General features: G+C 35.0%; 1 protein-coding gene across 2 annotated transcripts; it reads left to right on the top strand.

The window, feature by feature from the left end:
• Nucleotides 1-18567: 18567 nt before the first annotated feature.
• Nucleotides 18568-41834, top strand: LOC147400278 (uncharacterized). 2 transcript variants are annotated; one of them, XM_086445904.1, is made up of 2 exons: nt 18568-19514; nt 41818-41834. In XM_086445904.1, the coding sequence occupies exon 1, from the start codon at nt 18677-18679 to the stop codon at nt 19508-19510; it is 834 nt and encodes a 277-aa protein (XP_086302030.1). In that variant the 5' UTR covers nt 18568-18676; the 3' UTR covers nt 19511-19514; nt 41818-41834. The 2 variants fall into 2 exon arrangements, with proteins under 2 accessions (XP_086302030.1, XP_086302029.1); XM_086445903.1 differs by lacking the exon at nt 41818-41834 and adding an exon at nt 41289-41756 and having other exon boundaries at nt 18569-19514.
• Nucleotides 41835-72089: the final 30255 nt, after the last annotated feature.

The raw sequence follows: 72089 nt of genomic DNA, 5'->3' as shown, positions 1-72089 counted from the left end.
AATTTAAAAATATTTGTTCGTGTGATCATATGAGGGTATGCTAGGTACAAGCTTGGGTGTTGTTCAACATGGAATAGATACTCGTCTATATCGATGGAATCAAAGAATATGTTATAAAATGTATCAGTGCCATCCTCACTACATCTTGAGTTGCAAATCACATATTATCAGTCGATATGGGGATACCTTTTGAACTGATATCTAATAATGGGTCGTACTTCAAAACATAAGTCATTATTCTGTATATAAAGTTCAAGATCCGGCATCGTAGATCATTCCCCTACTGTCCTCAGATTAATGGAGCAGTTGAAGCAGCTCGTAAGAGTTTCATGGTAATCATCAAGAAAATGTGTTAATCACACCGGGATTAGTTAGAGAAATTACCATTCACACTAGAGGCACATCATACTTCAATGCAGTCCTCCATTGGAGTTATTCCTTACTCTCTAGTATATGATATGGAAGCAGTCTTGCTAGTTAAAATAGAAATCTTGTATTTCAAGGTCTTGATGGAAAGTCAATTGCTAGAAACAGACTAGACTCGTCATTGGGTACGAAGAGCTAAACTTGATTGAAGAAAATAACTTTGGGTGCAAACTTATCAAAGAAGAATCGCTCGCACGTTTGACAAGAAGGTTAAAGTTCGCTACTTACAAGTCAAGGATTTAACCATCAGACTTCAAAGAAAACTAAGTACTCCTCTTCGACCATAGGAGGAAGTCTGAACTTAATTGGAGGAATTCATCTATCAGCAAGAAAACACTACTTTGAAAAACCATCAGATTTCAAAGAAAATCGAACACCTATCTTTGACCCTAGAGGGAAGTTCAAACCGAATTGGAAAGGTCCATACATCATCAAAGAAATATTACCAAGAAAAGCTGTCAGACTTCAAGATCATGATGGAATTGAGTTACCAGAACCAATCAACCTTGACCAAATCAAATGGTACTACATTTAAGGAGTCCATTTTTGACCAAATCAACTTTTCTATTACCTAGTTCATTATCTCCTTTCTCAACACCTTTACAGCCTGTTCAAAAAAAAAGAAAAAATATGCCTTTTACTTCTTGGCCTGATTACCTAACCCAGGGGAGGGAAAATTCGAACTATGTCTTGGTCTGATCCCAAAATTCTAGGGTACGTAGGCAACAAGAGAAGTTACTTCAGGCCCGACCACATCAAAATAAAAAAAAAATATAGATTCCCCGACAAAAAAAATCTAAAAAGAAAAATATTCAAAAGAAAAAAGAAATATCATAAAAAATGGGGAAGAAAATTCAAGAAAATTTTTAAATGAAATGCCACACAAGGGGCATTTGGGTTTTTGAGCCTCAAAATCCCTTTCACTGTATGCCTAGTCCCAAGCCTACCTATAAAAGTCCTCCTAAGTACCGTGTGAAAAAGTCAAAGAGGGTAGCAAAGCATGATCAGACAGTAATTCTAGAAGTTCAGAGGAGAAGAAAAAGATAAAAAAATGATAAAGCTTGCTAAGTTGAAAATCCGAAAAGGGCGACTTAGGCAAAAATTAAGGCAAGCTCGCCAGGTTGAAAATTTGAAAGGACAACTTTGGCAACAATCAGATCCAAGAAAAAAGAAAGAACTCGCTAGATCGAAAACTTGAAAAGGCGATCTAGGCAAAAGCTAGAGCAATCTCGCTAGATTGAAAACCTGAAAAGGCGATCTAGGCAAAAGTTAGAGCAACAAATAAAAACAGAAGAAAATCCCAAGCTGAGAGTGGTCCGAGCTGAAACATCAGAAGTTCGAATAACCAAGTTCAATACTTAACTTAAACCAGGTGCAGACTCAGAAGTCACAAGTATCTTGTCTACGATCGATCTGAAAATGTTTACTTCTCCAAGTGAACCAAGGGAGAGAAAAGTGAATTCTATGATGAGTCTCAAAAGGAAATATTTTTTGTTCTCTTGAGCCTGACTCAAAATCTTTAATAAAATCAATCAAAATTAAAAGTTGGATCTTTATTGCGCTTGTGGTAATCAAATATTTCAAACCTTCATACAAAGGGCATTTTCTTTTTCCTCTAAATATGTAGCCTTTCCCCTTTATACTAGGGGTATTTTTTTTAATGATGTGTCCAATGCCATGTTTATTGTCAAACTAGGGGCAATTTATTCTTGAAGATAATGGGAACCCTAAACTTAAGGCTACCCTTTTGATAACAGTTTTTCGAAAAAAACCCTTGAGGATCAAAAGAAATAAAAACTCAGGTTTTAAATTCACAAAACTTTTTTGATAAAACCTTGAGGTTCAAACAAATGCATTCTAAATCTCACATAGGAGATAGGGCATCCATTCTATCCCAAATCTATTCATTCCCAGATTCAACCACTATTTTCCAGATTCATTTTCAATGGTTTCTCTCCCAGATTTATTTCTTTGTTCTCAGTTTTACTCAGCCAGATGCTGCCGAGGGTTTTCTCGGAATTATGCTCAGATGCCGCCAAGGTTTTTCTTGGAATTATACTCAGATGCCGCCGAGGGTTTTCTCGGAATTATGCTCAGATGCCGCCGAGGATTTTCTCAGAACTATGCTCACATGCCGCCGAGGGTTTTCTTGGAACTATGCTCAGATGCCGCCGAGGGTTTTCTCGAAATTATGCTCAGATGCCGCCAAGGGATTTCTTGGAATTATGCTCAGATGCCGCCGAGGGTTTTCTCGGAACTATGTGAAAGCGCCCTCGATCCGCGGGGTGCGCGGATCCGCTTTTGACCCTTGAGGTTTGGGAGTCGCCACCTAGTTATTATGGTCTAGGAACCAAACTGACTCTAAAACGAATAAACACTAATCTACCACAGAAAATCTGAATCCGGGGATCATGTTACGGGGTTGGAAGGTGTTAGGCACCAACCCCGCCCGGCCAATGCCGGTCTTTACTTATTCCAAATATAACTACATCGCTAATGACAAAACCTAGATTAAAAAATAATGAAAAATCTTACCTTCGATCTGCAAAAGTACTATTCCCTCAGATCTGGTGAAAACGACTCCTTGTACCGTATTCCTCACTTCGTTTTATCTCCGGATCTGATTTCTGATCTCCGAGGTAAGGTATCTCCTTCTTGGATCTGGGTGCTTCGAATTTGTTGTGGATTTCTGGGATGTTTTTAAGAGGTTTTTGGGTGTTTTTTAGGCTAAAATCGGAGTAGGGGTGTTAGGGAAGGAGTTGGAGCTCCAAAATTAGGGTTTTGGGGAGGTTGTGGAGGCTTTTTCACATACTTTTCCTAGGGTTTTTTCTTTGATACGAAAATAGGGTGTGGAGGCTCCTATTTATAAAGTTTTTAGAAGTATTAGGGTTTGATTAGGGTTTCTTTTAGGGTTTCAATTAGGGTTTTGACTTAGTCTTTAAGGTTTTAGGGTTTTGACTTTAGTCTTATGAGATTGACTTGATTAGTTTAGATTAGGGTTTTGATTTAGGGTTTTGACCTTAGTCTTATGAGATTGACTTTATTAGTTTAGATTAGGGTTTTGATTTAGGGTTTTGACCTTAGTCTTATGAGATTGACTCGATTAGTTTAGATTAGGGTTTTGATTTAGGATTTTGACTTTAGTCTTATGAGATTGACTTTAATACTTGACTCTAGTCTTACTTAATTGACTTTAATTTTGACTTTAGTCTTATTTGATTGACTTTAATATCTTGACTTTAGTTTTGTTTGATTGACTTTAAATTTTTGGAGAACCCCCCTCTATTATATCTTTGATTCTTTGGACCCCCAAATGGAGGGGTCATTAAAGAAATATCTTGCGAACCATCAAAATTTTTTCTTGAAAGCCTGATTGATCAATTTTTTGGTTTACATTTTATAATTAATTTTATTAATGTTTCACTTTACATTATTTAATGATTTATTTATTAATTTCGAAAATTTTAATTATTAAGATTGTGAAATTACCATTTTGCCCTCGGAGAGGATTTTTTACGTTTTAAGTCGTTTTTCCATGTTCCAGGATGTTTTGGAATCAGTTTTTTGTAAAGAATTCAATGGGAATGTTGGTTTTTGTCATTTATGAAGTTTTTTTGTTTGAAATGGTCGTGAACTTTATGAGGGGTATTTTCGTAATTTTGTTGAATTCTGTTAAAATTGATGAAATGATTTATTTGGTTCCGATTTGTTGTTTTATGTGTTTGAATGGGTTTTCCTAAGCGTAATGTAGGCTCTAGGGTTGTTTTGATGTTAGGGGTATTTTGATAATTTGGTCAATTTTTATCGTGAAACTTCTTTTTGATTTGCAAGATGATGATTTCTATGTTTCTGGAGTCGTATTTTCCTAGCGTAGCGTGATTTCTAAGATTTTTTCAGTTCGAGATACCTTATCCGGATTTCTAAAACACATCTAGTAACAAAATAAAGCAATGAAATACACATCCATCATTGGGAATCATTGCGATCGGGTTGACGAGTTGATTAATCAGGCGAGTGCAAAAATGGGGTGTCTACAGATGCCCCTCTTTGGCAGAGGGTTGAAGCAAACTAGATAGCAAATCTATTTTGGTAGATAGTGCGATATCTGAATGCCAAAGCTAGTGACAGTTCATTTTGCAGCCTGATTTAGCAATTCGTCGAGGCGTTCGGATCCTTGAAGGTAAAGCTCTCCCCGAACTAAAAAGTTGTCAGGTCCTTAAGCGAAAGCTCTCACTGATAGTGTCAGATCCTTGAATTTTAGAAAATTCTCCTTGACTAATAAAACAAATGTGGAAGTGTGTGCACTGTGTGAAACTGAGTAAAACAAAACTCGAGAAAATTTTAATGATATTTGAGACAAATCTGAGCAAAAGTTTGGAGAAAGTTGAATGTCCTACTCTACCTACTCTAAGTGAAAGAGTAATGAATTTATATTTTTTTTTAGAGTCCTACTCTACCTGCCCAGGGTGAAAGAGTAATGAACTAATTTTTTGGGAAGTTCTACTCTACCTACTCGGAGTGAAAGAGTAATGAACTAATTTTTTTGGGAGTCCTACTCTACCTGCCCAGGGTGAAAGAGTAATGAACGAAAATTTTTTTTGTGTGGAAAAGTTCTACTCTACCTACTCTGAGTGAAAGAGTAATGAACTAAGCTTTTTGGGAGTCCTACTCTACCTGCTCAGGGTGGAAGAGTAATGAACTATTTTTTTGGGAAGTTCTACTCTACCTACTCGGAGTGAAAGAGTAATGAACTAACTTTTTAGGAGTCCTACTCTACCTACCCAGGGTGAAAGAGTAATGAACTAATCTTTTTTTTTTTTGGGAAGTTCTACTCTACCTACTCGGAGTGAAAGAGTAATGAACTAATTTTTTTGGGAATCCTACTCTACCTGCCCAAGGTGAAAGAGTAATGAACTATATATATATATTTTGGAAGTTCTACTCTACCTACTCGGAGTGAAAGAGTAATGAACTAATTCTTTTTGGAAGTTCTACTCTACCTACTCAGAGTGAAAGAGTAATGAACTAAGCTTTTTGAGAGTCCTACTCTACCTGCCTAGGGTGAAAGAGTAATAAACTAATTTTTTTTGGGAAGTTCTACTCTACCTACTCGGAGTGAAAGAGTAATGAACTAATTGTTTTGAGAATCCTACTCTACCTGCCCAGGGTGAAAGAGTAATGAAATTTTTTTGGGAAGTTCTACTCTACCTACTCGGAGTGAAAGAGTAATGAACTAATTTTTTTGGGAATCCTACTCTACCTGCCCAAGGTGAAAGAGTAATGAACTATATATATATATTTTGGAAGTTCTACTCTACCTACTCGGAGTGAAAGAGTAATGAACTAATTCTTTTTGGGAACGAACAGGAGATTAACCTCGCATTTGAATTTTTTTTTTTAATAAAAAGTTGGATTTTATGAAGGTCCGGTAAACATTTTAACTCTTTTTGAATCTGAGGAGTTTTCAAAATTGCTATTAAGAGGGTAACCTTTAATTCAAAGTTAACCTTATCCTTTGGGGTTGAAATTGACCAGGCATCAGAACAAAATGCCCCTAGTTTGACAAGAAACATTGCACTAGGGATAATCGAATATAATTTGAAAATAAATGCCCCTAGTGTAAGGGGGGAAACTGTACTCTTTAGAAAAAGGAAGTGCCCTTGTTATGAAAGTTTGAAATCCTTGATTACCGCAAGCGCAATAAAGGTTTAACTTTTAATTTTGACTTTTTATATTAAAGATTTTGAGTCAGGCTGAAAGAAATTGGAGTAAAATATTTCTTTCTGAAATTCATCATAGAATTTGTTCTTTCTCCCCGTCGGTTCACTTAGGGATATGAAACTCTTCAGATCAATCATAGACGAGATACTTGTATCCAATGAGTCTATATTTGGTTCAAACTGGGTATTGAAACTTGATCATTCAAACTTCTGATGTTTTGGCTAGGACTGTCTTTTCAGCTTCTCAACTCAACGGAGATTTTCTTTTATTTTTTCATTGCTCTAAATTTTGCCTAGATTGCCTTTTCAGGTTTTCAATCTAGCGAGCATGCCCTAGCTTTTGCCTAGATCGCCTTTTTAGGTTTTCGATCTAACGAGCTTACAATTTTTTTTCTTTTCTTCGCTCTGATTGTTGGCAAAGGTCGTCCTTTCAGATTTTCAACCTTGCGAGCTTACCTTAATTTTTGCCTAAGCCGCCCTTTTTGGGTTTTCAACTTAGTAGACTTTTTTTTTCTTCTTCCCTTCTGAACTTCTGGAGTTGATGTCTGATTATGCTTTGCTATCTTCCTTGACTTCTTGCACGGTACTTAAGAGGACTTTCATGGGTAAGCTAAGGACTTGGTATAAAAAGAAAGGGATTTTGAGGCTCAAAAACCCGAATGCCCCTTGTGTGGCATTTCTTTTATTTTGCTTTGAATTTTCTTCCCCATTTTGCAGATATTTCTTTTTCTTTTGAATTTTTTCTTTTAGATTCTTTCTTTGTCGAGGAATCTATTTTTTTATTTTGATGTGGTCGGGCCTGAAGTAACTTCTCAGGTTACCTACGTACCCCAAATTTTTTGGATCAGACCAAAACGTAGTTCGGAACTTCCCTCCCCTAGGTTAGGTGATCGGGCTAAGAAAGAAAAGGCATAATTTTTCTTTTTGAAAAAGGTTGCAAAGGGGTTGAGAAAGGATATATTGAACTGGGTAACAGGAAAATTGATTCGGCCAAAGATGGCCTCCTTAAATGTAGTATCGCTTGATCTGGTCAAGGTTGGTTGGTTCTGGTAGTTCACTTCCATCATGATCTTGAAGTCTGATGACTTTTCCAGACAATATTTCCTTAATGAATGAATTTCTCCAATTGGGTTCAAACTTTCTAGGATCGAGGAAGAGTACTCAATTTTTTTTTTCTTGGGTAGTCTGATGCTTTAGATCCTTGACTCATAAGTGATGAACTTTGACTTTCTTGTCAAACATGCAAGTGACTCATCTCTATTGACAGACCCAATTTGTTTCTAAAAATTAACTTCCATCAAGACCTTGAGATACAGGATTTTCCCTTTTAACCGGTAAGATTGCTTCCATATCATACTAGAATGACTCTAGTAGAAGACTGTATTGAAATGTAATATGTCCATAATGCAAATGGTAATTTCTCTGGCCAGTCCCGGTGTGATGTGTGATTGACACATTTTCACAATGATTATCTTGAGATTTTTACTGGCTACTTCAACTATTCCGTCGATTTTAAAATTCCAACACTGATACATTTTATAATCCCTCCTCTGGCTATGTCAGTCTATTCTGGTTGGTGTTCTCACAGGATGGGTATATATTTCATGTTGAACAACACTCCAAATTTAACTGACATATCCTCATAGGACCATGTAAGTAAGTCTTTTGAATTTTCTAAATAAATTCATCATCTCTTTGTGCTCCTCTGGGAATAAGTTAGTTCCAATCTGAATTTCTTGAGAATTATTTTTGTTCCGAGGTCAATGACCTTTAGTTCCTCGAACAAGACATTTATCTTCTCATTCAAGAGGGGGTTCCTTATTAGAGGAATTCCTCTTTGAAGCCAGTTATTAGTTAACTCGTTAATACGCTCAAGGTATTCAAAAATTTTCTTTATTCAATTTAGATAGGGTGACAGACACCTCTATAGACTCGATGAACTAACTTGACTCAATAGGAAAGAGTAGACTCAATCTAAGGAAGACATGACCTTGCTGGAAAAATGGACTCGAGCTAACCCAAATGACTCATGAAAACTCAAGATAAGTACTCACACGAGTTTGATTAGAACTGAGGACTTAGATATTGCTTATAACCGGTAGGATTGAAGCACTATGATCTTTAAAGAACAACTGGACGATGTTGAGAAATTTTGAGGTCATTTCTGACTGTTGACTTGATATTGATGTTTACTCTAATTGATCGAATTTACAGCCCTAGCTAGACGATGGGCGATTGAGCTTACATACAATGATAACCCTTAAAACCTCTTTGACGGTGAAATTAACCAATTTCAGTGTCACCCCCTTGATAACATTTTAAATGAACCCTGAGATTTTATAGAATTTTGTACACCAATCCGTTAAACAATTCATCCATTCAATGATTATTCAGAAGAAAAATAATTTTATTGCACTCTTGAAAATAATGTTTTTATTGAATAACAATTTTCACAATACTGATTATTTTTTGCAATCATTTTCTTTTTAGAAAAACATATTTTGATAATTTTATAAGGTCCATGCAAAAACATATTTCAAAAAAATTTCATGCAAACATAGATCTTTTGTAAATCATTTTCTTTTCTTTTGGAAAATATTTTCTTCTGAAAAATATTTTTATCTGAAAAATAGTTTTTTTTTTTAAATCATTTTCTCTTGGAAAATCTTGTTCTTATGAAAAATATTTTTTGGAAACGTTTTTTCTTAGAAAATATTTTTTTTAGAGAATAACACTTTTTCTGGAAAACACTTCTTTTGGAAAACATTTTTTTTTCTGGAAAATATTTTGCCTTTGTAAACTATTTTTCTTCTTTGAAAATTTAATTTCTATTTCGATTTAAATGGCCCGGTCCATCGGGACTGTTGGATCGGGATGGACTGGGTCATTATTATAAAAGAATGGATTCTTTATTGGGTCGGTGCAACCATTTTGATTTTCAAAAACAATATTTTTGATCCTTGAGGACAATCATACACTCTGATCTCACCATTCACATCACTCACATACATTCATCAATCAACGGACTCCATTCAATAAATAACCCGGGAACACCCACGATAAGTTCGAGTTGTGACCTACTGGGAAGGTTTCTAGACTCTAAGCTTACTACGTGCAATGCATTTTTATCTAGCCACCCTTGCCCAAGCACACCTATATACTTTTTGATACGTGGTGACTTGGTTTGATATACCTTATAAGTGATAATTTAAAACCTCAATTCACTTCTCTGAAGCCAAAAATAGCCAGTTTGATCTCCAGTTGAGAGGTGGCGCACAATGCTGAGCAAGGGCCCACTTAAATACCTCTCGTCTAGAATAGACGTAGTCTATCCCCCTCGTACAGTAGGGTACAGCGGGGCAAGATCTGCTTAGGCACCGGTTTTGACCAAGAAGTGCAATTGATACACTTAGATTATCTTTTATACCTACGGGTACGAGTCAAGGGTTGTAGCAATCATAAATGGTTTGGCATCCCACGAGGGGACCGACCACGTACTAGTACTACGTTGGCAATCGGGACATGTGACTGTGTGGCTCACTATAGATCAAAGGCTCAGGTCGCTCCAGCCTGGGTGCATCAATATACCTTTCAGAATCACCTGATCAGACGGTATTGATGCCCCCAGTTTGATATACCCTAAGGTACGTGACTGGAGTTGTGGTTTTCATGAATGACGTCGCATCTCCGAAGAGACCGGGCCACGCACTAGTGCCACATTGGCTATATGGGACGTGTAAGTGGGTAAAACAGTAAACGTGCTTGTGGTGTGTGCAAAATAGGGTGGGGTGTGCCCGGGGCCTTTTTCAAACACGTGGGCCCATGGGCCAGATTATGTCATCACATATGGATATCAAATGAATATTGATCAAGAAAATAATCCAAAACCCATCACATTAAGATGAAATCAAACCCATCACAAATATATCTGTCAAGATCATGGCAAATCAATTAATGAGTATGGCATATAATAATTGATCAAACAAACATTGCAATAGGCATAATTTTTATAATTTTTAAGGTCCAATCAATGATCACTTTTGGGTGATCTAAAATAAATCGAGATTCCAATAAGTGTTACATTGATGATAGAATGACAATGGTTGAGATGAGCTCACTCTCAAGAACATTAATTGTGCCAACATTATATAAATTCAGATTTTCTGTGAATTAGGAAAATACAATCTGAACTTGCATCGATGATATCTAAGGCTCCCGATAACGAAATCTAGTGAACTCAAGTTTTAAATTAATCTACTCGATGAGATCTACATTTTATTAATAGGTGTCCAGACTTAGTTCTCACCAGAATATTCTGTAAAAACGTTTTAACGTTGCTGTCCTAACCTTCATTCAGAAACAATTCCAGATTTACAAATTGAACTTGCATCGATTATATCTAAGGCTTCTGATAACGAAATTGAGTGAACTCAAGTTCTAAATTAATCTACTCGATGAGATCTACGTTTTATTAATAGGTTCCCAGACTTAATTCTCACTAGAATGTTCTGTAAAAAAATTTTAACGTTGCTGTCCCAACTTTCATTTAGAAATAATTCCAGATTTACAGATTGAACATGCATCGATGATATCTAAGGCTTCCGATAATGAAATTGAGTGAACTCAGATTCTAAATTAATCTACTCGACGAGATCTATGTTTTATTAATAAGCTCCCAAACTTAATTCTCAATAGAATATTCTCTAAAAATGTTTTAATATTTCTGTCCAACCTTCATCATTCCATCATTTTCATAAGTCAATTTGAATCTTTCATTATTTAGGGGTTATCAAAAAGTGATCCTTAATTGGAGAAAAAAAAATGCAATACCCAAAATCATCTACAATCAAGATAAAAAATAAATAAACAGAAAAAATAAATAAAATAAATCCAACTAAATAATAAAAAAAAACTAGGTTATCTTGGCAATGCTCCCATACTTGGGGTTTTTCAAGTTTGATCCTCAATAGTCCCCAGCGGAGTCGCCACTGAAAGTGCCCTCGATCCGCGGGGTGCGCGGATCCACTTTTGACCCTTGAGGTTTGGGAGTCGCCACCTAGTTATTATGGTCTAGGAACCAAACTGACTCTAAAACGAATAAACACTAATCTACCACAGAAAATCTGAATCCGGGGATCATGTTACGGGGTTGGAAGGTGTTAGGCACCAACCCCGCCCGACCAATGCCGATCTTTACTTATTTCAAATATAAGTACATCGCTAATGACAAAACCTAGATTAAAAAATAATGAAAAACCTTACCTTCGATCTGCAAAAGTACTATTCCCTCAGATCTGGTGAAAACGGCTCCTTGTACTGTATTCCTCACTTCGTTTTATCTCCGGATCTGATTTCTGATCTCTGAGGTAAGGTATCTCCTTCTTGGATCTGGGTGCTTCGAATTTGTTGTGGATTTTTGGGATGTTTTTGAGAGGTTTTTGGGTGTTTTTTAGGCTAAAATCGGAGTAGGGGTGTTAGGGAAGGAGTTGGGGCTCCAAAATTAGGGTTTTGGGGAGGTTGTGGAGGCTTTTTCACCTACTTTTCCTAGGGTTTTTTCTTTGATACGAAAATAGGGTGTGAAGGCTCCTATTTATAAAGTTTTTAGAAGCATTAGGGTTTGATTAGGGTTTCTTTTAGGGTTTCAATTAGGGTTTTGACTTAGTCTTTAAGGTTTTAGGATTTTGACTTTAGTCTTATGAGATTGACTTGATTAGTTTAGATTAGGGTTTTGATTTAGGGTTTTGACCTTAGTCTTATGAGATTGACTTGATTAGTTTAGATTAGGGTTTTGATTTAGGGTTTTGACCTTAGTCTTATGAGATTGACTCGATTAGTTTAGATTAGGGTTTTGATTTAGGATTTTGACTTTAGTCTTATGAGATTGACTTTAATACTTGACTCTAGTCTTACTTAATTGACTTTAATTTTGACTTTAGTCTTATTTGATTGACTTTAATATCTTGACTTTAGTCTTGTTTGATTGACTTTAAATTTTTGGAGAACCCCCCTCTATTATATCTTTGATTCTTTGGACCCCCAAATGGAGGGGTCATTAAAGAAATATCTTGCGAACCATCAAAATTTTTTCTTGAAAGCCTGATTGATCAATTTTTTAGTTTAAATTTTTAATTAATTTTATTAATGTTTCACTTTACATTATTTAATGATTTATTTATTAATTTCAAAATTTTTAATTATTAAGATTGTGAAATTACCATTTTACCCTTAGAGAGGATTTTTTACGTTTTAAGTCATTTTTCCATGTTCCAGGATGTTTTGGAATCAGTTTTTCTTAAGGAATTCAATGAGAATGTTGGTTTTTGTCATTTATGAAGTTTTTTTGTATGAAATGATCGTGAACTTTATGAGGGGTATTTTCGTAATTTTGTCGAATTCTGTTAAAATTGGTGAAATGATTTATTTGGTTCCGATTTGTTGTTTTATGTGTTTGAATGGATTTTCCTAAGCGTAATGTAGGCTCTAGGGTTGTTTTGATGTTAGGGGTATTTTGGTAATTTGGTAATTTGGTCAATTTTTAGTGATTTTTATCGTGAAGCTTCTTTTTGATTTGCAAAATGATGATTTCTATGTTTCTGGAGTCGTATTTTTCTAGCGTAGCGTGATTTCTAAGATTTTGTCAGTTCGAGATACCTCAGATGCCGCCGAGGGTTTTCTCAGAACTATGCTCAGATGCCGCCAAGGGTTTTCTTGGAATTATGCTCAAATGCCGCCGAGGGTTTTCTCGGAACTATGCTCAGATGCCACCGAGGGTTTTCTCGGAACTATGCTCAGATGCCGCCCGCCAAGGGTTTTCTCGGAATTATGCTCAGATGCCACCGAGGGTTTTCTCGGAACTATGCTCAGATGCCGCCGAGGGTTTTCTTGGAATTATGTTCAAATGCCGCCAAGGGTTTTCTTGGAATTATGCTCAGATGCCACCGAGGGTTTTCTCGGAACTATGCTCAGATGCCACCGAGGGTTTTCTCGGAACTATGCTCAGATGCTGCCAAGGTTTTCTTGGAATTATGCTCAAATGCCGCCGAGGGTTTTCTCGGAACTATGCTCAGATGCCACCGAGGGTTTTCTCGGAACTATGCTCAGATGCCGCCCGCCAAGGGTTTTCTCGGAATTATGCTCAGATGCCACCGAGGGTTTTCTCGGAACTATGCTCAGATGCCGCCGAGGGTTTTCTTGGAATTATGTTCAAATGCCGCCAAGGGTTTTCTTGGAATTATGCTCAGATGCCACCGAGGGTTTTCTCGGAACTATGCTCAGATGCCACCGAGGGTTTTCTCGGAACTATGCTCAGATGCTGCCAAGGGTTTTCTTGGAATTATGCTCAGATGCCGCCGAGGGTTTTCTCGGAACTATGCTCAGATGCCATCGAGGGTTTTCTCGGAACTATGCTCAGATGCCGCCCGCCAAGGGTTTTCTCGGAATTATGCTCAGATGCCGCCGAGGGTTTTCTTGGAACTATGCTTAGATGCCGCCAAAGGTTTTCTTGGAATTATGCTCAGATGCCGTCGAGGGTTTTCTCGGAACTATGCTCAGTTACCGGCGAGGGTTTTCTTGGAATTATGCTCAAATGCCGCCAAGGGTTTTCTTGGAATTATGCTCAGTTTATGCTCAGTTTATATTTACTTCGTGCTCAGATTTGACTCATTTCCAACTCAAACTCTTTGAAATCTATCTCAGATTTTGAGCCCACACACTTGCACAGTTGTTACATCAGTCAAGGAGAATTTTCTAAAATTCAAGGATCTGACACTGCCAGTGAGAGCTCGCACTCAAGGACCTGACATTTTTCTGGTTCGGGGAGAGTTTTACTCTCAAGGTCCGAGCACCCCGACGAATTGCTAAATCAGGCTGCAAAATGAACTGTCACTAGCTTTGGCATTCGGATATCGCACTATCTACCAAAATAGATTTGCTATCTAGTTTGCTTCAACCCTCCGCCAAAGAGAGGTATCTATAGACACCCCATTTTTGCACTCGCCTGATTAATCAACTCGTCCACCTGATCGCAACAGTTCCCAATGATGGATGTTTATTCCAATGCTTTATTTTATTACCATATGTGTTTCAGAAATCCAGATGAGGTATCTCGAACTGACAAAACCTTAGAAACCACGCTACGCTAGGAAAATACGATCTCAGAAACGTAGAAATCATCATATTGCAGACCAAAAAGAAGTTTCACGATAAAAATCACTAACAATGACCAAATTACCAAAATACCCCTAAATATCAAAACAATCCTAGAACTTACGTTACGCTTAGGAAGACCCATTCAAACACATAAAACAACAAATCGAAATCAAGTAAACCACTTCGCCAATTTTTACAAAATTAGACAAAATTATGAAAATACCCCTCATAAAGTTCATGATCATTTCATACAAAAAATTCATAAATGACAAAAACCAACATTCCCATTGAATTCCTTACGAAAAACTGATTCCAAAACATCCTGGAACATTGAAAAACAACTTAAAACATAAAAAATCATCTCCGAGGGTAAAATGGTAATTTCACAATTTTAATAATTAAAAAATTCGAAATTAATAAATAAATCATTAAATAATGTAAAGTGAAACATTAATAAAATTAATTTTAAAATTTGAACAAAAAAATCAATTAATCAGATTTTCAGGCAAAATTGTTGATGGTTCGCAAGATATTTCTTTAAGGACCCCTCCATTTGGGGGTCCAAAGAATTAAAGATATAATAGAGAGGGGTTCTCCAAAAATTTAAAGTCAATCAAGCAAGACTAAAGTCAAGATATTAAAGTCAATCAAATAAGATTAAAGTCAAAATTAAAGTCAATTAAGTAAGACTAAAGTCAAGTATTAAAGTCAATCTCATAAGATTAAAGTCAAAACCCTAAATCAAAACCCTAATCTAAACTAATCAAGTCAATCTCATAAGATTAAAGTCAAAACCCTAAATCAAAACCCTAATCTAAACTAATCAAGTCAATCTCATAAGATTAAAGTCAAAACCCTAAATCAAAACCCTAATCTAAACTAATCAAGTCAATCTTATAAGACTAAAGTCAAAATCCTAAGTCAAAATCCTAAAGACTAAGTCCATCTCATGAGACCAAAGTCTAAACCCTAATTGAAACCTTAATCAAACCCTAATTCTCCTAAAAAAACTTTATAAATAGGAGCCTCCACACCCTATTTTCGTATCAAAGAAAAAATCCTAGGAAAAGTAGGTGAAGAAGCTTCCACTACCTCTCCAAAACCCTAATTTTGGAGTCCCAACTCCTTACCTAACACCCCTACTTCGATTTCAGCCCGAAAAACACCTAGGAACCTTTCAAAAACACTTCAAAAATCCACAACAAATTCAAAGCATCCAGATCCAAGAAGGAGATACCTTGCCTCGGAGATCAGAAATCAGATCCGAAGACAGAACGAAGCAAGAAGTACGGTACAAGGAGCTATTTTCACCATATCTGAGGGAATAATACTTTTGCAGATCGAAGGTGAGATTTTTCATTATTTTTTAATCTAGGTTTTGTCATTAGCGATGTAGTTATATTTGGAATAAGTAGAGATCGGCATTGGCCGGGCGGGGTTGGTGCCTAACACCTTCCAACCCCGTAACATGATCTCCGGATTCAGATTTTTGTAGTAGATTAGTTCTTTTTTATCCATTGTAGAGTCAGTTTGGTTCCTAGACCATAATAACTAGGTGGCGACTCCCAAACCTCAAGGGTCAAAAGCAGATCCGCGCAACCCGCGGATCGAGAGAGCTTTCAGTGTGTTTGGTAACACTTCTGGAGTATGAATGGAGTTGGCTCACCTTTTAAATTTAGACTTCAAAAGTTTTATTGTCATTTATTTTGTTTTAGATTTTAGAATTAAGAATCAAAATTCAGAAGTTTTGGTTTAATGACGGGGGGATGCTGGATGAAACTTGTGAATTTTGATTTTTTTTTTCTATTTCTAAAATACCTTTCTTAAAACCTTGATTTCTATCACTTATCCATTCTTTATAGAAACGTAAAAACCTTTGTTTTTAACTTTTCTACCTCTCATTTCTCTTCTACCTCTCACTTCTCTATAATTGTGTTGTTAAGGTATTTTTTCTTTCTCTCGTTTTGTGTTCGAAAATCCTATATTTTTCACCTCGAAATTAACATAATAAGATTTCTCTCTATTTTTTATCTATCATATTCATCAATTAATAGACATCTATTTTTCTTCTAATATCATATGTTTCATTTATATAATTTTGATCATATGCTTATAATTTAAAAATCTCTAGGATTTTTTGAGTGAATGTTTTATTGATTTTAGTGTTTCAAGAAAAAATGTTGAGATTATTAAGGTAGTCCTCGTCTTGAAAGATTTTTAAAATCATATGATATAATGCCAAGTTAGTGATTGCCAGTTGGACTTTAATATTATATATTTTTCTTCTTGAATTTCGATGAAGGTTGGGAACGTTAGTTGGTGCAAGGCTAGACTAGTGTCTGGTCTAGGAATATCTCATAATTATATATTTCATAGATGATGAAGAGGTGATTAGGTAATTCACATCTCAATCCAATTGGGTAGTTCACTTGCACATCAAAAACTATTTTTGAATGTCGTCTATATTTTCTATCATGGGCAAGCAAATGGTTCAGTAGGATAATTAAGATATTATAGATTTTCTTTTTTTTGATAAAATTTTTCAAGGAGTTTAAAAGTTATTTTTTGATGACTTTTGAGTGAAGTGGGTGGGTGTGTAGCATTTCAAGTGTTAGTTATTGGGGTATTTTTGGGTGTTTGAATCCTTATTTGTTCCTGGTTGTTCATTTCAACCTCCATTTATTTATTGCTTCAATGAAATTTTCTCATATAAAAATATAAATTTTCATACCCACTATTAATCATCTAAATTGTTAAATTTAAGATTTGTAATATACAGCATGGACGAATTCCACATGACAAACTTGTTTATCATCTTGAGTTTGACTATTCAATTTTTATTCTTTAATTTATTAGAATTACAAAAGGGTAATATTGTCAAAATGACCATTATGTTTTAAAATTCTATTGGTAAACATAAACTTTTAAAAATGATACACAAACAACTTTTCAAGAATAAGATTTCAGATTTCAGAAACTAGATTTCATACTTCAGAAGTGTTACCAAACATATCCTTAGGCAATGTTAAAAATAATGGATTAAAGATTAAGTTAAATAGATTAAAATTAATTTTTCGAAAAAAGTAAAAGAGCTCGAAGATGATTGAGTTTAGAAAGTAAAATCAATGAGTTTTGGTTACAAGGCGAAAGTGAGGGATTTTAGGTAATCATTTGTATGTTTTAAAAAAAGAAGAACAAGATTAAAGGGCCCATGTCATCAAATTGAAAATATAGGCTATCTCGAATATTCACCATTTTAATAGGGGGTACCTAAATAAATCAAAAAAAATTGAACATGTCATTGAACATGTGCAAGGATTTTTACCATAGTATAAATCAATAAAAAAATGGAATTGGGGTAAAGGAATGTCCTTAAAAAATGAGGTACATTAAATAATTGAACAATTTTTTTGGGGGGGGGGGGGGTTGAGGGTGGGGGTTGGGGTTGGGGAAGGGAACAAATCACTTCCTACCTGCCAAAATTGGTGATTTAAACGTCTCCTTTGAAATTGTAATCAAATATTAGGGATATATCCATGTTTTCAAACTGATGACAGGCCTTCTTGACCTAAGGTTTTGTCTGAGAGACGAATTAAGAATGACCTAAATTTCTTTATTTTTAATCTTAAATTAAAATTCTTTACATTTTTTCCTAAGAATATGTTGTCTTCAAGTTGTTGACCTCTAGCATAAATTATTTTTAACTTATTCAACTTCATCTGCAATCAATTTTCTCCAATATATTGTAAAAGATGAAATCCTAAGATACAATATGAAGGTAAAATCTTTCAGTTACAAACTTTTGAACTTTAAGGTCCATAGTTTTTTTATGTCTTAAAAAAATTTCTATTCAAAATTTCATCAATATTTAACTTTTCCAAAAATCCTATTTTGTTATCGAGGTTCCAGCAAAAATAAAGTTGAAGATGAGAGGATCGAAAAAAGCTTTGAAGCACCCATCCCACTTCAAAAATTTCCTTGAAATTACATGTCATTCTCCAAAGAGGTACCCCAAATATTAATTAAAAAGTAGGTGTGTGAAATAAATACAAGAAACCACATGTCATGTTACTACGAAGGTTCCTCCAAAATTCTTGAAAGTTGGGATTAGGGAAAAATCAACTAGAATTTCAGTTGAGGACATTTAAGTCATCAAGCCTAATCTCGCAAAGAAGAAACAAGTCAAAGGGCATATCCTCAATTTAAAAATACAAGGGGTATCTCTAATATTAATGAAAATATGAAGGAGCATGTTTAATTATCAAACTCCCCCGCCAAAACCCACAAGCGGCCAACTCAAAACCCTAGATCTCTCTCCCTCTCTTTCTCACTCTGAAACCAAACCCTAATTTCTGCAACTCCATCGATCATTTTCATCGAAGATGTCGATGTCGAAAAGCTCAAAGATGCTTCAATACATCAACTACAGGATGCGAGTCACGATCCAAGACGGTCGTCAACTAGTTGGTAAATTCATGGCTTTCGATCGCCACATGAACCTGGTCTTAGGCGATTGCGAAGAGTTTCGCAAACTTCCACCCACAAAAGGCAAGAAGAACGAAGAACGCGAAGATCGAAGAACCCTAGGTCTCGTTCTTCTCCGTGGCGAAGAAGTAGTCTCCATGACTGTCGAAGGTCCTCCTCCACCTGAAGAATCCAGGGCTAAAGCTGTTGGCGCAGCCGCAATGGCTGGTCCAGGCGTTGGTCGTGCCGCCGGACGTGGAATCCCTACAGCACCACTTGTTCAAGCTCAACCTGGTCTTGCTGGACCTGTTCGTGGTGTTGGTGGACCTGCACCAGGGATGATGCAGCCGCAGATATCTCGTCCTCCACAGCTCTCTGCTCCTCCAATGTCATATCCGCCCGCACCGATTGTTCGGCCTCCCGGGCAGTTTCCTGGGTTTCCTGGACAGCAGCAGCAGCCAATGGGGCGGGGTCCACCACCGCCAATGCCGGGTCAGTTTGGTTTACAGCGGCCGGGTGGAGCACCTCCTTCATATCCGGGTCCTCCACCGCAGTTCGGGCAACGGCCTATGGGTCCACCACCACCACAAATGATGAGAGGACCACCTCCTCCTCCTCGACCGGGGATGCCTGGTCCACCACCTCCTCGGCCTGGGATGCCGCCTCCGCCAGGTGGGTCTATTCCGGTGTATGGTCCTCCGCGTCCTGGTATGCCACCACCACCCCAACAGCAGCAGCAGCAGCAGCAATGATTCAGTATGTGTTCTGCCAATCTGACAATGAATTTCCTTCCTTTTTTCCAATTTGTAGGTATGTTATCCTTTGATTACGATTATGATTACGAGGGGTTGCTGCAAACAATTGTGATCTTTTAGCTATTTTGTGAGAGACATGGGGATTGTATCTTTCTTTTAGCAATTAGGGTTACTTTGACTATTTACAAGTAAAAATTGGTCTGACATCTTTAATTTAGGGTCACTCTGAGCACAAGCACAAAATTCTCCAAAATTTTCCACTGAATAAGGGACTGGCTGATTAAGGAACAAGATAGGATTTTTAGGGAAATTGAAGATGATGGGTTTTTGTGGAGAAACCCCAAAACATCATTTTTATAATTGATGCAGGAAGGTGATGCCTAACTTAAAATGATGAGTTTGAGACCAAGATTAAATCAAATAAATATTTCAAATATAAATTTTAGCTCATGCAACCACATGTGATAAGGAAGTTCGATAGGCAATTGAAAACCAAATCCTAAAAGAAATTATTATCCTACAAAGAAAAATCCCTTGAGTGTTAAAACGAAGGGATGCCAATGGAAGATTGAAAGTTCGCTTTACTTAGGACTTCAATTTGGCCCAAAAGGTTTTAATTGCCTATTGTGAAGGATTCAACAATGTCAACTAGCTATTGATTAAAGTCAAAAGGTAAAGTCTCTAATTAGGATATGATATGAACATTCCAAAACAAATTCAGCATTATATATCCTAAAAAAATGTGTAATAGGCCTAATGTGAAGGGTTTTTAGGTTACGTTTATATGGGGGCTGCAGTTTGGGCAGCAAAGTTTTAAGGTTAATAGTAGGGTTGGTAGCGTTGTTAAAAGGGATGGAGAGGTTTGACTGCTATAGGGTACAATTGAACTTAAAAAAAGGAGTATTCTTGGTGGAATCAAATTTATGCAATTTTTTTTAAGATCTCTCAAATCCATCATTATTTCACTAGGTAATTGGTGGGAGAAGTGCAATAATGTACCGGACTTGTGGTTTGACAGAGAAACATGGGTCTAATTATGTGGGTCACTTATGTTCCTCTGGGACTTCAAATCATTGGAAGAGATTGGTAACACTTTGGGAGGTCTTCTGGAAGTTGATGAAGCAACATGAAATTTGGACATTCTTCATGTGGCATCGATTAAGATGGCAGCATGCGGAGCTTCAATACCCCGATCGATTCAAATTCAGTGTGGGAAATTCTTTTATAAGGTGATTGTGAGGATGATAAGTATAGACGATCGGAAAAGTGGGTCGAAGGCGAGGTGGATGACCCAAAAGGAAGCTTACTCTCTTAGACAAAATATTGGTGGGATGAGAAAGCAAAGGCTGGGCTAAGAGTTGGATCGAGGGAGAAGATGAGGCCTGGATGTAGTAATTCAGGTCTAGGGCTATTAAAATCTAGTGGTAACCGAGGTTTAAACAATAGATTGAAGGGCCTGTTAGTTTCAAATTTCAAATGAAAGAGCTGGGGCGGTAAAATTCTGACACGTGGATAAGAAAAAAGGTTACATTGAAGAATAGTGTAGAATTCTCTACTCAGGAAACTAATTGGGATCAGGAAAACAATGGTCTACATACATCAAATACCAATACCATTTTCAAGCAAACAAGTTTTGCGAGGGGTGGGGGGTCCAGAGGAAAAGAAATCCATGGGCCACGAAAGTACATGGGTTGAAGTTCAAGAAACTAGAGAATGGGCTACGGATTGGGCTTTAAATTGTAGGAGATGGGCTGAGAGGGCTACAAAGTTGGACAAAGTGAGGCGTAGGCCGTATGTGGGCTTGGGTAAAATAAAAAAACATTGGGTTAGGAGAAATAGTAATACTGGGGGGCTGGGCTTTCTTGAGGTGGGTTGGATAAGGCTATTATGTCAAATGGATTGGGTAACGATGTTCAAGTTGTTTGTAACAAAGTGGAGTGTGAAGATAAATCAGGAAAGAATGAAATGTAAAAGGGGGAAACATGGAGTTAGGGAGAGGTTAATGCTATGGGGTGCAAGTGTGGAGGAAAGAGAAGATGGTGATCCTATTTTGAGTCTGAAACAGAAAGGGGTTAGTAGAGGATTACTTTAAGAAGATTGAGGTGCTAGATTAAGAGAAAAAGGGACATGCTTCTGGTTCCAATAGCAGTGGTGAGCGTTAGATTAGCATCTGCACTGTAAGTGAAGAACTCATTGTGCCTTTTTAGCCAAAATTCTTGTCACGCCCCAAAAACTCAACCCGAATCCCCATGATTCCCAAGTTGAATTCCGAGGCATGATATAAAACCCATGTCATGATAATCAATACATAAACTTAAATGACAATATATATAACTATATGTCATACCTGATCATTGCTCAACAGAACAAACACGTATCCTCAAACATCAGAAACACTTGACATATGTACATAAAACAGTAATGTCATACTATGGTGTTCATAATTACATAACCAAAAACGATAGCTAAAGACTTAAACCTAACTCTAGTTTAAGACTTATTACTAGTAATACCCATGCTCCACTCCTGGAAGCTTGGACTGATCATCTATAAGGCCCTGGCACTGAGTCTCCTCGGAAGGATCACCTAAACCAGGTGCGCCTGAAATTTGTGATGTCGTAGGGGTGAGTAACAGGGGAGTTACCCAATAGGGGAATCTTACAATTCTAAATAACAACATCCTATATGCAGTTTAAACATTCTAAGAATTCATAAATCATGCATATTTGATATTCAACACAATTAAAAATAATTGAACACCGATGTCATAAAACTTAGTAGGAAATTAAAACACTTAAAAAATCTGAAGAAAACAATTGTTCATAATATAACATCAAATAATAGAGTACTATAATAGAGAGTTGAGGGTCACGACTGATGTGAACATCTCAGTCAAAATACGATTATTCCAATACTTCACCAGTGTGGAACCCCACCGTTAGTTCCTGATTCTATGGCCAGCCTCTACCATAATTTGGGTAACTGTTTTCCGGCTCAGGTTGGCCGTTGACCAAGGCCTTAAGAAACGGGCCAAATCAAGTAGGTCATTCTTTCTTGACTACTCTAGACTATTAATGATCATTAACTAGCCATCTTCATCTATGCCAATCTGGCGTGCATGTGATCCTCGATATTCTCTATCAATCATACAACTATCTACATCTTGTTCTCTATTAAAGATAGAAAAGAAACTCCCGGATTCCTGTTGTGATGTTGTGTTCTTATGCATCCCATAATACATAAGAACTCAAACAACGCAACTGTTATCCTAGAATAACACGTCATTCCGGAAATATCACAACATGTTATTCTTTATAGGTTTTCACAATCTCTTTAATAAATCACTAAAATACTACATATAAGTATTTATTTTCTTTTCAAAACGTAATGAAAAATAAAACATACACGTGTTTTAAATACCCAGTCCACTCTTAAATGTACAGTCTTATCTCTCTTTTCTTTTTCTTTCTTTCGTGTCTTACACGACCCTTAGTCGAAGCATTTCACTCATTCGTGTCTTACACAGTCTATGACTGAAGCATCACTTCATATTTTCTCTCATTTTCGTGTCTTATACGGCATACGCCGAAGCATCTCACTAACTGGATATTTTAAAAGCACGACATTCAATTGAGAAATCGTTCTCATATTTATTTTAATAAATTACTTTTCTACCCAATTTTTAATTAGAAACATTTCTTGGAAATCCATCACTAAAATGATTAAAGTAAACTGTCCACCAGTTTAACTTATTCAAAAATCATGTATGTTATAAAAATGTGAACAAAATATGTATTGTGTAAAAAAAACAGCAACTTATATAGTTGCTGTATTTTCTTTTTGACAAGTACAAAATACGTATAAAATACGTATTAAGTACTTATAAAATACGTATAAATTAACAAATATTTTTTTAGCATGAAACTAAAGTAAACATAGTAATATATTATATAAAAACAACAACTTTTATAGTTGCTGTATTTTATATTTAATACGTATAAACACGTATAACGTACGTATAAACACGTATAACGTACGTATAAAGCAACCATTTTTTTTATATATTCTATCCAACAATCATGGTGTCAATTTAATACAAAAATAACAGCAACTTTCATAGTTGCTGTATTTTGTTTTTAGCATGTATATTTACGTATAAAACATATATAAATCAATTACAAACATGTAAGAATTCCTTTTAAACAAAATACCAAATACTAGCATGCTTTAAAATCATAAAAACACTAATATAAATATGTATAAATAATATGCATGTTGTTAAAAAAATTTACAAAACAATTTTAACTTTAAAATTTCTAAATCAAAATTATTTTTAAAAATAAAACAAATCCAATTTTTTTACAACTATAAAATCAGCATTATACATATATATTTTTACTAAAACTATTATAAATTGTTGCAAGGGCCTACCTTATTTCTTTTCCTTTCCTTCTTTTCTTTCTCTTCTTTCTTTCTCTTCTTTCTTTCTTTCTTTTCTCTTCTTTCTTTGTGTAAAGAAAATGAAACAACTAAAAAATCAGCTAATATCTTTATTTGATATTTTTTAAAAAAATATCTAGATATTTTAAATATCTAGATATTACAAAATTCTAATTCTTTTAGAATTTCTTAAAAATATCTTAGTCAATTTGACTTAGTCAAAGTTGTTTGACTAGTCAACAATAATTGACTTGACTTGACTTGAGTCAACCATAGTTGACTTGACTTGAGTCAACTTTAGTTGACTTAGTCAACATTTTTTTTTATTTTTTATTTTTTTATAAAACATTACAATTCTAGTATGTTTGTTTTGGGGGTAAAGGCCCCTGAGTATTTTCGCTTTCCGGTTAAAGGTATAGTCCCCCCCTATGCCAAGATTTACCTTCTATCCATTTGATCAAATATCCTCCCTATTGGTTAGTCTCATTTTCCTTTAGTTATGTGTTTTTACCTTTCATTAGAATTTGTTGGATGTAGTCTTCTTTTGGCTTGTATATTTGCTGGAGAGGTTTTGCAATTTCGGAAGTCCATACCCTTTCAACAGACTCTGAGGATATTCAAAACAAAATGTGGCTTAGGGAGGAGGTTAGTTCTGAAGCATCTGAGGAGCCCAATCATTTTATTTTGACAGAGACTATCTCAGAAGAAAATATTAGGGTAGTTTAGCAAGTTAGCTCTGAGACTATTGGGAGTAATGGTTGTGGGCAACTACAAATCGTAGAAGCTCAATTAAAGTCTAAGGAAGCATCAAAACTGGAATATGAGATGTGGAGTTTGGAACTGGAGAGGGGGATGCTAGAGTGGTTGGTGCTACAAGTAACAAATGTATCAATGAAGTGTGGAATTTGTGCCCCTGAAGATAGGATCTTACGTCATTAATTTTGAAGGTGAACTTTGGGGAAGAGGAATTGGTATTCCTTATCAGACCAAACAATAGTCAGTTGGGCCATGTAGTATTGTCGAATTTATTGAAAAAGCAAAGGGAAAATGGGAGAGTATAGTTGCAAGGCCCCTGTTTGTTAGTGAAGATGAGGGTTAGGATGAGGTTAATCTGGATTGAGTTATCAAAGTAGTAGGTAAACCAAAAGGCATATATTTTGTTGAACAAGCCAGACATGGTGGTGTTGCAAGAGGCAAAGCTACATGTGTGCAATGAGGTAATAATAAAGGATCCTTGGGGAGGATGTATTGGGTGGTGTTGTTTACCATCGTTGGGTGCTTCGGGTGGTATAATTATTATGTGGCAGAAGAATAAATTGAAGGTGGAGGATAAGTTGTTAGGGGCATTTTCTGTTTCAATTATGTGTAAGAATGTGGATAGTGGTTTTAGTTGGGTGTTCGTAGGATTGTATGGTTCAACAAAGACTTGTGAACGACAATAATTTTGGGAAGAGTTGAGTGACGTGTTTGGGTATTGGGATAAGCCATGGTATTTAGGTGGGGATTTTAATGTTGTAAGGTTTGCTCATGAAAAATTGGGAGGAGCTTGGATTTCAAAGGGTATAACGGACTTTGGGAGTTTGTGAATAGATTTCTTTGGAAGATTTGCCTTTTGAAGGGAGGTCGTTTACTTGGTCTAATAATAAAGGGAATCTTAAAATGTTGAGACTTGATAGATTTTTGGTGTTGAATGGTTGGGTAAATCCTTTTAGTATTTTATCACAATTCCGTGTTCCTAATCCTTGCTCATATCATACCCCTATTGTGTTGGAAGCATGGGTGAGTAGGAATAGACCAAGACTATTTAAATTTGAGAGCATGTGGCTTCTTAAGGATGATTTCTATCAGAAGGTGGATGAGTGGTGGAAAGAATTTGTGTTCATGGGTAACCTATGATTTATTTTTAGGAAGAAACTCAAAGCTCTCAAAGAAAAGATCAATGTATGGAATGTAGAGGAATTTGGGAGACTGGATGATGTAGGACTGTGAATATTGTCTTAAGATGATAAATCTGAGATCAGACTGAATAAACATAAGCAATGCAAATATAAATCATTAGCTCATATATTCATGAATATTTAAGAGAATCCAAGCGATAATCAAAATAGCCCTAAGGTTCATCTCAATCCCACAGTAATAGGCTATTCAACAATAGGTTCCAATGGAAGACAAGTCTTCTACTAGCATAGGGTTTCAGTTAGATATTCAAAACATATTTCTAGGCTTAATTTTAATGCAAAAATAGTGAAATAAGTGGTGCTAATTTATAGGGGCAGCAAGTTAACAACGTTTGGAGAAATTGTAGGCTAAAAAAAACGGAAAGTGATTAGGGTTTTGGGTGCTAAGGAATGATGTGGTCCGAGAAGATAAGGGTTAGGTCGGATTTTTATGGGTATTAAGGTTAGGGTTCAACATAAAAGAGAATTTCGATGGGGTTTTGGTTTATAGAGTGAATTTGGTAGGGTTTATGGATGTTTTAGAGGTTCAAAATAGAAATTTAATAGAGATACTGAGAAAGAAGATGTTAATAAAAAAAAAAAAAATACCCAACTTGATTGAGAAATCGATAAAGAAAACAAAGTTACCTTGGATTAACTCTAAAATGGACTCACCACGTCATTAAGGGAAATATCATAACTTCAATCTCAATTTTATTCATCATTGAAAAAAATTACAGCAAGAAGCAATTATTTATAATGTTCTCTAAACCCTAAATTTAATCTCAACCATCCAACTAAAATAAGGAGATCCAATGGTTCTAAATAAACTTAAAACAACTTAAATAAAACAAAAGCAGAAATACCATCTATGTCCCAGTCCCGTAACTTTATTTTTCTTGAACTTTCAGCCTATGAAAACTCATTAAAAAATCAATATAAAGTGATCAAATTGCCCCTAAACACAAATACTAACACCATAGGCTAATAAAAACATGAAAATAACTTCAAATACTCTTCCTAAACATTAAAATAGACTCATAAACATAAACTAAATAAAAACATGAAATATGATGACCCAATAAGATTTCAACGGTGCTTGTCCATAAACTTCACGTCCACACTCCATTCATCCATAATAAATCTAATTGTTTTTTTCTCCTTTGGAATACTTTGAAGGGTATGCCTGTGATGTCCTCATCAATGGAGGTGAAGCAAAAAGAGATTTTTGAGGAGATTGTGTTATTGATAATAAAGAAGAGTGCCAAAATCTTGATGTGGAGGAAAATGTGAGGAGAACAAATTGTAGGGTGGATTTTCATAAGGTTGCTTTGATGGAAGAAGTTTGTTGGAAATAAAAATCAAGAATAAAATGGCTTAAAGAAGTGGACAATAACACAAAATTCTTCCACAAGGTGTCTATTGTGAGGAATATGGCAAATTTTATTAGAAGAGTGATAGGCAATGATGAGAACATAGAAGGGGAGGAATAACGAGGTCAAAAGGAGTGGGGTTTTATAAGGATTTGTACAAAGAAAGACGTGTGTCGGCCTTGATACTATATTCTTAGATTAGAGGATGAGACGTGAAAGGAAAATTGTGCAAGATAAGGTTTGGAAACGGTGTTAGAAATGAATGGGGAAAAAACACCAGGTCCAGATGGTTTCACAATGGTGTTTTTTAAGAAAGTGTTGGAGTATAATTTGTGAGGGTCTTTTGAAAGTGGAGGACTTTCAAGAGGAATTTTCTAGATTGTGAGTTAAACAATTCCTTTGTGACGTTTATCCCAAAGCACTCAGGAGCGTTGGATGTGGCGGATTTTAAGCCGATAAGTTTGGTGTTGTCAACTTATAAAATTATTTCCAAGATATTAGCCACAAGACTGAAGGAAGTCTTGTCGGGTGTAATTGTACCAAAACAAGGGGAATTTGTGAAAGAAAGGCAGATCTTGGATGGTGTCCTTATCGCAAACGAATGCATAGACTCAAGAATAAAGGAGGGGAAACTAAGCCTAGTGTGCAAGCTAGATTTATAAAAAGCATATGATCATGTCAATTGGGATTTTTTAAGGTATGTCTTGGGTCGGATGGCTTTTGGAGGAAAGATGGATTGATTGGATAATGTTATGTGTGCCCTCCCCTTCTTTTTTGATTCTTATCAATGGAAGCCCAACGGGTCATTTTAAAAGTTCTAGGGTGTTGAGGCTGGAGGATTTATTGTCACCTTTTCTTTTCGTGTTGGTGGCAAGAGCTTTAGGGAGATTGGTTAAGAGAGCAAGCAATATCGGTGAGTTGTCGGGTTTTCAAGTGGAGTACGGGGGAGAGCAAGTTTCATTATTGTAGTTTGCGGACAATACTCTGATCTTCTTTGATGTTTAACTAGATTAGGTTAGATTCTTGAGATGAAGTTTTTGTTGTTTCCAGGCAATTTTGGGGTTAAAAATGAATTTAGGAAAAACAAAGCTCTTCGATGTAGGGGAAGTGTTGAAAATTTGAAGGTGAGCTGCAATGTTTGGTTGTTCTCAAGGGATCTTTCCATCATTGTATCTAGGGTTGTCATTGGGGGCCTGTTCTAGAAGTAAAGAAGTTTGGGAACCTATAGTGCAGAAGGTGGGTAAGAGGCTGAGCTCGTGGAAACTGAGGTATCATTCCAAAGGGGAAAAGTCACATTGATCAAAAGTACCTTGTCCAGTATATTGGTTTACCAAATATGTTTATTCCCACTACGGGTAAATCGAACGGATGAACCTCTTCCTTTGAACTCCTTTGGGTGGATTTTCATAGAAGGTCCTACCAAAAAGTGTGGAAGTAAGATTGGAGTGATTGATTAGGGATTTTTTGTGGAATGATAAGAAGGGAAAAAGAGTTTCATTTGGTAAAATGGAAGATGATTTGTTCTAAAAAAATGGAGGTTTAGGCATAAATGGATTCAAAATGTCGAATGTGGCACTCCTAGGAAACGGTTACGGAGGTTTGGAGAGGAAAGGTCAAGTTTGTGGAGGATGGTTATTAAAGGGAAGTATGGGGAGAAGTTACACAGTTGGGAGAGTGAGGAAATTAAGATACGTTATGGTTGTAGTTTATGGAGGGGTATTATGAGTGTGAGCTAAAGGTTCAAAGAGTTGGTGGATTTTGAATGGGGTAGTGGGGAGAGAATATGATTTTGGGAGGATAGGTGGTGTTGTAGTTCTCTACTATCCATACAATTCCCAAGGTTTATGCGCTTTCTTTGAAAAAGGAAAATTCAATTGCTGACATTTTGACAAATCTGGTATTGAGCTTGCATGGGATCTTGGTTCTAGAAGGGATTTTAATGATTGAGAGATTTAGGAGTTTGTAGAGTTGACCTTCAAGCAAGGTTAGTCCTTATTTGAGAGATCGGGGCATGATAAGAGGGTATGGACTTATACAAAGGACAAAGTCTTTTTGATTAGCTTATTTTGGGAGGCACTGTCACATCTAGGACTATCATCTTTCCCAGTGGTTCCTATTTGGGGTTACAAAATTCCCTCAAAAGTATCTTTTTTCATTTGGTTGGCGGCATCTGGTAAAATCCTTTCTTATGGTAACCTTATGATTAAGGTTTTTTTTTCCTGGCTGAATGTTTGCTTTATGTGTATTTGAAGTAGGGAATTGTCATTGATATCTCATATTTTAATCCATTGTCCTTTTGTGTAGAATTTGGTTTCATTTCTTGTATCTTTTCAATTGCCCTTGAGTGTTTCCTTCTTCGGTCTTGTCACTATTCCAACTTTGGAACCGTAATGTGTTCACGGGTAAGAAGAGATACCTATGGTCCATTACCCCTTTTGTCATGTGCTGGGTAATTTGGTGAGAAAGAAATCGAAGAGTTTTCAATGGAGTGTTGATAATATGACGGGCTTTTGGTGGACGCACGCTGACGTGGAAGCACATAACTTATTACAAAAAAGAGAGTTACTCTCTTTTGCTTGTTCTCTACCCACATATTCATTTTTTTAGATTTCAAATCTTAAAATGGATAGTTGGGCCCACATTGATTATCACATTGACAATCTAACAACACAGACATCTAGATTTCATGAAAATATTCATATTAAAAAAAAAAACAAAATTAAAAACAATTGTTTGTCGAGCTTGATCCATGGTGTATAAATCGAACGGCTATCGAGCACCCACATTTAAAACTAAAATTCAACGGTGAAAAATAACTGTTTTTTTTAAACTTTATATAATTTCATCCGTACAACCCCATTTCATCGGATCATGATTTTGAATGTCACAAGGTGATCAGATTTGAAAGTTTCTTTTTTTCAAAGAGAAACTCTTTTTCTCTTTTTTATTTTTTTAATTAGTTATGTGCTTCCATGTCAGCGTGCGTCAAGTCCATCATATTATCAACACTCTTTTCAATGAGAAGGCTTTGGAGTTTCATGACATCATTATGGAGGTGCTAAGTTGCATGTTCTTTAGGTGTAAATTTGAGCCGGATTTCAAAGGAGTGTTCTTTGATGATTTTGTATTTAGTTGGGATTCTTTGTGCGATAATTAGTTGTGTAAATTTGCATTTTGTGGTGACTGTATCTTGATGTATTGTGGCTGGTTTTCTCAACCGGTCTCTTCTTATTAATACAATTGATCTACTTATAAAAAAAAAATAACTTAAATTTCTTCAACAGTAAGGGTTTAAAATGAGGTGTAACAATAGGGCCGTTGTACTAGTTCAATTGGGCTCGGTTTGATGGGGGCATTAAGGTGTGAGATGAGGGTAAGGTTTTGGAAAATTTCAGCAGGCTCTATAAAGGTTTAGGATGGATTTAGTCAAAGGTTTTAGTAAGTATTTGACGAGTAAACAGAAAAATAAGTGAAGAAGGAAAGAAGAGTAGATGAAGAAGAAGAGATAGGACAAATTGAGATAGCCCTTTACTTGGAATCACACCAAGGAAGCATGGATTCACACCATGGAGAGTTCTCTTAGAGAAACCTGTAAACTTTAATTCAAAAGCTCATAATAATAAAAAATCTAGAATAAGGTCTTTACAACTATTTATACAACTCAAAAGTCAACCCTAATCTAATCTCAGTCATTCAATTAATATAACAAGATCTAATAATTGAGGATAAATTTTAATATAACCAAACCAAAAATGCCATTTATTTCTCTATCTTATAACTTTATCTCCTTTGAATTTCAACCCATGAAAACTTAGTAGATAGACATGATAAATTACCAAGTTTCCTCCACATATCTATATTATGATCATACATTAGGAGAACATAAAAATAAGTCTAAATACTAACAATAATCACTAAAAAAATCTTGCTAAGCATAAAGTAAAATAAAATATAAAATTTAACTGATGGATCAATGGAAATGTTCATGATCGTAGATTTCCTCATCAGTAATCCACAACTTTTTTTTTTTCTTTTGAGCCACATTTTTTCCCAATTATTTTTCTTATTTATCTGAATTTAACCAAATTGACACATAAGTGCTGAATTGAACTTGGCTACTATTAGCCTAAGCCACCATTTTTGTGATTATTTGAGGTGAGGTTCCTGACTTGTAATAGTTTGTTTGATGAGGGTATCTGAGATCACGAGCCTTTCCATTGAGCCATTAGTTAGATTTTTGTTTTAGTTACTTTTATTTTTAGTAGGGCCTTTGTTTTGTGATTAGGGTTAATATTTGACTTATTTTTATGTTTTCTTAATCCATGGTCATAGTATTTATGTTTGGAGGGGTTGATAAAAAAGTATATATGTTTGGAGGGAATTTGGTAATTTTATCATGTCTTCATAGTGAGTTTTCATGGCTGAAAATTCAAGGGAGATAAAGTTACGGATTTGGGATATAGATGGTATTTTTCGCATGTGTTATATTTAAGTTGTATTCTCAGACATTAGATCTTGTTATTAATTGAATGACTAAAATTACATTAGGGTTTTGAGTCTTCTATAAATAGTTGTAAAGACACTCTAGATTTTGATTATTATGAACTTTTGAGGAATAAACATTTATGGGTTTCACTCAGAGAACTCTCATGTTGTGAAGCCATGATTGCCTTGATGTGAAATCAACAACTCGATCAACGACCTTCGGTGTGATTCCAACGTAAGAGATCACGTATCTCTTCTACATCTCGTCTCCTTCTTCTCTTTATTTTCTGTTTTGTTTAATCGAACCATAGTTCCAAAACCCTTGATTGCCCTCCTACCTTTCTGCCATTAACATCTGGACAGCAGCACCTTTGTGTCACCTCCTAACGCTAATCGAACCCCACCCCAACCATCATAAAACCTGCGACAATTGTTCCAGCCCTAATCGCACTCCTGAACATCCCCATAACTCTGTTTAAGCCTATGTTAGATCTTACTCTACCTTCCTAAACCTTGGATAAACCACCCCTGCTATTGTTCAACTACTGTACTCAACCCCATTGCTGTCCAGCCCAACTGAACCCTCCCAAAAGCTCTGTTATGTTCTCATTTTACCACAGTCCCAGCCCAACTCAACTAATTCCCACCCCAAAACACTGCTGTAATTTTATTTTTTTGATAGGTAAATCAAATATATTAAAATAAACTGACTGGTTGAGATAACCTGCCACATTATAAGAAGCAAATACAAGAAAAACAAAATACAAAGACCTACAATACTAGTTCGAGCATAAAGAATCTCATCTAAATACAAAATCTTCAAAGAATACCCATTTGAAGTCGGCATCCAAATTGTTCCAAAAGAAAATAAAGCCTAAGATTTCCAAAATTAAATCTTGAAACTCCGAATCAGTCTTGTTAAACACTCTTCGATTTCTCTCTCACCAAGGCACCCAACACTCTTGAAAAAGTAACAAGACCGACATTAGAAACACCCAAGACAATCAAATAGACCCAAAAATGGACCAAAAGTTCGTACACTAAAGGACAATGAATTAATAAATGAGAAACCGATTCCCCACTCCCGTTACACATAAAACAGAAGTTTGGACCAACAAAGCCCCTAATCATAAGATTATCAAAAGTAAGGATTTTAACAGAGGCTGTTAGCCAAATAAAGAAAGACACTTTCGATGGTATTTTGTGGCCCCAAATGGGACTCACTAGAAATGAAGTTAAGCCCTGTATTGCCAAAGAGTCATGAAATGAGCTTACCGAGAATTTTTGTCTTTGGTGTACCTCCACACCCTCTTATCAATTCCCGACCGCTCTACGAAAGTTTGCTCAAGCATGGAAGTCAACTCTACCAATTCTCGAATCTCCTAATCATTAAAGCCCCTTTTAAAGTTGAGATCCTAAGAAATCTCAATACTCGAGTTATTCATAAAGTCAGCAATTGACTTTTCCTTTTTCAAGGATACTGCATAAAGCCTCAGGAATTGCATGGATAATGGAAAACTACTACACCACCTATCCTCTTAGAAACAGATTCTCTTCCCACTTACACAATTAAAGGCCACCAACTCCTTAAACTTTGCATTCACATTCTTAATACCCCTCCACAAACTACACTCGTATGTGTGTTTCACTTCTTTGCTCTCCCAACCATGTAATTTCACCCCATATTTTGCCTTAATAATCTTTCTCCACAAGCTTTACCTTTCTTCTCCAAGCCTCCATAACCATTTCCCTATAAGTGTCACATTTGACATCTTAAAACCATTGATGCCTAACCCCACATTTTTCTTCATGGAACAAATCACCTTCCACTCAACCAAATGAAATTTTCTTTTACAATCTTTATCATTCCACAAAAATCTCTAACCCTCTTTTCCAACCTTGCTTCCACACTTTTTGGAATTAAGAACAAGGAGAGTTGATAAATTGGTATGCTCATGAGGGTGCTTTGATTAATGCGACTTTCCCTCCTTTTGATAGATATCTTGCTTTCCATGTGCTTAACTCCTTTCCTATCTTTTCTACTATCGGTTCCAAGTTTCCTTGCACCTTGAACCAGCCCCTATAGGCAAACCTAGATACATAGAAGGAAAACACACTTGAGCACAACCAAACATTATGGCCCACGTACGAATCTCCGGCACATGCCCTACCTCGAATAACTTGATTTTACCTAGATTTATACTCAGACCAGAAATTGCTTGGAAGCAACAAAGAATACCTCTCAAGAACCTTACCTGATCTATGGACACCTCAAGGAAAATCAAAGTATCATCCGCAGACTGTAATAATGAAACTTGCTCACCCCTACTCTTCACTTGAAACCTAGACAACTCGCCAATATTTTTTGCTCTCTTTACTAGCCTCTCTAATGCTTTCGCTACTATCACGAAAAGAAAATGTGATAAAGGATCCCTTTTGCCTCAAACCCCTAGAACTATTAAAAATCATTGTTGTAATTGCCTTCAAACTCATTGAAACCCAACTGAAACCCCCTACTATCCCGTACAACCCAGACAACCTTGCAACTCATTCTACCTAGCACCACCTCTTTCTAAACCCTAGTATTCCATCCGTACTTAACTTATCCCTTCAATCACCTAATCAATCGAATCCTAGCCTCGCAATCATACCAAACTTTTTCCTAAAGCCTAATCTTACAACCCCCAAACCAAAATTCAATCCTAAATCTTCGTTCCCAACTTGGTTCTCTCAATCTTATGTTTGCATTTTAATTTAGGTGGCTAGATCTTATTGATTGGCATTGAACTTATAGTGGAATTTCAGCACATATCAAATTCCTTTAGCTTATAATAGTTAGGCCTTAAATCATTCTTGAAATCCTTGAGAGTTCAATAGACCCTTAATTGAGTATTGGATTGAAGCCTCTAAGCTAGCGGAAGTTCAATCTTCCATTGGCATCCCTTCGTTCTCAAAGGATGTTCTTTGTGGGATTGTCATTGCTTTTGGGATTTGGATTTCAATTACTTATTAGAAATTTAGAAATTTAGAATTTCTTTATCATACGTGGTGCATGAGCTAAAATTTATGTTTAATCTTTTATTTGGTTTAATCTTGGCCTCAGACTCATCACTTTAAGTTAGACATCATCATCTTGCATCATTGTCATTCTTTTCCATTGATATTATTTTCTTTTTTAAGTTTTTGGTTGCCGTTAATTAATAAAAAATTCTTTATTACTACGGGTTCATATAACAATCCATTTGGCTCCTACACTTGTGGGGGAAGTAAATGTATTTTAACTAAATAGGGTTTTAGTGTTTGTCATCTGAAAATTTCGCATGCTGCAACTACAAAAGCATTGGTTGGCCACAAAGGTCTAAATAGGAAAACAATCACACTTGTAGTATTGGTTTCAATAGTTTTGATGGGATTCTTATGGAGGTAGGTTGGAACAATTGTATATCGCTTTACGTCTTGTAACCTAGTCCACTGTTGCCTGATTTGGATTGATCTGGGAACAAGATTATTGAAAGAAGGTTGATTTTTTTTTTTTGAGGATTTGGATCTAGGGCTTAAAATGGATTGAGTTTGGGCTGGATATGAGTATGACCATATCCAAAATTTTATTCGGATCTAGATCCAAGATCGAATTCGACTCGGATTCTATTACCTAAACCATATCCGAACCATTTTGCTTTTACTAAATCTGTATTTGGATCCGAACTGACTGAATTAATTGATTCGGGTTGGTCGAATAATTTCAAACCATCAACTCCCCTTCCACTACACGTACCTGGTTATTCCAAAGAAAATCCCCAAGGGTGGCCAAAAGGAGGTTTGAACTCAAGACCACTCCCTTTTTGGAGGGAGACCTTAGCCACTGGGCCCAACACTTATTTGTTAAAGAAATATATCTTGAAAAATATAAAAATAATAATTTTCAATGTAATATATCATTCGGATCTAGATGGATATAGGGATGAATCCGTATCTAACCTAGAGTCAACTGGGATTGATTTGGGAACAAGATTATTGTAAACTATTTCTCTGGAGACAATAAAGGAAACAAGTTGTTATAGAGAGAAATCACTTCTGATACTGAAGCTAATCATGACAATAACAACATGATCCTCAAGGGGTCTGCAAAATTGTTATTTTTTAGAGTAAGAGATAACTTTGGCTAGGCCAACCAATGTAGGATATCATTTCTAATATCTCATATTTTGGTACCTGTAAAAAGTTCATCTCTCATATTTTGGTGATAAGTGCCAAAGGTATTCAATTTTTTTCTCATCTCGGTCAATTCACTGCATTATTTTCCATAGAACAAAGAGATCAGATGTAGACAATACAAGCTTTCAGTGGTGGAATCTGCATAACCAGTTTGATTTGCATGGCAAGGCATAGCATGAATTTCTTGTTTTAGAGCACTAATATGTGCCTGGTTTGTCTTGGCATAAATAGAGCCAAAGTGTTGACATTTTGAATTGTAGCTTAGCATGTTGTGCATGAAGCAGACCCTTGATGTAAGACCATGAAACTAACTAGGATTTTGGTTATGAGATTACGATAGAATTATTAAAAAAATATATATCATAAACTACTAGATTCTACCATAAGAAATAAAAATTCTCTAATAAATAACTACCAAATAATTTGAAGTAATGTTTTAGTCCCCTAGGCTAGATCTAAAATATTAAACTAAAAGGTCTTATGGAAGTTAGAACTTCCAACTAACAAACGGTATCAATCCAACAATATTAGGAAGTTATGAAGGAAATATGGTATTTAAGGTGGCTGTAATTTATTTTTACAGGTTTATGTCAAGATTTGGAGGGATTTTAGAAGGTATATACGGATGTGAATTAGATAAGGATCACCCCTCCCTACACCTTCTTCCTTGCTGTCCAACACACCAGCTCCTAAGCATTCTGGCATTATGGCATTATGGCTTTGTGTTGTCCACTACTCATTCAACTGATCCTCCTTGATTCAAATGTAGTCTACTTGCACTTTTCAATATGGAGTCTTCAATAGATTTTGCACATGGGATTTTCAAGCCTCTGTTATCAAAAGTCGTGCCTAGGTCCCGTTTTGGCCTTCTAAACTATCCAAGCGGTTAGGCCTTACTTGCTCTAAGCGGCATTTCAAAAAGTAAGGTTAAAACAATTCTTTTATGCAATATTTGTGTATAAATTGTGTTCTAAAGGGCATTTAATCAATTTTTAATCTTAGGGTGTGTCTAATATTAACTAGTAGGTGGCATGTGCAAACACACATGTATTGTAAAAGTTAGGATTTATGCATGATTAAAAATACTTAAAAATTTAAATAGATAATCTTATATTTTTCATATTTTATCATTTAATATATTTTAAAGGTCTTTCTGTAATTTAAAATATTAACTAACGCTATTTTTAAGATAACATAATAAAAGGATATTTCTACAATTTTAGAAAACTAAAAACTAACTAATGTTGTTATAGGGTCATGGGATTGTAATTTTATTCATTTTGATGAAGTTGACCTTGATAATAATAATATTTAATGTAAACGTGGGGGCATTTTTGGTGTCAAACAAACACCCATTCAAGCTTCTCTCATTATAATAATAAAATTTTGAGAGGGGGATAAAATTATTTCAATAGTTGTGGTTACATTATTTTTATTTTTTTCACTTGTTAGTTGTGTTGACTTACCAGCTTTCTTAGTAGTTTGTAATGACAAATTTATATATATATATATATATATATATATATATATATATTATATATATATAGAGAGAGAGGAGAGAGAGAGAGAGAGAGAGAGCGAGAGAGAGAGAGAGCGAGAGAGAGAGAGAGAGATGGGTCACGTTCCTACGACCATTATTACGACTCACATTGCGACACCGTTTTTGTCTTATTTCAACTTGTAAACATGGGGCTAGAAGTTTCATAATGAGCTGATTTTTGGCAAGGATGATCTCCTCACCATAGAGATCATCCTCACAAAAAATCAGCCCATTCCAAACATTTTTTCCCATATAAGACAAAACACGTGTCGCAATGTGAGTCATAATAAGGGTCGTAGGAACCCGACCCTATATATATATTTGCATGACCTTTATTACATATGAAAAATTGAAACATTAATTTTTGTGTTGCTTAAGCCCTTCTCAAGTCCTACTTAGGCCCTAAGGGGGTCAATCCCCGCTTAGTGCTCTGACGATACATCATTGATCCACAAGGAGATTGGTGATTTCCTCGTCTTCTGATAATACCTAAAGGGTGATGCTCTGACGTCGCCATCAATCCCCTTTTCTTTGTGACCTTCAAATGTATAAGGTACAAGCTGTCTCAATATTGTTGGAGTTGATTGATGCTTTTACCTTAGTTGTGTGCATGAGTTTGGTCACCATGTGGAATCCTTCTATAAGCATTTCCACTTTTTCTTCTTGTTAGTAGTCCAATATCTTTTTTTCTGATTGGTAGAATGAATGAAATTTTTGTAATTTGATTTTGTTGAAAGCAATTTCTAGTTAGCATATGAAATTGACATATGTCAATTGCATTTCCTCATTTAAAAAATCCCCTTCCCTTCTGCCCCTCTCTTCTTTAAATCATTGGTTCATTTAGTTTGAGCAAACTGAATGAATGTTGTGGTGGATCTAATTTATCCTTTTTTTTAATAAGTATATTAATTTATCTTTTGCACATTGTGTTTCTTGCCGGAGGGCAATGGCCTAGGATAAAACTTCAAGTTGGAGTGCTCCTCAACTATTGGTAACATTAATTTCGCTTTCTAAATTGTCTAATGAAATAAATTGAGTTTTTTTATAGGTGTAAATGTGAAGGTGGGGCTTTGATCCTAATATCGTGGTATTACCATACAGAGAGCCAAGAGATTTTACCACTTCACCTATGTGGTACCTTTAAATATAAATTGGGATATCAACTTTTTGTTTACTATATTATTTGTTGTTCATAATGGGGTTGGTGTTCGTCCTTTAATGGTGAATACATTGGCATACTTAAGGACATACATGAGAAGGCTATGACTAGTGTGAGAGCAAATGGATTCAAGATGAATGGGTTTCTAGATACAATTGGTTTACATTAGGGATCGTTTTGAGTTCATAGTTGATTGCTCTAGTTATTTATGACGTAACATCTCATATTCAAGCGCATATATCTCTGTGTTTATTATTTGGGATGTACTATTGGTTGATGAGACTGGGGAAGGGTCAATACAACACTAAAATTATGGAGGGAGGTATTGGAGTTCGAGGGCTTTAAGTAGAACCAAGACGAAGTGTGTTAAATGCAAATTTAGTACTAACACCTAGGGGGAGGTATGTCCAAATGGGCTAGAAATACCTCGGAACAACGACTTTTGTTATCTCGGCCTCGGGTCTATTACACATGAGGATCGAGAGATTGAGGAGGAAGATGCTGCCCATAGAATTATAGCGTGGTGGTCAAGGTGGAGGTGTGCTTCTGAGTGCTCTGTAGCAAACACATACCAATCAAAATTTAAAAGTAAAGTTTATAAAACGACAATAAGACCAGCTAGGCTTTTTGGAGCTGATTGTTAGGTGATCAAGAAGCATTAAGTTAATCTTGAACGTCGTGAAGATGAGGATGTTGAAATGGACGAGTGAAAAGGGTTAGGAAAGATAAAAATATACACGAAAACATTTAAGAAGATGTAGGTGTAGCTCCAATTGGCAATCAAACAAGAGAAAGTCGATTGAGTTGATTTGGGCATATTCAACGAAGACCAATTACAACAATGTTTAGAAAAACAATTCAAGTTGAAGATTCTAACAGAGTGATAGGAAGACTCAAAAGAATGCTGATGAAGATGGTAAAAACAGATATGAGCATACTTTCAATAACCAAAGACATGGGACTTAGTCTTTTTTTCTTTTAGTTCATAAAATCAAATTTATAATGCAAGTGCACCTTCTAACTTATAGTTGGATTTGAAGTGCAATTATAAATCAGCAACTGGCTGCCAAGAAAAATTAAGCTGCAGTTGAATATCCTGCAAAGCATATCATAATCACTTTCCTAATTAGATAGAAGGTTGATAGGAAATCAAGGTCACATTCTCTTTATTACAACAGCAATTGGCTTACACTTAAGAACATTATGCAACACCCCAACCTCTTCTTATGTACAAGCAGGATGTCAGATAGGACAAATTATTTTGAAGTGGTCTTTCCTCCCTAATTTAGCCAACTTGCAAACTGACACTAAGATCACTTCTCCTTTTGATTTCCCTTATTTCAAATTCTTGAATATTATTCTATCATCATCAAAACTTACATAAGGCCATGCTGACTTTTGTATCTAACACAAACTCATCATTGACTTCAACATTTCCACTCAATATCGACTACATAGATTGTGATCGAAACTCGTTTAACCCTCAGACTAATAACTTTTGGTGAACAAAGGGTATTTGTTAACTTGTTTTATGTCAAGGGTTCAACAGCTATCAGAGACCATGCAGCCTTACTAGGCATAAAATGGATCGGATTTTATCCAAAATCTTAGTGATCCAAATAAGAATTTAGTGGGTTTGGTACCATTGAGTATATCTGAATAAAAAAATTGGTCGGATATGAGTTGATGTTCCTTGACCACAGTCGGATACGGGTCAGGTATGGATCCATCCCTATATCCGCCTAGATCTGAATGATACATTACTTTGAAAATTATATTTTTCAAGATACCTTTATTCAACAAACAAGTGTTGGGTGCAGTGGCTATGGTCTCCCTCCAAAAAGGAGATGTCTTGAATTCAAGCCTCATTTTGGCCAACCTTAAGGATTTTTCTTAAAATAACCTGGTACGTCTAAGGGGGAGGAGAGTTGAATGGTTTAAAATTATCCGACCTGAATCAATTAATTCAGTCGGGTCGGATCCGGGTACGAGTTTAGTTAGAGCAAAATGGTTCAGATATGGTTTTAGGTAATAGGATCTGAGTCAGATTCGGAGCTGAATCCACATAAAAATTTCGATACGGATATACTCATATCAGCCCAAACCCGACCCATTTTAAGCTCTAAGCTTTACAAGGAGCTTCTTGAGCTTTAGGTGCGCATGTAGAAGCCCTCTGATTCATAGTGAGAGCAATGCCATAAGGTGTACATTTTAGTTAAAAGGAATGCAGCTTCCCAAAACTGTAAGCTTTCTCAACATGTGTTGGAAATCAGGCATAAGCCCTTGAGGGAAAGGGCCTTTCACTGAAGCCGGAAGTCTTTAATTATTTTGAGAGCTAATGCTGGACAAAGCATGTCAAGGTGAAAACATTCACCAAATTAATTGCCTTGGCCAATAGAAGTACCTTATGGTCTGTTCATTTGGTAGAGAGGGATGCTTATACATTCACAAATTTTGTGTTAAATAGTTTCCTATTACAGAAACAAACCAACTACAAATCTTTGGGGATTAGGCTTCGATTATAATGACCTTATTACAGAAATGCAACTCTTGTAGACTTGCCTCTAATTATAAAAACACATGCTTCCTTTTATCAGTCATTTTATTACTTTTTTTTGGTTGCCAGGACTGCTTTGGTTTATATGTATTTGGGAGAGTGATCAGTTCTGTTTAATTTTATTATGCTTGCTGCGGAGCGTCTTTTACACTTGGATGCACTGATGGGGAAACTCAAAGAGTTTAGCATGAAGAGTACTATTTTCTTCAGATTATGGTGTTACATGAGCACCATGAGACTGCTGGGCTTAGTTTTATATATCTTACAAGTATGGTTTGGCTGAGAAATTAGACTGTAACTGCTGTATTTCAACTTGCAGATGCAAAAACAAACGAAAAACAAAATAGTTTCCTCAATTTGTTGGGGACATTTTTTTCAGTTGTTTTTTTTTGGTGAGTTTCTTTGACATTTCAGATAGGAAAACTATGAATGTGATAGTTGTATCAAATTGGTATTTTATGATTATTTACATTAACCTCCCCACTTTGATAAATTGTAAATGGTCTATAATAAACAACTAACTCATCAACTCCATCATTTTGCATTTGTGGATTCTGGTTTCTGGTTTTGGCAATCTTAGTTTTTCAATGAAATGTAGAGGGCTGTGGTGTTGGATTGCTAATGTGGTAATCCATTTGAGCAAAACGACTCTTAGTAAAGCTTAAAATCTTAAAAGTGAGGAAAATGTTTCTCACAGGCAGCAGATGGTGAGTAATGCCTTTTTGGGACTTACTGTTTGGGGCTCCCTAGCCTTTGAACCTTCAAGTTGGGGGTGTGCCTGCCCCCATTGTTTGTTGTATACTATCCTTCGTTTCCTTTAATACATTTCATTTGCTTGGTAGAAAAAAGAAAAAGAAAAAAATATTTAAGTTGGAGGGCCTAAAAGAATGAGGACTGTGGAATGGAGTACCAAGATTTGTTTATTCTTAGATTCCAAATCTTTGGAAACTTTGTTGTTGCTCAATCAAAGTCTGATGGGAATTTCTTTTGTTCCTTCTTATAAGGACTAGCTAGCAGACATTTCAGTTCCTATTCATTCAATTCTTGTGGGAAATTCTCATGTGCTTCTCAAATCAGACTAGGAGACATTCTTGGTCCTACTGATATTTTACTATATCATTTACGTGAAAACACAGTCAAATTGATAATTTCAAATCAAGTTTAACTAAAACAGAACTTGAAAAAGAAAATTATTATATATATATATATATATATATATATATATGGGTAGCGTTCAAGGGCAAACTTTTTAGCAAACTTTTTGGCAAAACGTTTTTCAAAACATGGGTTAGAGGTTTTGGAATGGGCTGATTTTTGGTGAGGATGATCTCTACGGTGAGTAGATTATCCTCACCAAAAATCAGCCCATTCCAAAACTTCTAACCCATGTTTACCAGCTGAAAAATCGTGGACCGTCCATTTTTTGTAAACTGTTTTTGATGGGGTTAGAAGTTTTGGAATGGGCTGATTTTTGGTGATGATGATCTCCTCACCGTAGAGATCATCCTCATCAAAAATATGCCCATTCCAAAACCTCTCACCAAAAATCAGCCCATTCCAAAACTTTTAACTCATGTTTTGAAAAAGTTTTGCCAAAATGTTTGTTGCTGGACATTTCCACATATATATATATATATATATATATATATATATATATATATATATATATATATATATATATAGAGGGTCCCTTTCAGCAACAAACATTTTGGCAAAACATTTTTCAAAACATGGGTTAGAGGTTTTGGAATGGGCTGATATTTGATGAGCATGATCTCTATGGTGAGGAGATCATCCTCATCAAAAATCAGCCCATTTCAAAACTTCTAACCCCATGTTTACAAGTTGGGAAATCGTGGACCGTCCATTTTTTGTAAGCCATTTTTGATGGGTAAGAGGTTTTGGAATTGGCTGATTTTTGGTGATGATGATCTCCTCACCGTAGAGATCATCCTCACCAAAAATCAGCCCATTCCAAAACCTCTAACCCATATTTTGAAAAATGTTTTGCCAAAATGTTTGTTGCTGAACATTTCCCATATATATATATATAATATATATATATATATGGGTCAGGTTCAAGGGACACATGAGAAAACATATGTAAAAACAATGTAACATTAATAAAATTTTAAAATATGGGTTAGGAATTTCGGATTGAGCTGATTTTTTGTGAAGATGATCTCTATGATGGGAAGATCATCTGAAAAAAAAAAATCAGTCCAATTTGAAACTTCAAACCCCATTCAAAGTGATTTAGAATGTGGACCGTCGTTTTTTTGTCAATAATTTGTAAACCACTTTTGATGGATTTAGAAGTTTCTGATTGAGTTGGTTTTTTGTGAGGATGATCTTCTCATCAAAGTGACCATCTTTGCAAAAAATCAGTTCAATCCAAAACCTCTAACCCATATTTTGAAAAACCATTGATTTTTCATATGTTTCTACATATGGCCCTTGAACTGCCCCATATATATATATATATAGATAGATATAGGGTCACGTTCAATGGCAAACTTTTTGGCAAAACATTTTTCAAAACATGAGTTAGAAGTTTTGGAATGGGCTGATTTTTGGTGATGATGATCTCTACGGTGAGGAGATCATCATCACCAAAAATCAGCCCATTCCAAAACTTCTAACCCCATAAAAAACAGTTTACAAAAAATGGACGGTCCACGATTTTTCAACTTGTAAACATGGGTTAGAAGTTTTGGAATGGGCTGATTTTTGGTGAGGATGATCTTTACGGTATTTTTGGTGAGGATAATCTCCTCACCGTAGAGATCATCCTCACCAAAAATCAGCCCATTCCAAAACTTCGACCTCATGTTTTGAAAAATGTTTTGCCAAAAAGTTAGCCATTGAAGGCTACCCATATATATATATATATATATATATATATATATATATATATATATATATATATATAGGGTCGGGTTCCTGCAACACACATATAGACAACGTGTTTGTCTTATATGGGCAAAAATGTTTGGAATGGGCTGATTTTTTGTGAGGATGATCTCTGTGATGAGGGGATCATCCTGGCAAAAAATCATCCCATTCCAAAACTTCTAACCCCATCAAAATTGATTTACAAAAATTGGACGGTCTATAATTTTTGAACAAAAATTGGACGGTCTAGAAGTTTCATAATGAGCTGATTTTTGGCAAAGATGATCTCCTCACCACAGAGATCATCCTCACAAAAAATCAGCCCATTCCAAACATTTTTGCCCATATAAGACAAAACACGTTGTCTATATGTGTGTTGAAATGGTTGTCGTTTGAACCTGACCCATATATATGGGTCACGTTCCTAAGACTCATATTGAGACTCACATTGCGACACACCGTTTTGTCTTATATGGGCAAAAATGTTTGGAATGAGCTGATTTTTTGTGAGGATGATCTCTGTGATGAGGGGATCATCCTGGCAAAAAATCATCCCATTCCAAAACTTCTAATCCCATCAAAATTGATTTACAAAAATTGGACGGTCTATAATTTTTCAACAAAAATTGGACGGTCTAGAAGTTTCATAATGAGCTGATTTTTGGCAAGGATGATCTCCTCACCATAGAGATCATCCTAAAAAAAAATCAGCCCATTCCAAATATTTTTGCCCATATAAGACAAAACGGTGTGTCGCAATGTGAGTCCCAATATGAGTCTTAGGAACGCTGTTCTATATCTATATATAGAACAGCGTTCCTAAGACTCATATTGGGACTCACATTGCGACACACCGTTTTGTCTTATATGGGCAAAAATATTTGGAATGGGCTGATTTTTTTTGAGGATGATCTCTATGGTGAGGAGATCATCCTTGCCAAAAATCAGCTCATTATGAAACTTCTAGACCGTCCAATTTTTGTTGAAAAATTATAGACCGTCCAATTTTTGTAAATCAATTTTGATGGGGTTAGAAGTTTTGGAATGGGATGATTTTTTGCCAGGATGATCCCCTCATCACAGAGATCATCCTCACAAAAAATCAGCTCATTCCAAACATTTTTGCCCATATAAGACAAAACGATGTGTCGCAATGTGAGTCGCAATATGAGTCTTAGGAACGCGACCCTATATATATATATATGGGAAATGTTCAGCACCCTAAGTTTTACCACACACTTTAACAAACGTTTTTTGTCCTACATGGGTTAGAAGTTTTGGAATGGGCTGATTTTTGGTGAGGATGATCTCATGATTAGAAGATCATCCTCCCCAAAAATCAGCCCATTCCGAAATGTTTAGCCCCATGTTTACACGTTGAAAAATCGTGGACCGTCCATTTTTTGTAAATCAATTTTGATGGGGTTAGAAGTTTTGGAATGGGCTGATTTTTGGTGAGGATGATCTCCTCACCATAGAGATCATCCTCACCAAAAATCAGCCCATTCCGAAACTTCTAACCCATGTAGGATAAAACGCGTTTGTTAAAGTGTGTGGTAAAACTTAGGGTGCCGAACGGGACCCTATATATATATATATATATATATATATATATATATATATGGGAAATGTTCAAGCACCCTAAGTTTTACCACACACTTTAACAAATGTTTTTTGTCCTACATGGGTTAGAAGTTTTGGAATGAGCTGATTTTTGGTGAGGATGATCTCTATGATTAGAAGATCATCCTCCCCAAAAATCAGCCCATTCCGAAATGTTTTGCCCCATGTTTACACGTTGAAAAATCGTGAACCGTCCATTTTTTGTAAATCAATTTTGATGGGGTTAGAGGTTTTGGAATGAGCTGATTTTTGGTGAGGATGATCTCCTCACCATAGAGATCATCCTCACCAAAAATCAGCTCATTCCAAAACTTCTAACCCATGTAAGACAAAACGCGTTTGTTAAAGTGTGTGGTAAAACTTAGGGTGCCGAACGGGACCCTATATATATATATATATGGATTAGGATCGTGTACACATAAATCTACAACGTGTTTTGTCTTATATGGGCAAAAATGTTTGGAATGGGCTGATTTTTGGTGAGGATGATCTCTATGATGAGGAGATCATCCTTGCCAAAAATCAGCCCATTATGAAACTTCTAGCCCCATGTTTACAAGTTGAAAAATTTTAGACCGTCCAATTTTTGTCAATCACTTTTGATGGGGTTAGAAGTTTTGGAATGGAATGATTTTTTGCAAGATGATTCTTTCACCACAGAGATCATCCTCTCAAACAATCAACCCATTCGGAACCTTTTTAACCATATAAGACAAAAACGTTGTAACTTTATGAGTAGCTTTATGTGTCTACGGAACCCCACCCTATATATATATATGTTCAGAGTCAAATACATGTTTATCAGTGAGTCCGCCTCCAAAAGCTGTATACAACAATGACAATCACCACCATGCCTGTGTACGGAATCCATTTGTCAACACGATGCCGCGTCTCAATAAGTTTCAACACCAAGTTGGAAAGCCCCATTGTTTTAAGGATATTCATTGTGCCCTCTGCACGGTAAGTGGTGATGGATTAACATGAAAAGAAAAAAAAAAACTTAAAATCTATGTATCCGTAATGCTGAAGCAATACGGCTTGGACCCCATAGTTCAGTTGGTTTGGCACATTGCAAAACAACTTTTGAGGTTGTGAGAGAAAAAAAAATGTTGAAGCAATGCACAGTTTTTCACTTGCTACTCTTAATATTCACTTTTGCCTTGATTAACGTGTGAATTGGCTTAATTAACTCAAATGGGCGAGAATCAAAACAAGGTTTAAAATGTGTCTACAATCGTGTCGTGGTTAACTAAAAACCCAAAACAAAACTGAACTAGAAATATAACATTTTAAAACAAACCGAGACAATCTCAAAACAATAAATTTAATGCTTTTTTTTTATATATATCATTGGTGTCCCTCCTATCTCCTGTTTCGCGCAATTCATTATATAATTGGCTGTCATTCCCTCCATCCGTGTCAAGTATAGAGACCTTGACATGGAGTAGCTGGAAGTTTTGGACCATTCTGTGACCAGCGACAAGGTAGAGTAGCTGGATGTTATGTGCTGTGTTTGTTTTCGTTAGCCTCTTGTATGTTCCTTTGTTGGATAGTCTTCTTGAATCTCGATCTCCTCGTTTCTTTCTTATATGTTTCTTTGGGGTTTTGAACTCATCTACATGGATTTTGGAGTCGCTACCATTCAATTAAGGTGTGAATGAGCACCATAAAAGAGATTTTAAAATCTGTTTTTTCTTGGTTTATAGTAACTCTCATATCCAAATGGATAGGGAAAAAGTTTTCCTAGAAACTTGATGGTAAGGGAGTTTGATTGAGGGACAAGGAAGGTGTTAGGCACCTTGTCCCTCCCATCCTATGATGATTACCATTTGTTGATTGAAAGTGAAATTTGAAACTCATTTTATTTTTGGGTTTTAAAGATAAAGAGAATTATAGAGAAAATTTAGGTAAAATCAATTATAATCTAGTTTTAGAAAATTGAGAAATCAAGTTAACGTGCAAGTTAAATTTGGAAGTAGGTACTTGCTGAAAATTTTTGTGAGCCTAGGATTTTTGTGAAAATTCACTTGGATTCCTCCATTTTGAACCCCAAAGCATTTTTAAAGTTTATGTTTTCACTTAGGAGTTTCTTTTTGTTGGTTTAATCTTTATGAGATGTCCATAAATTGAACACCACCGTTAGAGGATTAAGGACCTTTCATGCATGACTTGTGCCCTCTTTGGGATTATTTTTGTTGGCCAAGGGAGTCTAGATATGGATTCAAAAGAATCCATACTCCAACTCATAGCCCTTTTAGATAGTTGGAGTATGGTAGACACACGAACAAAAATCAGAACTGCATCATAAGTATACTGAAAAGCGGAGTTTCAACTTCTTTCTCATCACTTTCAACTACATGCCAAGGCCCATGAATCAATTTGTAGAAGCATTAACAACTCTAGCATTTATAATCATTTGAGGACGTACTTTGAAAAACATGTTTAATTCTTGAGACAGAAGATGACAGTAACCAACAAAGATGGGCATTAGATGTCGTTATTTGCTATCCATGCATACAAAGCGTCAATTGGAACATCTACTCAGGCGGTGTCATTCTCTTTGGTCTAAGGGTTGGAACTTGTTTTGTTAGTTGAGATTGAAATTCATTCTCTTAGGGTCCTAGTGGAAATAGACCTGAAATAAGTCAAATGGATTTGAATGAAGTTGGATCAACTAAAGAGAACAGAAGATGAGGTGTATTGATTATCATAGAGATATGCAATAAAGTTTTCTTGGAATGACGAGAGGCCATTTTTTATTTTCCAAACTTTTACCAAAATTTCCTTAGTTAAATCTCTTTAAGCTTGATTGTTTCTTTGACCACGTAGAACTAGGGCAAACCGAAAAATACACTAAGGCAAACTAGAGAATACACTGAGGAAATTTGGGGGAATAGCTAAGTTTTTCAATAAAAGAAAAGAAAAGGGAGAGAAAAAGAAAAGAGCAATTAAAATAATAATAATAAACTCCTAGCCCGCATGAGGATAAATTGTGAACAACTAAAAATAACAAAAAATAAAAAATAAAATAAAAAAGTTCAAAAGTAGAATTTTCAATCTTGAGCTCGACTCGCGGCTTGAAAGCCAAGAAAAAGCCGAGAGAATAACATGATTGACAATTTTAAACAAAAAAAAATGAGAACAAGAAATAAAATAAAGAAAAGAATATGGAAGCCAAAAAAAAAAAAAAAAGATATAATAGGACAACAATAAAATGGTAAATTAGGGAAAACAATAAGGGTGCATTCTAGTTCCACCTATCCCATTTAAATATTATTTTTTAGCCTTTTATCATTTTATTTCTTAACCCTAACCAATGCCTACATTTCATCCCACAATAAAGACTTCTCTGATCAGGTGAAGGTTTGAAGGTAGGATCCAACGGTCAGTTGATCGGTGATGATAGAATTTGAACAAGTTTTGGCAGCAAAAAAAAAAATCAAAAGTCTTCAATCTCGCGGTTCAACTTAGATTCAAAAGGTATTGGTCGTATCAAGAGAAGAATTCATATCAAGTACTCCTTGAAAAAGAAGAGAAATCAAAAACGAAAATGCTCAAACATGGGCAACTAGAAAAGCAGAGTCTTTAATCTTGCAAGTCAACTTGGTCCCCAAGTTCAGAGAGACAGTTGGTGGTATTTAGAAGGGACTCTAGATCGGATATTAAAAAAATGAAAAAATAAAGCATATTTTGAAAGAGCATAGTAAATATCCGAAATGGTGCTATGAGTAAAACAATCAAATTATGGTAAGATAAAAAACTATTGACATGATGAAAACTCCTAAAGGGCATCGATGTGCCAAAAATGGTAGAAGATCGGACTTGGTGAAAATCGTAACTAGTGCCAGGGGTAAAAATGGTTTAAAAAAAAAAAAAAAAAAAAAAACAAAACAAAAGATGAGTAGCTAAAATGTTTAGAATCATAATTTCACCAGTCTAAGTACAACCTTTTGTTCATTTTTTTAAGTTTACCCTATCACCTCAAAAATTCCCCAACCTACTCGACCATTTTATGTCTTTCAAAGCCAATTTGATTTGGGAATGAATCTAAAGGATCTAAAGAAGGATTGATAGTTGATCCAAGTTATTCGAACAAAACAATCTACCTTGACGCTCCAAGATGTTCAGGCCAAGCTCACGTACTCGCATCTTAATTTCTTTTGACTCAAACAATTTTTGTGAACTTTCTAATAAAAAAATAAAATAAAACACAAAAAATTATTTTTTTGTTTTAAGTATTGCATTGCACGTCATCATAAAAAATATAAATTACATTTTTGGCCTATGAGAAAAAAAATCTAGAATTTATATCAAAATAATAATTTCAAAACAAAAGATAGATATATCTGAGGCCAATAATACTAAAAAACTAATTTTCCATTCATTGAATAATTTTACATTTCTTGTTCGACTGTGCAAAAACAAGGAAGAAAGATGCAAAAAAATATAGACAAATCACGCATGGTCGCATAAAAGAAAGAAAGGTCTTTAAGCCTTGGATCCTCCTCCGACATCATTATCGCTCGTTCTTGGATGTTTGACGGGCTCCATGTTCGTTTTAGGGCAAGAGAATTGCAGAGTTTTCCAAACAAAAAATTTTAGGTTTCATATTCAAAATTCGATTTTTTGGATTTTAAAATCGCAAAAAGTTTTGGTCCATGGTTCACCTTCAGACTGAGGCAATTTTTGCTTGGCCGAACTTAACCTTCGACCAAGTTAAATTTTCCCAGAATTTGACTTACCCTTTACTAGCAAACCATCGGCTTGGACTTAGATCTCCTTCAAAGCAGAATAATTTCTTTCAAATTTTATAAAAAATCTCATTTTTTGGAAAGCTTTCTCGTGATCCAATCCCTAGGGAGTCCCCTTTCGTTTGCATCTAACCTGTCAATTTTTGCAGAAAATAAGAGTATTTTTATCTTCGATAGAGCATACTCTTTAGGATGGTAACATGATTACAAACACATTCTTAAAAAAAATCACAAATATTGCAAAAGAATCCTCCATCAAAAGCTCCTCGGTATGAGCCTAAACTGCATGATGCTCTTTACCACGAACCTAAACTGCATGTTGCTCATTGACAATAACCTAAACTATATGTTGCTCCTCGACTTCATGTTTACTCCTCAATAAGAGTCAAATTGCTTGACAACTCCTCAGTATGAGCCTAAACCACATGTTGCTCCTCAACACGAGCCTAAATTGCATAATTAAACATCGATATGAACCTAAATTGTATGCTGCTCCTCAGCATGAGCCTAAACTGTATGTCACTCCTCAACATGAGTATAAACTGTTCTCACAACAACAATTAATTTATTTTTCAAAATTAAAAAAAATTGGAAAATGAATTTCAACCTCCCCCCTCTTAGCTAGTTGGTGCTTAAAGTTAAAAGTGTCGAATCATTCATATTGAAACACACTCAGACTAAAAAGCTCATTTTCATCTTTAACAGTGGTTCAATCCTTGTCAGACTCCGTGCTTGGGAAATCACTTTCAACAGATCTCGTCCCTATCAGACTCAAAACCTGGGAAGATCACCATTTTTTTTTCAACCACCGCAGTCAGAAAGTGTTACAATATGTTTGAGAGACTCTTCATATTAGGCTTGCCCATAGACTAGAACAAGCTTCCACTAGTCTTTTGTTTACTAAGGACCAGTGATATTCCCCAAACCTTTTTCCACCAAAATCTATAGAAGAAAAAACCAAGAAAAAGAAAAAGAAGAAGAAGAAGAAAACCAAGGTGGAGTTAAACTCTCCATTTTCCCATCTAATCTCTCTCTTCTTACTACACCCTTATTTAATTTCAAGCTATTTTACTTTGTTTACATGCTTTCTAGTTTAGTAATGTAGATTTACATTTCCATAGCTAGAGACTTGGGGGGAGAGAGTAATCCCTCTCTGAGGTAATCTCCCCCAATAAATCCTCAATAAACTCTGTGAGAACATTAGATTAGATTGTTTTACATTATTTATTTCCATGAAATTTAAATTTATAATATTAATGCTTTACTTTCTTTACTTTTCCCGAATTTAAGTTCCTTAGAATAATAATTTCTCATTTTTTTATCTTCTTTGATAGCAATAGAGTTAGAGAGTAAACTTTTTTAGGAGGTAATCTTCTCTTCATGAGTTCATCACATGCATATACTTTGCACACACTCACTTCTAAAATGACAACATGAAAGAGTATAGGTCCCTATGGACCTATATTAAACATTTAGAGCCAACAAAAACAATCTAAAAATGAACAAAATCTCATGCATGTAGTCTTGATTCCTATATGATGTGGTTCAAGTTATGAATCTCACCAAATGGTCAAACCAATAAACAAAGTCTCCCTAGGAAGCACATAAACTTGTTTTGAAGTTTTGGGACCCTAAATAATCCATATGGATTTCCATCGATGTCTCAAGCCAACAAAAAAAATCCAACAAGCACCTACTTCTAGTAAGGGCTTGGTCATCATCTTTCTCAAAACATGAGCAAAGTCTCCATTATAGAATTGCAACAAAGCCAATCAATGATCGTTTAAAACCATCTTTATAAAACTATTTTTCTTTGGTAAATGTATGCAAACTATCTTATCAAACCAAGTAATTTGAGGTTTACATGCAACCCTACGATTTGAAGCAATGATGAGATGAAAGCCAAAAACAATGCCTAGGATGATTTCGGAAATATGTGTAGAGAGTCAAAAATAGAAATAAAAAACTACTTACAACTCTTTCAGGTAGTTCAACCCACTCTTTCGCTTCCATCATCTGTTTCTAATTACATGGTAAATGCTTATCCAACTATCCTTCAATGAATCAACCTCTTCAATTACTTGTTCTACTTTTTTTGTGAAAGAAAAAAATAGCATGTAAGTATGATGAATATGAAATACATTCAAATCGTAGCTGAGTTAAAATGGCTAGCAGTAAAACTAAACCATTGTATCCTCCATTACAAGATGAGTTTCAACTTCCAAAGTTCTTCCTCATGCAAAATAGAACCAGCACTATTATCACCCATAAAATTTTCTTCAACTTTAAGGATGAGTTCCAATTTTCAAAGTTCTTTCTCATGCACAATAGATCTCTTGAACTCTATAACACTCATAAAAATTGCTTCAAATTTCAAGTGAGACAAAGTTCACATTAAGAAAAGTATTTACAATGATCAATGAGAGCAACTCCAACTGGTCTCTAACGAGTGATTTTTTGCTCACATCACAATACCCGTTTGACATATGGCACAAATGACGTAAGCAACAGAGGGCTCCTGCCCACAAATTTTAGTTTTAAGATTTCAAATCTTAAAAAGGCTCATGGGACCCTAATAAATAATCATATTAGTAATCAAACACCACAATCTTCTAGATTTCATGAAAAAAATTCTTTGGTCAAAAAAACATATGCAAAAAAAACAAAGTTTTTCGAGCTTGATCCAAGGTGTTGAAAATGGATTGTTACCAAGCACCCAAATTTAAAATTAAAACTCAACGGTCAAAAATAACTTTTTTCTATATTTTTTTTCCATAGAATTTCACCCTCTACAACACTCTTGTATTAGATCATGTTTTTGAATACCACAAGGTGATCTAATTAGGACATTTCATTTTTTAACCATGGGTGGAAGAGAAATTTTCTCTCAGTTGCTTACGTCATTTGCGCCATATGTCAAACGAGTGTTGGGTTGTGAGCAATAAATCACTCGTCTCGAACACTATTTTTAGGATCGAAAAAAGTGAAGAAAGGAGAAAACAAAAGATGTAATTTTCTCTTCATTTCTTTTGTTTCCATTCTTAGGTAGGGAGATAAGAGAAAAGAAGTGAAGAGAAAAAATGTTGAGTTTTGTTTCTCTCCAAAAATGGAGAGAAGAGAAAAGAGTTTAAGGTATTTTACAATTTCAACTTTGCCCCTGACCACCTTCAAAAATTCCTGTAAAACCCCAATTAAAATACAAATAAAAACTGATTGGGTCAAGTTCTCCAAGAAATGTCAAACTCACGAACTCAATCTCTTGTAAACGCATCGAGCATCCAAATCTAGATCTTTGAGGGCTCCATTCTTGGTGATTTACAAGGAGGTACATGTTGACTGTGTGACTCGAATTCTATTTGACTAAGTTCGAAAGGTTCGCGGTGCGACATTTTGTGGTGAAATAAAATAATGGGAAAATTTTGGGGCTCTGTGCAGGGGCGAAGCCCCCGCGGTATGGACCTATTATGTTTTAGGGTTTCCCTTTTTTATGTATATATTGTTCGGCCGAACCCTGTACGTGTATTATTCAGTTTCGACATAGTGGATTTTCTTCTCTCTGCCCGTGGTTTTTCCGAAAGGTTTTCCACGTAAATCTGAGTGTTCTTATTCTTCTTTCTTCCATTGTCGATTTGTTTGTCTCTATTCTTTAACAGTACATTTATATACAAACATCTAGTTGTTAAAGCTTGTAAAATTCTTTGTAATAAAATACTTTGTTAAAGCTTTTTTCAAGAAAATCTAAAGAAAATACAGATTTATTACTGTCTGTTTGACTTGGGACCAGTTGTGAGGATTTCTAATGAAGAATTATCATAGCATTCACTCTGAAATTTCATTGTTATTCATTACCTTTTATGCATTTGTAGGTCACTAGTTTTCATCAGAGTTCCTTTATCTTATAACTGTTGATTGGTGAAACTTTCAATTTTGACTTGTTTGACTTAATCTCACTGCAAAGACCTATTTTTTGAAACTATGTACCAAAAAATCTCTTCTAAAAAATTATTGGCTATTTAGTACCATTTATCAAATATTAGTCCAAAATGATTTTTGAAACGAAAATATCATAATTACCCTTTTAATGATTTTTGAAGTTTAAAGAAACATGTTTATTTGAGAATATTTGAACTACTCCTATGTTTTATAATTAATGACATGCCTCTCAACTAAGGTCATCTCTTATATATTAATTATAGTAATCTTTAAATCACATAGATGATGATGACTACACCAATGATGATGATGGAGATGAGTATGATCATCATCAAATTGATTAGGTCTATGCATATTAAATTTATTAAAATATATAAATAATTTTAAATAATAAAAACATAATTTTAAAACTCGACTTGAATGTTCATCAAATTGATTCAACTCAAAAATTAGCAACTCAACACAAATGAGTCAAATAAAATTATATTGAATTTAGTTTTTAATAAATAAAATATTTATTTTTTATTTTTCATAGAAATATTAATAACTAAATATATTGGTCCAGTTTTTTTAGTTGACTACCTATATTTTTAGATCAAATACTTTGTAAGGTTGTTATAAAAGGGTATTTCAGGTATTTTCTTAAAAAATCTTCAAAAGATCCTTAATAGACTGATATTTTATCAAGTGAGACTTAAATGGTCATCGTATTCTTTACTAGGGGACTATTCAGTACATATTCTCAATAAAGGGTCCTGTAGAGTCATTCTCCCTATATTTTATCTTTAAAGAAAAATGTTTTTTTACTTGAATTATATATGTCTTATGCATGATAAACATGAACATGATGTATTAAGACATAGAAAAATCAAAATTAAAAATTTCTAAAATGAGTTAAATCGTAAAAAAAAAGGTTACTATTTTTTATTTTCACATATAAATTCAGCAACTATCCAAACATGCATACAAATGGTAAAAGATTAATTACTAAATGAATGCATAGACCTAAATTTACTAAAAATTTTCAAAAGATAAAAGTATAATATTTTCCAAATAAGTGATTTCTGGATGAACTAAGTTGACACACACATTGTGTCACAAAGCTTTTATTCCTATCTTGTAAATTAGGCTCGGCATAATGAACCAAGGGCATGTTTTCTCTGAATAGCAGTCAATACTTTATTAAATAGAGTTTACATCTTAGAGAACTTTTGCCATTCCAAAGATTTCTCTTAGGTTAGCCTCATATCTTCCCCTCAATCTTTTCTCTCATGTCATTCTCTTTGTTCATTGTTGATGCAATAATGACTGAATGGTTGTCATTAACTCAGCTCACAAAAAATCGATGTCTCACCAACCTTTCAACTAGCATCAATGCTAAAATACATATTTCAATTGATGTGTTTGCTCACATGCAAAATGCAATTGTTGTGTGCGTTCGTGTGTTATGAGCATATCCATCCCCTTTGTGTTTTACTAGCCACACAAAAAATTAGCCCATTCTGAGACTTCTAACCCATATTTTGAAAATGTTTGGCTCTCTTTAGGGCCTTCGAATGGGCTGATTTTTTGCGAGAAAGGTCTCTATGGTGAGGAGATCATCCTCACAAAAAATCAGTTCCCTTTGAAACTTCTAACCTCAGTTTGAAAGTTGAAGAATCGTGGACTGTTAATTATTTTTAAATCACTTTTGATGGGGGTAGAAGTTTCAGAATGGGCTGATTTTTTTAGGATGATATCTACACCATAGAGATCATCTTTACAAAAAATCAGCTCATTTTGAAACATCTGGACCATAGATTGAAAAATATTTGGCACAATGTTTGGCTCTCTTTAGGGCTTCCAAAAGCTCCCTTATATATATATATGTGTGTGTGTGTGTGTGTGTGTGGAATGATAACGACCAAAATCTCATGGGGACATTAGCGTTGTTAACTACATTCTTTTCTAATAATACTCCTATCCATTTTGTCTTTTAGTGAAAAAGATAAAGACATGTTGGTATTTTTATAATAAATATATTTATTATTATATTCTTAATAAATGTATTTATTATGTTGACATTAATTTCCAAAGCATTTAAAATTTTCCTAACATTTATTATTTAAAAAATAATTATTTATTATGTAAAAGACTAACATATTCATCTCTTCTTCACTAAAAAACAAAATGGACAAGGGTATTATTGAAAAAAGAATGTGGTGGAGAATGCTAACGTCCTCATGAGGTCTTGGACGTTAGCATTCCTCATATATTAATAATCCTGACAACTCCTTTAATGTTTGGTTTACATTCTAATTTCTCAGATATACTTCCAAGTACTTTATTCTAGATTGCTACAAAATTATTTGCTTCCACCATTAAACTTATCATTCTGCTTGGAAATTCTTGTCAAATGGTTATACTATTAAATACTAAATAGTTGTCATAATATTGTTATTGTTATAGTTATTAGATGGATAAAGAGGAGGAATGGGATGATTTGCTTGATGATGATTTTGTTGAAGAGTGGGATCGAATGCGTCATATGGTTGCACACATGGTTGGCTGCCTATATGATTTTAGCAGTTTGAGCATATAAATTACATGGATCGCTTTATAATATTGAACAATTTAGAAAGATGGTGTATTACAAGAATTGATGAATCAACTTAGGGCTAATAAAAATGTCGTGATATTATACGGATGGGGTCTGAAACATTTGGAACTTTATGCAATGTATTTCAAAATTTTGGTCGACTTACTCACACTCGACTAGGAACAATTGAAGAGCAAGTTGCCAAATTTCTTCATGTAGTATCACATAATGTAAGGAATCGCTTCATTTTAATTTTTTTCTTTCTTCTTTCTAGTAAGACTAAAAGTCGTCATTTTCATTGTGTTCTAGTGAGACTACAAGGCCAAAGGTGAACAAAATAGGTTAATCAAATGATATTGTCGATAAGGAACAATGTTGCAAATGGATAGAGCAGATGGGTGAGGTTCTCATTGATGCATTTATCTACCATAATGACATAGGAAATATAATTAATAGAACTTTCACAATCACATCATATGATTATATTGCGAATGAATTGAATGAAAGACTTGGGGTGAGAATTCAATAAACAACTTGTGAAGAACCGCATGAAAATAATTTAAAAAAAAATCAACGAGTGTTATGATATTTTTAAGGGTGACATGAGTGCTTTTTCATGGAATCAAATGATAAATATGTGGGGTGCTAAGCTTGGAGTTTGGAAGGATTTGATTGGGATTAAATTTTACTACAACCTTAAGCAAAACCTGAAGCTAAGAGGTGGATGAACATGCATTAGCCTAACTTTGAAAAGTTAACAAGGCTCTTTAGAAAGGAGAGAGAAACAAATGAGGGTGTTGAAATTGTGAGTGAAAACGTAAAGCAATGGGAAAAGGAGATGGAGTTGGGTGGGGATGGTGAAACAACTATTGTAGATTGCAGGCACTCCAATTTGAACGGGCCCACTCGAAAAGGGTAAAATTCATTTTTATCCAAAAATCGTCAAAGGCCCCAAGTTTTCAGATAGTGTTATTTATTCGAAATAAAAAAATGCTCTAAGGCTTCAATTAGCCTATTGGTCCATCATAAAAACTCTTTCCAAGCCTATCAAATTTCTAAGCTCATTCACTTCGCAAGCCTATTAGTCTCAAGCCCGAATCCAATTTCCACCAATTGGTAGTTCAATCATTATCCTAACCAATCCTAAATCCCCAACCAATTTTTACCCTAACCACTTCCCTAAGCCAATTTCACTATCCAATTTCTAATCCCATTCACTCTAAACCTCTCAAAGCCTAAGCCCATGTGTCCATAACCATGCCTAGGCCTGCCAATGAATAGTTGAAGATCCGAATTCATATCCAAAAATTTCGGATTTGGATTTGAATTCGGATTTCATTTCGATATTCGAATAGATTTCGGATACGGATTCGGATACATCCAAATCAGCAAAAAATTGATTCAATTGAACTTTTTAATAACTCTTAAATGTAATATTCTCTAACTAGTTATAACATAAGGCTTTTAAAAGTGTCTTCCTAAGCTTTCACTGCTCTTTACTAGACTATCAAATCTAAATTAACTACGCTATCAATGCCAATTGGCTTTAAAGAGTCTAGGCTATCAAATCTTAGGCTTTATGGAGTCTAAGTTAGTTATCATCAATGCTTTTAGAAGTCTTTCTGACTCAACTATATTTAGACTAGGAAGGGCTAGAAAGCTCTCCTTCCATGAATGAAATAACACTTCCTTGCAAGCCCAAAAACACCTCAGGTATGTATAGTAAATAAAAGAGATGAAGAAGATAAAAGAAAGAGAAGGTGAGAAGAAAAAAATGACGATAATGAAGATAAAGGAGAGAGAAGAGAAGAAGATGCGATGATGAAGATGGAATCATGGGTCCTGATTCAATAATGATATAGAGATGGGCATCAATCCCAACTTCTTCGGTCGCGCGCACACACACAAAATCAAGGGTTTTTTAATATTTGAATTTGAATTGGATATTATCAAGTATTTGATAAGTAAAATGAGAATCAAATTCAATTACTAATATTCGTCAGATTCGGATATGAATACGAATATCAAATGATTTTTTTGGATTTGATTTCGGATATAGTTGCATCCAAACTGATAAGTATCCGTCGACAACAATAAACATGCCCAAGCCCATCTCTATATCACTTAAAATCTAAATCCAACAACCAAATCCATGGACTTAGGTGAAGGTCTAGCAAGGCTCAAAAACTCATTCTCACAAAATGGACAAATGTCATCGTCATATTCACCCTCCCAAACCTATCTCACTAAATCTCATTATCAAAAAGTTACACACACCACAACACTCCCCTCACCATACCATATATCATTACCTAACACCATCATTTTCTCCAAAAATCACCCCTAAGCTTCACCAAACTCCATCTTATTAATCAACTCACCCAACCCATCAAAAGTTAACACATGCTCATATTTTGGAGACATGGCATCACTAGCTGGAACCTCCCAGAATCAAACCCCTCACCTCAACTATTCTCCTAAGCAATCATCATTCCATTTTAGTTTGACCCACACACATCATAGGTATGGGTTGAAAGATCCAATCCAAATGGGTCAAAGAACTCAACATGGGTCAAAAAGATCCATTCATCCTTTTTACCATTTTACCCTCCCCTAACCTAAAATTCCAACAAAAATCTTCCTACATTTCATGTCATTATCTTATGTCTTCCATCTTGGACCATCTCATCCCCGAAAAGCCCCCCAAAACTTTATAAATGCCCACCACTTCTCACAAAAATCTCATGCTTAAACCTCCTCTTTCAAGCTTCAAAACCTCCCAATCTCTTTCATCTCTCTCAAGCCCTCTAAAGAACTTTTCCAAATCTCAATTTGAAATCCCTATACCACTCCCTAATCTCAAATCCCTACACTTTTAGCCCCCTTAATTTTCAACCTTAAATCCCTACATTAAACAATCAAGACTAAAATGCCCTCATTTGAAAACGAAAGAAGAAGACTCAAAGAAACAAAATTGATGAAGAACAATGTGGGATTGAAATTCAATTAAGTGCAATTGTGTCCCTCTCGCCTTTTTATCCCTTATTCTACTTCCTCCCTCTTTCTTTATTTTTGGTTTAGAAAACACCCTTAAGATGTAATGGATATCCTCACATACACCTGATGACTTTTTCAAAAGAAGAACTTAAGTTCTTTACCCTTAAACATACTTGTACCCACAACTTCAAATTGTTTTAAGGCTAATGGTTTGGGCTCCCTTTTCCATAAAATTGGGCCCATGATTGCAAAAGCCCGCACTTTTCAAATTTTGGTGATTCCAATGCAAGACATTAATAAGATTCCTTTCTCAATAAGGAAATCCTCATGATCTAAGCCAAGATTGAACTCCCTCGCACTCGAGGGCACAAAGTCAAAGTTTTTTATTTTTTATGGTCATATTTCAAGGTTACATGTAAGGTGGAGAAATTAAGGTGCTTAATACCTTCCCTACTTTCTAAATGGGTCTCTTACCTAGATCTTAGGTAGATTGGTTGTTTTATCCAATTTCAAGAGTCTCTACAATGCCTAAAATGCGGATTCTCAAAAATAATTTTCGGGTGGATATTCACATCCTTTTCTTAAAATGAATGGTAATGACTCTAATCCACGTAGTGTTGATAATTTGAACTCGAAAATCGCACAGCTACAAAGATATTGATCATATCATAACAAATAATGATGTCCTTATGGAGAGCTTTGAAAGTACATCATCGTCCATATAAACACGTGATCAACTCCTCTCAAGAATCTCAATTGTTTTCTAAAGAATTTCATTTCCTTTGTTAATTGTCAATCCAACTTCATTCATTGAATTCTGTATTCCTAAGTAATCTATTGAAGATGATGCTTTATTTTTTTGGAATGTGATGAGATTGTAGATTTTGTAGCTGCTGTAAAAATTGTTTCCCGAGGAGTTGTTAGTTGACTTTGGTTATGCATGTCATGTATACCTCCAAAGCTTTCTAAAAACACATCATTATTTGTCATCACATGATCAATATCTTTAACAGTTGTTCTAGCATCCTTACCTGCCTCCATTTGTCTGCATCTCCTTTTTTCGTTGCTTTGCTTTTTCAGTCGCAGTTTTAGTTCCCTCACTTATTTCTCTATCATTTCCAAAGAACCTTGCTAAATTTTCATAGTTAGGCAAATGTTTATTCATCTACCTCTTTGCTTCAAGCTTTGCCTATAACAATAAAGAAAAAAAAATCTGAAATATTATTGCATGTTAACAAGGATATTAAATTGATATAGTTTAAGTTAGTACTTAAATTTAACCTCAATCAAATCCTTCCAAACTTTAGACTCAATACCCCGTATATTTTTCACTTGATTCCATGAAAAACCACTAATGCCACCCTTAAAAATATCATAACACTCATTGAATTTTTAAAAAATATTTTAATGCATTTCTTCACGAGTTGTTTATTGAATTCCAATCTAAACCATTTTTATAGATAAAGGAAAATTACAAAAAAATAAAAAGGATGGTCAAGAAAACCAACCCAAGAAAAAGAAAAGAAAAACTCGGACTTTAATAAATTACAAAGTCTATCCCAACAAACTAGAAAGCCTTCAAAGAATACCTTTTTGAACTCTTTATAAACCTTAAACCAGAAAAATAGAAAGCCAATGATAGAAATAAAGAGATCATGACTTGAAAGCACCTTTCCTTGTTTTAGAGTTTCTTTCCTACCAAATACCTCACATCATCACAAAAGGAGTAAGGCTCCAAATCAACTTCTTCGATAAATGGAAGCTTGACTAGTTGAATCCATTCATCGAAGACACCTCTAACAGATCTCAGGGCACAACTTACCACATCGAACAAAGAAAATAAATGGTTTTAAAGCTCCTTAGCCACTTAACAATGGACAAGCAAATGATTGGTCAACTCCTCATCTGACACACACAAATAACAGTACTTTGAGCGAAGCCTTTAATTTAGTTCGTTCACAATATTATCATATGATGTGGTTGTGAAAGTCTCATCAACTATATTCCCCATCTCATTCTAGTAAAGAAACACATCAATGAGAACCTCATCCACCTGCTCTGTCCATTTCCAACACTATTCCTTATCGGCCATGTTATTTGATTTACCTATTTTATTCACCTTTGGCCTTATAGTCTCATGAGAACACGATGAAAATAACGATTTTTATTCTCACCAAAACTATAGAAGAAAAATGAAATAGTGAGATTTCTCACATTATGTGACAATATATGAAGAGATTTGGCAACGTGCTCTTCAATTGTCATTCGTCGTGTATGAGAGTCGACAAAAAATTCGAAGCACATTGAATAAAATTTCAAATGCTTCAGGCTCCATCCATATAACATCATGACAATTTTTATTTTTCCTAAGTTGGTTAATCAATTCTTGTTGCAAACTCTCTCTTTCTAAGTTGTTCAACATTACAGAACAATTCACATAATTTATAGCTCATACTGATTAATAAAATAAGCAGCCACAAGACAAACTATGTGTGTAGCCATACAACGCCTTCGATCCCACTCTTCAACAAAATCATCATAGAGCAAATCATCACATTCTTCCTCTCTATCCATTTTGCAACTATAATAATAACAATATTATAATTATTATAACAAGTATTTAATAATTAGTAGTACACATAAGGTCTAGTAATTAATAGTATAAAATATTTGACAAGAATTTCCAAATAGAAAGATGAGTTTAACGATGGAAGCAAAGTAATTTTATAGCAATGTAGAATAAGGTACTTGGAAGTATATCCGAGAAATTAGATTGTGAACCAAACACTAAAGGAGTTGCCAGGGATATATATGTTGGTTTTATTGTTGAGTAGATTATGTTGAAACATCATGAGTTTGAAGGAGTTGAAATGATGGCTTTTTTTTGAAATTTTTTTCATTCTTACTATTTGCGGGGGTACTGATCATGAAATATAAATCAATTGAGATAAATTTTAAGTGGATGTATCTGAAAAATACAAAAGAGGATAGATAGGGTTATTGACACCATAAACGCACACAACAAATGCATTTTGGATGTGAGCAGAAACATCAATTGAAATATTTTAGCATAGATGCTAGTGAAAATGTTGGTAATGCAATGTGTGCCAACTTAGTGCTTCCAAAAACCACTTTTTGGGAAACTATAATAATTTTATCTTCTAAAAGTTTTTATTATATTTAGGTCCATGCATTCATTTAGTAATAAAAAAATTTGGATTTTTTTAGGCATGTTTGGACAGTCATTGAATTTATATGTGAAAATGAAAAAATAACAACTTTCTTTTTTTGATTTGAAAATTTTTAGAAAATTTTAATTCTGATTTTTCTATGTCTTACTATGTCATCATGTTCATGTTTATCATGCATAAGGCATATACAATTTGATTAAAAAAATATTTCTTTAAAAATAGAATAAATTCATTTTTACCAATGCACACTTAACAAACTGCATAATTTTTACTACTTGCACAACACAGCACATATCAAGGCAATAAGGCTAAAACTCAGTCAAACAATGACTACGTTAAAATCATTTACCATGGGCGGGATGAAACCAATTCCAAAATAGAAGGGTAAAAATTCCAATCAATACCATCCAAGGTCAACAAGATTAGTCAAATTGGTCAACATGTTGAGTCAGGCCAGTTAAAATAGAAGGTGAAATTGAGTTAGACAAGTCAAAATAGTAAGTTTCACCAATCAACAGTTATATGATACATGAACTCCAATGGAAACTAGTGACCTACAAATGCATAAAGGATAATGAACAACGAGAACAAAACCCATGTCTTAATAGTACAAAGGGCATTCTCCATCTTCTTTGATGATTCTTCATTACAAATCCTCATAATTGGTCCTAAGTAATACAGACAATATTAATTTTTTTTTTTATTATTATAGATTTTCTTGAAAAAAAACTCTTACCAGGTATTTTAGTGCAAAGAATTCTACAGACTTTAATAACTCGATGTCTATATATAAACGTACCTCCTTATCAATCACCACGAACGGAGCTATCAAATATCTAGATTTGAATGCTTGATGAGATCGAGTTTGTGAGTTTGACATCTCTAGGGTTTTTGAAAGATAAGAGAACTTGGCCCAATCAGTTTTTATTTGAACTTTACTTGGGGTGTTACTGGTAAAATTTAAAGTGCCAATAATAGCTCTCTTTGGAATTTTTGAAGATGTTCAGGGGCAAAGTTGGAATTGTAAAATACCTTAAACTCCTTTCTCTTTTCTTATCTCTGAATCTCTCCACTTTTGGAGAAAAACAAAACTCAACATTATTATCTCTTCACTTCTTCTCTTTTCTCCCCACTTAACAATCTAAACAAAAGAAATAGAGAGAAACTCACATCTTTTCTCTTCGATCTACTTCTCTCAATTTAAATACAGAGTAAAACACAAAGTTAGAGATAGAGACGTCTGAACCTAACTCCAACCGGTTTCTATTTTAGAGAAATCCCCTCTAAATCAATGTTCACATCTTTAAATATTGAGATTTGGGGAAATTTTAAAGGGCCTATCTAAATTATTATTCATGTTTTCTAAATAACCATTTTATCCCATTTTTCGATAAATGTCATTTTTGACCGTCTCTTTTCATGGAACATATTTTATATACCACTTTTAACAAGTTGATTGTTTTGTGTAAAATAATCAAATCCCAATTAACTCGTCCAAGGTTCTCAAAATATTGAATGAGTTGTTTTGCATCTTAAACAATCACATTGACTATCTAGCTCATTGATTTCTTTTTCATGAATCACTTGTTAGTTCCATATTTTGTCAATCTTGAGATTAATGTTGAGTGTCAGATCGATTTTCCATTGAAGACATATGAAAACTCTGGTAAACCTACTCAACTGCACGCACCTCGAAAAAAAGCTCCAACATGTGTGCACAAAGCCTAAAAGGTAATGAGACTACCTAAACCATTCCGCAACACCTAGATAATTGATAGTTCGACCCATATTGATTATGATAATTTTTTGCTTGACCCGTTTTTTCATTTGACCTTTCAGGAATCAAATTTAGTCGTTTAGGGGACATTAGAAATTTGACCACCCTAAGAACATAATCTTTCTTTGGTGATATTTTGGGGACCTTATATAGGTAAGATCTACTGCACCGCTAAACCATTTCATCGTCGAACTTTCCGAAATCTCATTTTGACCTGAAATGGCAAAAAGGGTATTTTGTTATTTCACCCATGTATGTCGTGACCCACCCTTTGGTGACAGTTTGGGGATGTTTTATATAGTAAGATCTATTAGATCTCCGAACGACGTGTCAATCAGAGTTACCGTTTGAAAGTTATGCTCGAAATACCCCCTCAATGGCATTTTGATAATTTTCACGGTACCACCGGTAACAAGTGCTAAACGGTCATATTTTTTACCATTGTGACTCGAAATCCCCTCTAATAGCTTTAAAACCCACTCTTGAACTCATTAGAGGGTTGTTTCAAATTCTAGAGAAATTTTCTCTACTTCTCCCATCATCTCCATAGAGTTCTCAAGCCATGGAAGGCTCTAGATTTAGTTGAAAATATCTTCAACACAAGCCTATCTCATTGTTGAACGTCTTCCTCCTTCTACCATTGCTTGCACACACATTAGTAAACATCAAGGAGCTTAGAACATCCTCTTAAAGTAAGGAGCACATCTAGATGAAGATGACGTCTTCAAGGATATGAAGAATTCAAACATTGAATTGGTAAATCAATCTAGTAAGTCAAGTGTTTGTGTGCATTTTTGTTAGTTTATTTTATTAACAAAAAGGGTTCTTGATTCCATTCAAAACCAAGCTCTTAAGAAGAGTTGAGAACTCTACTCAAGAGAACAAGATTCTAAGTTAACTAAGGACAAAACTTAGAGTTTGAGTGAGATGCTACCTCATTTAAACTAGAAGGTTACGAGATTTAACCAATAAAAAATTTCATTTCAAAAGGAAGCGTTTTTCTTGATCTTAAGATTTTAGAATTTAGCCGCGGGATAAAAATTCTATGTAAGGTTTCAAGATGAACCATAAACCTCTTTTGATAGTAGAACTCAAGATCCTAGAGTAGGGTACTTGGTAGTGGATGTAGGCAAGTTGTCGAACCACTATAAATCTTATGTTTACTTTACGATTATGTATTGTGCTGGATTTTATATGAATGACATAAATGTCATGACATGCATTTCAATTGCTTGATAAATTGTCTACTTCACATGTTTATGTTGTATGTTATGCCATAAATTAATTTAGATTAAATTTGTGCATTTATATGTATTTAATCGTCTTAGCATAATCAAGAGACATAGATTAACTTTGGGTGGTGAATTTAAATCAGAAAATTTATTTTACCTGTTCACCCCCTTCTAGGTTTACACATGATACAAAGTCCAAAATTTCAATTAGTATCAGAGCGGGTTACTCTATAAGGGTCTAACAACCTTGAGTTGATTCTATTGGCTTTGAATCATGTCTAAATCCGAGAAGTAGTACTCCATTCACCCTCTCATGTTCGATGGTGTAAAGTATGCTTTTTGAAAAAATATGATGATGATTTACATCAACTCCCTAAGTAGGAATATGTGGAACATGATAGATGAAGGTTGTGAACCTTCCGTTGACACCGTAGAAATTAATGGTGTTTCCACTACTATTCCGAGACCATCAAAGGATTAGTCCAAACAAAATAAAATTGATAGTAGCAATAACTTAAAAGTTCTTAACGCTATAACTAGTGCAATCTCCGATGATGAATATCAACAGATATGCATGTGTATGTCAGCCAAACAAGCTTGAAAAATCTTGGAAGCCGTACACGAAGAAACTATTATTGTAAAAAAGTCTAAACTTCAACTCCTTATAACTCAATTTGAAAACATTAAAATGAAGGAGAATGAAACTATCCAGGATTCCATGCACGGTTAAGTGACATATGCAATTCCATATTTTATGTGGGAGAGTGTCCCACATGGTAGAATTTGTGCTAAAATCCTTAGATCCCTACTCAAGAAGTTCACCTCTAAAGTCACCTCAATTGAGGAATACCGAGATGTGGAAACTATGGCATTTGAGAAACTTAAGGGTTCACTCACAACATTTAAGACATCGGTAGGAAAGACATCGGTCCTTAAAAGCTCATCATCTAAGGTACCTTCTAAATGGTCATCATGATATCTTATTGAATCCTCTTCTCAAGATAGTAGTAAAATCACTAATGAGGAAGATGACGAGAGTAACCTTGAAGAAGAGGATTTGACCTTACTTGCCTCAAGATTTAATAATTTTTTAAGATAAAATGCTTAAATAGCATCGGTGAAAGAAGTCAACTTATGGAAAGATGACCGACAATAGGAAAATACTCGCCCAAACCCAAGGAAGATACCGAGTGCTATAATTGTGGTGGAAAATACCATTATTCCACCATATGTCCCTTCATGACTAAATTTAAAGGTCCTCAAAGGCCTAGGTCTAGGGGAAATATTATGGCTATGAAAGCCATGTGGGATAATGACTCAGATGAGTCAGGAGGTGAGGAACAAGGATCTTCAAATTTTGAATACTATAATACCATCCAGATCCTTATGGCTTCAACCACATTCCCCATCCCAGATGAGGAAGAAATTGTGGTCTAAAAATCAGAATCATCCTCAAGATGCCTCTTCCTTTGATGAGGAAAGAGATGATGACGATGACGATGAACTCAAACTTCAGTCCGCATTCAACTAACTATTCATTAGTCACGTGAAACTGACCAAGAAGCATGGTCAAGAAAAACTCCACAAAGAACGATGACATGGTGAATATGAATAAGTAAATGAAGAAAAACACTTCATAGGGCTTCAACTAGAAGATACAAAAATTCAACTTAAAGCAACCCTAGAAAAACAATCTAGCATGCTCTCTATATCTGAGAAAATTACGAATGAGAAGATTGAAATGCTCACCAATCTTCAACAATTGAAAAATCTTATTAATATGACAAAATCTAAAATAGTCTATCAAAACTTAAAACAATCAAACCTTCGTAAAGAAAATAGAGTTCTTAAATTTGACATGAGTGAGTTACATAAGCAAAATACTAGACTTGAGTGTAATTCACTCAAGGAAGTTTAGAGTTAGAAAAAAATTTAGGAGTTCAAAACTCATATGGGGATAAAGGAGGTTTGGGCTATGACAGGTATACTTCTATATCGCCTCCATCTCTCATCATGTTTGTTTATGAAAAATCATATAACTCCAAGAAGTCTCCAAGAAAGTCAATACTTGCAACTTCTACGGTGGTACAGGTCACACTAGATTTGAATGTATCGAATTCAATGCCATCCACCACACAACCTCTCAATCTTCCATTGGTAAATCCTTATTGATTGAGAAGAAAATGCATGATAATGGGAAGACTCCTTTGTAAAGCAAAAATGAAAATGCAAAGAAAGATAAGTCTTACAAGTTAAAAAGAGTAAGGAATCCATCCCTTTTTAAACATGACAACACTAATAGGGAACTCTTTAAACAAATTGTTTTCTTAAACTTAAAAGCTAGAGAACTTGTTGAGTCAAGTAGAGGCAATCAAGGTACTAGAAGGTATTGAAAGAGGAAATCTCCTTCAAGACCACCGAAGAAGAATAAGTCTCCTAAAAGGAACTCACTTGTCACGGAGAGAGTAGAACCTAATAGGAAAATACCTTCTCCTAAATGCAATCCTCAACCCCCTGAGACAATCATACAGTGGAAAGTCAAAACTAGGGATAACAAGTGCTTCATAAATCACACAACTGTCAAAGTTGGAAATGTTGCACGATGGTATCTTGATAGAGGTTGTTTCCGACATGACAGATGACTGGAGTCAATTTAGTCACGTAGTTGACTTTGATGGAGGGTTTGTCACCTTTGGTGATGGCTACATTGCTAGGATTATTGGGCAAGGAACGATTAGTAGACCAGGATTGCCCAAGGTGGAAAATGTGCTATGTGTTGATGGTTTGAAAAATAACCTTCTAAGCATATCCCATATATGTGACAAAGACCACATGGTGAGTTTCAACCATGAAGTTTACGAGATCTCAACCCCCAATGGTAAAGTTATTATGAGAAGTCTTCGCACTTCAGATTACTGTTATGTTATCGAAAACACAGGAAAAACCACTTCCTCCTATGTGAACAATATGGTCCAAGTTGATTAAGTCCAATTGTGGTGTCAACAAATTTACCATGTTCATTACAAGAACCTGTCTCGACATACTTCAAAAAGTATCGGTTAAAGGGTTGCCCAAGCTGGGCAATAAAGCTAGAAATGTCCATGGGGATGTGTCATATTGGTAAACAAGTTTGTAGTACCCACACACAAATAAACTCTCTAGCTACCTCAAATCCTTTAGCATTACTTCACATGGATCTTGTAGATCTCACAAGAGTCAAAACTCTAAGCGGTAAGAAACATTTTCTAGTAGTAGTTGATGATCAGTCCAACTCTGTTGAATTGTATTATTGACGAAAAAATTTGATACATTTGATGAATTCAAGAAAGTTGTTAAGAAACTTCAAACAGAAATAAAGTCTGTTGTTGGACGATTCTGAAGTGATTATGGTGGAGAGTTTGAGAATAGTCAATTCACTGAATTTTGTGAAAATCACATGATCCGATACAAATTCTCAGCTATAAAGATCCTTTAGCATTATGGAGTTGTTGAGATGATCAACTTTGTTATGCAAGAAATGACTAGTTATGCTTCATAGTAAAATTTGAGTCATGGTTGTAAGTATTGTCTGATACCTTATTCTTGTGTATATCTTGGAGCAGGTTTGATCGACAATCTATGAACTGTGGAATAGATTATCTTCCTGTGCTAAGTATTTCAAGGTCTTTAGTAGTAAATGTTATACTCTTCAAAAACGGTGAAAAATTGGGATAGGTAGATTCGAGAAATGGCGAGGCTATATGTTGGTATATTCATAGTCGCCATTGTTGAGTCCTCAATTAGAGAACCTACTCCATTCAAGTTCATAAATATTGTGATTGACGAACAACTAACAAAGGACCTAGGTTCTACTGTTTCAACAACACTAAGGAGGAAGTAATTCCTATCCCTTCCTCGTTGTCGTTCCCGTCTCTTGTGCCAAAAAACTTACCAATTGTTAAGGATCATCCCCTAATAAAATTATTGGAGATCCTCACACTGGTATGTAAAATACACGACAATTGAAGATGTTCACTCTTGAGTCCAAAAACTCATGAGTTAGTTGTAATTGGTAAAATCGAGTTTTTGACTCTTTAACCATGTTTGTCATAATAACATATGAGGTTTAGACCTTGAAGACACTCCAATTTGCACGAACCCGTTAGGAAAATCTAAATTTTTTCAAATTGATTTTAATTAAGAACTTAAGCCTTTCAACGGGCCCGTATTGTCACTTTGCATCATTTTCATACATATGTGCATCATGCCATATAGTTTGCATGGTCAACCTTGTCCCTAATCCAATCTAATTCCATCCACTTTCATGATCCAATCCGAATCCATATTCATTCTCTATTAACCGATCCATCACCCTAAGACCTTAACCAAAAGTCCATAGCCCTAATACCTATTATCCATAAACTAAGTTCATCCCCTAAGCCCAACACCAAGCCTATTCTAAGTCCATTCTCTTACATCCCCTCAAAGGGGAACACATGTTGATATCTCATAAGCCTCTAATAACCAATGCTCTAACCCAATTGGAGAATCAACTCCCCTTTGTGAAAGCCCAATAATACCTTTTTCAAAAATTATAGTCAAACCAAAAAGATACTTCAGTCTTTGGTAATAATCCATAAAGTTGATAGAACTTCCAATCATACCTTCAAAAGGTGAAAATCTTCAAGTACATAATGGAGTTCTCCCATTAATCCATTTCAAAAATATACATCCATCATTGCTTTATTAGTTATTTACAAATGAACCAAGGTATACTTTTTACCTACCATTTCATCTTTACACATGTCACTTTCCTACTCACCCTCCTAAAAGTACTTTTATTTTCCCATTAGTCCATTTTAAAAATATACATCCACCCTTGTTTTATGAGTTATTTACAAATAAACCAAGGTCTACTTTTCATCTACCATTTCACTTTTATACATGTCACCCCCTTACTCATCGTCCTAAAAATATTTTTTTTATCTCACCTCTATTTATTAAAAAATCAAAAAACAAGGAATGATTTTAGGGTTTCTTTACAAATGTCACATTTATCCTCATACAAATGAAAAATCCAAAAAGAAATAATATAAAATTCATGTCAATTCTCTTTATTTGTAGGGTTGGACCATTTTATCCTTAAAAGTCCTCCAAAAACTCTATAAATAACCTCACTTTTTATAAATAATTCATGTTCTCAAGCCCCCATCTCTCAACCTAAAACTCTACCAAAATCCCTACTCACTCAACCCTCAACTACATTATTCAACTCTCAAGCTCATCTTTCAAAGTTCAAGTTCATTCAAGACTACCAAAAGGACAAGGTGGGTATAGATTAGGTTTTTTCCTTTTTTTATTCTATTTTAACACTTGCATCTTCTTCTTTTATCCATCTTTTTTTTCTTTTTAGAAGCCTTTAAGATATAGTGAAGAACCCTCATTCATCCTGAGTAGAATGAACTTCAACCTTGGGTATGAAATGCTTGAGCCAGTTTAGTCAAAAGGATGGAGGTTGAAGTCCTTTTAAATTTATTTTCTCTCATGCATCATATGTACACTATGCACACACACCACACATACTTGGCCATAATGAAGAAAAGTGTAACTCTCTCGATATGGTTGAAACACTAAGTTTTTAATCAAATATGTATGCATTAAGGTTATGAATTTAAGAGAACTCCATCCATGAAATTTCTCTAAAATCCTAAACCAACATTTCAACTTATGTAAAATGTGATGACTCCATGGAATGTCCGACTCCTTAGGATATTTCACATGTCAACACTAACAATAAATCCTCTTTCAAAGAGGTACACATTCACCATGTACACACACCCATTTCATGCATCTCATGCATTTTCATTGTAATGTAATCTTTTTCAAAATTGACCAAATTTAAAAGATAATCACC

The sequence above is a fragment of the Akebia trifoliata genome, chromosome 6, assembly GCF_017979445.1.
Source record: "Akebia trifoliata isolate Shusen 1 chromosome 6, ASM1797944v1, whole genome shotgun sequence".
NCBI classification, from domain to species: Eukaryota; Viridiplantae; Streptophyta; class Magnoliopsida; order Ranunculales; family Lardizabalaceae; genus Akebia; species Akebia trifoliata.
This window is presented reverse-complemented; position numbering and strand designations above follow the sequence as displayed.

What these genes read in the sequence shown, in the direction of transcription:
- LOC147400278 (XM_086445904.1), top strand. Translation starts at nt 18,677, where the DNA reads ATGTCGATGTCGAAAAGCTCAAAGATGCTTCAATACATCAACTACAGG.